Source organism: Erithacus rubecula (genome assembly GCF_903797595.1).
Source record: "Erithacus rubecula genome assembly, chromosome: 2".
Classification (NCBI taxonomy): domain Eukaryota; kingdom Metazoa; phylum Chordata; class Aves; order Passeriformes; family Muscicapidae; genus Erithacus; species Erithacus rubecula.
In genome coordinates this window covers 86,371,402-86,443,490 of record NC_136685.1, presented here as the reverse complement: position 1 = coordinate 86,443,490, position 72,089 = coordinate 86,371,402, and the positions used below count along the sequence as shown (strand labels likewise).

The 72,089-nt window shown below is 38.8% G+C and overlaps 1 protein-coding gene across 2 annotated transcripts; it reads right to left on the bottom strand.

The window, feature by feature from the left end:
* Positions 1-63,057: 63,057 nt before the first annotated feature.
* On the bottom strand, positions 63,058-71,776 carry COX7A2L (cytochrome c oxidase subunit 7A2 like). Of its 2 annotated transcripts, XM_079298594.1 has the most exons (3): positions 71,391-71,776; positions 64,280-64,411; positions 63,058-63,398 (listed from the first exon to the last, which is right to left on the bottom strand). In XM_079298594.1, the coding sequence occupies exons 1-3, from the start codon at positions 71,460-71,462 to the stop codon at positions 63,252-63,254; spliced, it is 351 nt and encodes a 116-aa protein (XP_079154720.1). In that variant the 5' UTR covers positions 71,463-71,776; the 3' UTR covers positions 63,058-63,251. The 2 variants fall into 2 exon arrangements, with proteins under 2 accessions (XP_079154720.1, XP_079154721.1); XM_079298595.1 differs by lacking the exon at positions 64,280-64,411 and having other exon boundaries at positions 71,391-71,761.
* Between the last annotated feature and the right edge of the window lie 313 nt (positions 71,777-72,089).

Genomic DNA, 72,089 nt, shown 5'->3' with positions numbered 1-72,089 from the left:
TGAGATTTAGCATGTCATAGAGGATTTAATTTTAGTGTGACAGTGATTACAAAATTATTCACTGACCATGAAGATAAATTTACAACACCATTGGGTTCCTTATTCAACTAGATCTGCAAAGTGTGTAACAATTAATCATTTTGATTGTACTGACAATGAAGCATGCAGCAATCTTGTGTAATTGCAGCATAAACTTAGATTTGCTCTTGTTCAAATCATAGGCTTTTTTCAGGCCTGATATTACAATCATTTTCTGAGCATGTAAATTTATACCCTGATGGTCCTCCCATTGCTTTATGCAGAATCATTGTATTTCAGCTACAGGGATTGAATCACTTTAGCTTTGTATGACACAAATTCTGTTGAGATTTTAGTTTAAATAATCTGAGGTACACAAAATATTTAGGGACATTTTATTTTAAAATATGCTTTGCTTAACACAACAGAAACAGAATACGATGCTGAGGTCCAGAATGGAGATAATATCTCTTCTAGCTGATCCCTGCTACTGACAGAAATTTTAAATCTGTAAATGGCTGTGAATGTTGCCCAATGTCACCCAGCTATGTTAAGTGTCCTGCTGGCATCCTGAGATGAGCCTTTCCTTTGGGATGTGAGCAGAGGAAATCCTCTGGTCCCCTGAGACCTTTCTGGCAAGCCTCTGTGGGAAGCTGTGGCCATCAGAAAAGTCTGAGATCTTGCAAATTTTGTTGTGCCTATGGCAGGTAAGAGGTGCACAGGAGTCACACATTTGGTTTTACAGTTTTACTGCCACAGAAGGGAACATAGAGAAAATAAAAATAGCTGGGGACTGTAGAACACAATTTTAACAATGGAAGCTTCACATTATTTGAAGGTCAGGTTCCCACTGCTAATAGTAATCATACAGATTCTATACTCTTTCATCTGAACTGAATGGCAACTTACAGTCATAGAACTGTAAAAAAATCCCCCAAAAAACCAACACCACCCGCCCCCCCGCCAAAAAAAAAAAAAAAATCTCCCAGAAAACCTCACAGGAACTCTGGGGGTTTGGCTTTGTGTCTGAATGGTGCTGACAGTTCCAGTTCTGCACTCTGAGCACTTGCGTCAGTTTGCAGTTGACAAGAAAAGGATTGGATTAGAAAGCAGAGAATTAAAATCAAGATGCATTAACAGTTGATTACTTCCACCATGAAAACCAGCTTGACTTTATTCAGTAATGTTTTTTACTTTCTTTTACCATTGCCTTTGCATAATTTTGGATATTGTTACTTCCTAGAAAGTAATTATCCTTCCTACGTATTTTCTTGATTTAATGACTAGATAAAAGTCAAAATTGCTAAGAATAAATTTAGACATCTGACAGAACAAAATGCTCAATATTGGTTTTTTGCAAGAGTTTCTAAAGATTGAAGCCTCCATTTGTAACCAAGTAATCTGCAATTGTTTGACAGGTCTTGTGAAGAGATGCTTGTTTAAGCCACAAACCATAATTTTGAACAGAGTGTAATCATCCCAAAGGCTGCCTTTTCTATTATGCTTTCACAGCTATAGGTGTATACTGCTGTGGAGTATATTGAGAATATTCAAAATAAAATTCTTAATAAAGATCCATGGCATAAAGGGAGCTCCTTTTGCTAGAGGAGCAGGAAGGGTGAGATGATGTGAAGGGCGTGGGCTGGGGGAAACTGTCACTGATGCAGCTCTGCCTCTGTTCTGCCATGTGGCAATTCATAAATTTTAGCTTCAGCTTGGTATAACAAAAAATCATTTTAATGTCTCTAAGTTATGTGCATATTTCCCAGCTTTGCTGTAGTTTTTCTCTAAGACATATACAGAGAAGAATAAATCTTGCCTTCTCAGACTGCTGTAAAATACAAAGTGTTTGCACAATAGGAGATGAACACAGTACCTTACCCATTGGGGTGAGGAAAGTGCATGGACATGGCACCTTGTGACACTGTAAAACATTGAAATCACTCAGTGCTGGTGGGAAAATACATTTTTTAACTATTTCATGTAGTTAATGTAAGGTGTGATGAACACATGTTGTGGAGACCCTCATAAGTGCATGAGTGCATAAACAGCCAGTGACCTCCTGGAAGGGTGCAGGGAGCTGATTTTACGAGTCAGTGTTGCAAAGGATGGGAAAAACTATTCCAGTAGGATGCAGAAGGGCAGCTGGTGGAGAGATAAGGGAAGAGCAAAAAGCCCAGGGAATGGGAGAGTTAGACCATTGTCTTTAATGACAAAAAGCAGCATGGCTTCTGTTGTAGCCTGAGGATGGTGGGGGTTTTGATGACAGCCTGGGATTTCTGTTGCTCCCTCTATTGATTGTGTCTTACATGGGATGGAGGTTTGACTCAAAGACTTTCAGGTAGTTTATAAGAAACCACCTCAAGTAGTTTATAAGAAAAAACATGCCAAAATTTATAAGAACTATTAATAAGAACATCCCCACAGTGCTGCTTAGTCACTCACAATCATTTTAAGAATCTTCTTAAAAATTCTCTAACATAAGCATGCAAGACCTTTAAGTCCTTACTGTGAAATTGGCACTATATACCACAAATAAGTAACATTTCTGGTTTTCTATTAGTTTACTCTCTTTTTTTGAGAAAAACACAAATACAGCAGGTGGAGAACATTGTCTTCGTTATCAGCCTCTCACCTGTTTTCCTCCTCCCTTGAATAAAATTACAAATAGGGGTCACCCACCTAATAAGCTGGGAATGCAGCTGGGAATGAGTTGAGTGCCCTGTGCTTGGAAATGGTGGATTAATGCCTGCTGACCAGACCTTGTGAAAATCAGCCACTGGACATCAGCAAAACGTGAGTAATCCTGTACAGCAACACAGCACCAGCACAAATCCAGGCATCAGCAGGAAGGGGTTCCAAGGGTTGTTCCTGAAAAGTGATTACTCACTGAATGAGGGCTAAAAATAATTTTAATTATTCTCAGAATATGCTTTGCTTCTCTAGAAATGGTCATTTTTGCTTCATCCAAAGCAGGTTGCAAGTACCAAGTCCATAAAAAGTTAAGTGTAGCTGTTCACATTCTATAATGTGCTGTTATAAATAATGCAGCACAGGGTACTGAAACACAAACAGAATTATGAATAATGTTATGGAAATTACAGAGGGAAAGAGTATAAAACTAATTTTTAAAAAACCCCACAACCTGAAATGCTGTGACTTGGGACTTCTAGGCTTTGGTCTGCCAAACTGAAAGAGTTTCTTTGGGGTTTTAAAGCATTTTTTCCATGGGGTTCATGAACTGTTAAGATCTCCTTGCTCTTTCCCTACCCTGTACTCAGTGGGAGTAGATGTTTACTCATTCTGGTTTACTTCCTGGCACTATTGCATTTTTGCATAAATCATTTTACAAAGATGGTGCTGTGGGCTCATTCTGCCTGTGCTAGCACACTGGCATGCTCTGCCTGATCAAAGAATGAGTCTGCCTCACACTGGGGTGAATATATTCTCATCCCTGCTACACCAGGGAAAACAATCTGGTTTAAAAATCCATCTTGAAAGCAGAAGGTGCATACACATTTCTGTATCTGAAAGAAGTTTTAAGAAGTTTGTTGCAAGTGTTGGCAATACTATGACTTTTTCCAGATGTTGCACTCCAATAGAAATATTTCATATCTATCTTGCATCTATGAATTAACTCTCTAAATATATAAATATTAGCTAGTATCCTAAAGCAAACAGAAATAAAACTGAAACAGGTTTTAAAAATCAAAGTACTAAATATTATATTGATAAATTTGGTTTCTGTGAGTTAAAGGTTTTCTGTCTCACAATTAACACAGAGATTAATGATGAAAATTATTTTGAAAAATTTGTTAGGATGGTCTTTCAGCATTCTGTAAAAATACTTTAACCTTGAATTATAGTTGCTCCTTTTGTGCCTGGAGCTATGCTTTCAGTAGCACTCTGCTTTTAACATCTCTGCAATGTCACTGTCCCCTTTTTTGAAAGTTAGAGTTTAAAAATAGAAAAACTCTTAAATATGTCCTGAAGTTATTACTGGGTCACACTTCCTACTGAACACCTGTACTTTATACAGCCATTTAAAGGAGAGTAAGGTGTAGCAGGGAGTAGTCTGGAATTTTACTTCCAAGAACATTATTAATTTCTCCATTGCAGTGTGAAATTGATGGTGGTTTTGGGCATAATTAACAACCAGAGAGGGTTTTCCTTCTAGGCTTGTGTGCTGGGTTCTGCAGAATGTGTTCTGAAGGTTGGCTGTGAAAAGTTTGGGCTCTCGTGTCTCTGTGATGCTGGCTGTGGTAATGTGGGGAGATAATTCAGTTGTATGGATTTCTGAGTTGGGCCTCCACTGAAAGGGACAAAAAAAATATTTAAAATTAGGTTTGAATTAATTTGGAACTTTAAAATAAAAAACTGTTTGGTCATGGCAACTTTTGGACCAGTTCAGATGATAATCAGTAAAAATTTATCCATTCATACCAGTGTTAAACTTGATTTTTTGCTTGAGAGAAACTAATTTTCAAAGAGCTTTTTTGACTATATGGATGTAGCTTCATTAGAAGTAATTAAAGGGTAAACGTGCAGCATTTCAACCATAGCAAGTTCTTATGTCTCTAAATTGAAACAAAAATCAATATTTTAAGAGAAAGTTTTGCTGAAGATGTTAAAAAATTTTGAATTTAAACTTTTGAATATAGTTTTGAATAAAGATATGTAGTCTGTTGCCTACAAATGGTTGATCAGTATTCCATAAGCAATTATTCTTCAGCACTATTTCATTACTATAAATAACTAAAAACTACCTTAGTCATTACATAATAAAGTCAGAAGCTAACCTGTAATAGATACATACATGTTTTGAATAGTTATCTCCTTGGAATAGTTTATAATGGAAATCACCAGGCAACCCAATGATTAATTATCACAATTTCTATATCCTATGATCCTATTTAGAAGAGTTTTCTCAGGATAATTGACATTTGATTGCATGGTACAGTAATTCTCATAGACATCTTGTTATTTTGCATAAAAATGTCTTGTGGGATTTTGGGAATTTGAAGGCAGAGGAATCTGGTACCACAATGCCCTTCCCAGGGCCTGTTCTATAAATCTGAATTTACATTCCCTGAAAGTCTTCTGAATTTTTGCCAGACTTCATTTAGTGTCATGAATGTTGTTGGAGTTTTTTTCAGTCTTGAGAATGATCCTTTCCCTTCTATAATCTTCACTATTTCTTTTATCCAAAGGTAGAAATATTTTACTATTCATGGCAATTTTCTATAACGTACCCCATTTGGGTTTTTTATCTATGTTTTTTATTAGCTATTTAAAACACTGGCTTTGTTCATTAGATCTGCTGAGGGGTAAACTTTTACATTAGTATTTGATGAGATATATGCAATACTAAAATAATTCAAACCACTTTACAACTTTTGTGATCACGTAACAGATGTCAAAGTATCTATCCTCTCATGTTTATTTGATTTCCCAAAATAAATAACTGAGTATTTAAAAAAAAAAAAATTCAGTAGAGGTACTTACTCTGTTTCTGGAATGATTTCTACTGATAATTATTGTCTAGGAAAGTCTTACATGTTGTAAAAATATTCTATTAATGCAGAATTTCTGTGTACTATCCCAGGGATGTTGTCTTCCTTTTAGTGTTCTAAAACTGAACATAAGAACTGCAGTTCTAAGGCTGCTGCTCATTTCTACTGTGTTACTTTGTACTGTGTTTCATGTCAATATTAAATTCACTGTAATAATTTAGTTAATGTCAGTAACTAAAATCTGATCTCTTCCTGATAAAAATTTTTTTCTGTTCACCAGAAGAAGCGTTTGGGTTGTACAAGGGCAAAAGAGAAATCAATGCTTTTTGTATTCTCTAGTCTGTTATTAGGCCAGTAACAACTTGGATACTGCCAAATGTAATGTAGAACAAACAGCCTATGGAACACAAGGATACAGCTGGGTTATCTTACAGGTTGCCCTTCTCTCCAGAAATTACTTTCTTGCAGTCTAATGAAAGTAAATCTTGATGTGATTGTGAAGTGATTCATGAGTTTCAGATACTTCTCCCTCAGCCAGATGACACCAGTAAATGTTAGTCCTTGGGAGGCATGTCCCATCCTCTTGTCACCAGTGTCTGTGGCAGATGTGCTCCCATCCTTCCTGTGAGCATCCCAGGGGAATGCTGAGTGCTTGGATGTGCATACAACATAAGTCTTGTAGTCTCCCACTGAAGCTCCTCTCTGCTTTATAGAGACAAGTACAGCAGTGATAGCAGTAGGGTTGTGAATTATGTGGACTTGTGAAGAGATTTCCTCTGGTCATGTGCTATTTCTGTATTTGAGCTTCCAAGATAAAGATCTGCCATTGATTTGCAGTGTCTTCTGTTGTGAGGAATATTGCTGCTTTTGTGACAGTGTATTCCTACTGCATCACAAACCAGGGTGGCATGTTAGAGAGCTAATCACTGTACAAGTTTTGCTGCTTTGGGCTCTGAGTGTTAAAATCCTATCTAAAAGCTCCTCCAAAAAGGAAACCTAAGTGTCCCAGGTTTTCAACAGCATTTGTGCTCAGTGAAAACCCTCCCCTTCAGATGACTTTGGCACCCTCTAACATGAGCTGCTGAACTCCAGAAATGCCTGAATTCCCTGAGCACATCACTCTGCAAACTCACCTTGCCTGAGGCAGATGCTCCAAGTCAGGCTGAAGTCCCTGTGTCACCTCAGTGGATTCAAACTAGAGATTCCCTTCTTTTCCTTGCTGGTAATGCCCAGTCCTTCATCTGTGCTGTGACTGCTTCTGCCTCTCCTGCTCTGCATGAGTCTGTCTCTCTTTAGGAGCCCCTCTGAGGCAGTCCTGTTAGGAGTTTTTAGAGTTACCTCTGGTCTTTATTTTTCCTTACTATGTGTAAGCAAATCTGAGGCCAAGCTGCAAGCACTGCAGATACCTCATCTGACAGGCATGGGAGATTTGATCATAGTGAGGTAGAGGGTTAAGGCTTTGAGATAGAATTCGAATAAAAATTTTTTATGATTGCAGAAAAAAACCCCACTAACTTCTAGAGGATTTTATGGCCACTATATCTTGACCTCTTTATAGAGACAACAGACTGGAAAAAATACAGGCATACAGCTTTTGATTATTTGCTGGTAAGTAGTAGTAGTAGTGAGATTGCAAACATTTTGAAATACAAAATGGATGAATGCTTAAACAAACAAAAACATGTCCACAAATGCTGTTTTTGTAGTTCAAACCACAGTACAAAGAACCAGTGTGTGTGTAGGGAGGGACTGTTGTTGGTTGGGTTTTTTTGTGGTTTTGTTTTTTATTTTTAATTCTGTCCCATTTGACATCTGGTTTTCACCCTAGGCATTTTTAAACAAGAAATCCTACACTGCACTTGTTATTTAGGTGATTTCCTGCTTCAATTCCTTTTTAAATCTTGGGTAAATATCCTCTGGTCATGATGAACCTGTTTGTAAACTTTTTTTCTGAATTTCAGTTGAATGAAGGACCATTGAGATATCATGTATTAAAAGAAATGTGTATTTGTGTGGTGGGGAGAAAGCACTTTCTGATGAGAGAATTTTCTGAACGCCTCTACGTTCACTGTGTAAAAATTCATTTATCTGCTCTGGTCTTATCTTTTGAATGCCTCTTTTGTGCCTTTACCATTTATTGTTGTATGGTCTTTCTAGAAGGCTTTTGATGGCTCTGTAAAATGCTTTATTATTACCTTTTTTAGCTTTTGTAACTTTGTTCTTTAAACTCTGGCCTGCTTTGTGTTTTTAACCTGCCAGAGCTCATTCTCCTTCATTTTTCTCACTTGAACACAATGTCAGCCTTTTAAAGGTCACTTTCTCCCTTGTGAAAGCTGGTCTAGAGCACATGTAACTGATCAAAGCAATGATGCAGTGAGTTAAAGGTGAGGCCACTGCTGGTCAGTGAAAGCTGCAGTGTTAATGAGATGTCCAGACAGGGGGAAGAGCACAGGGGTGGTCAGTAAAGAAGCTCAGGAGGACTCAGAAAGAAGTTCAAAGCCTCTTTTTTTTTTTTTTTTTTAACCTCTCTGTGGCAGCTCCTGCCTAGAAATGTGAATAAATTGCTGTTGCTTTTTGTTGTCCTGAATGCAGTAGGGAAAGAAATGGCAATTTAAATGAGCAGAATTGTGTCCAAAAGTCTTTTGTTCAGTTTTATCTCCTAATGGACCAGAGACCCTTAAAATTGTACTACCCATTCAGGTCAAAAAAGAAAATATTTAAACTGTTCAGTGACATTAATATCAAGCTTAGAGAGATGCCATGCATTGCAACTGGGGCACAACAGAGTGAAGAAATACAGATTTTGCTATACAATAATCTTGTATCAAGGAGCAAATGTAAATAAAACAGTGTTATGTCATTCTATTACTAATTATGTTAAGACCTGTTATTCAATATGCTGAAAAGCTTTAAAACAGAGCACGCACATTAAAAATTAATACAAAGTTCAGCTGAGACAAATATAGAAAACAATTCTTTTTTTTCCTTTAATTCTAAAATTCTAGCAAGAGACCTTAAAAATTAAGTAGGATTTGTTTCAAGGAACAAAGTTTCTTGGTGAATCTGCATAAAAGAAAACAAACATCTTGATGTGAAATGGCACCTATATCTGCAGCTTTTGCTTGATTTTGATCTCCTTTAGGAACATCTAAAATAACATCTAGATTTTATTTTCAAATATTTTGGAAACCTGGAAATACATACTTGCACATGCTTAGTGCAGATGGGGCATTGCTTCACTCAAAATAACCAAAACAAAGTAATCAGCAATACCACTCATACAAGCAGGGTTTAAGAGCTTGGTCTGCTACAGCCAAGAGTTTCAGCCAATTGTTTCTCTGTGAACACAAACTGGAATGAAAATGTTCTATAACTGTGCTGCATACATACAAGGGTTTTATTTCCCACTTTTAATTCCTCTCCCTATCACAGCTTCAGGCTCACCTGTAAAAGTCACTTCAGTGTATTTTAGGTGTGATGGGATTTATATGGATTTGAAAATCCCCTTACAATAGCAGCTGGGTGATAATTAAGTTATGTGACTTTTTGCCAATTGCCTTTATTACTTGAGAAATAGCACAGACTTTTTTGGGTCACAGCAGAAAGTAGATAAAACTTTGGAATTGCAGCAGTGCAATAAGATGGTGGCTCTACTGTCATATAAAACTCTGTACACTCACATTAATTGTGGTCTTTCCCAACAATGTGAAGCCTTTGCTATTATAGTTCTGCTCCTTATGGCTCCTTGTAGTTTCAAAAGCATAGCAGCCTCTGAGTCCATTGCTTTTAACAAAATCACTATGGATTGGTGGTGAGAGGAACAAAACAATCACAAAGCCCCCCATCAGTCATCAAGGATCTGCAGACACTTATGCCTTCAAGATCTAGGTATAAAGCATCACACTTTAGAGACAATGTTAATATAGGAAGTAATATAAAAGCTGATCTTTAATTGGACACCTCCAGGGACAGCTATGGGAAAATGCCCAACTCACTAAGGGTGAATACAGTTTTGTAAGTTTAGAAAATTAGCATAATTGACAAAAATTCCCAATTAGAAATGCAAGTAATGAAGTAGTTTTCCCCTCTCCCCCCCTTGATTCCACCTCTTCTGGAGCCCTCCTTTCTTGCTGCTGGCTGTACTTTGTTTATGAGAAAGTATCTTGGGAGAGTGGCTCGTCCTGGGTTCCCAGAGGAAGAAGCAAGATAGGATTGGGGCCCTTGGAATGTGTTTTGTCTCTCTGCCTATCAGTACTGAACTTATCTAGGAGCTATGTAACTGTACAATAATAGTCTACAGAGATACAAATATATATGAGGAAAATATAAAAGCAAAAATCAGTTTGGCATCTTTACAATCTGTGATGGGACCTCTGCTCTGCAAATTTCATGATGTATAGCAGTGATGTGATTGATATTGTAGGGAATTAGCACCAAAACATATGGTGTGAGACACTATGGAAAGAGAAAGTGTGGTAGCTGCTTTAAACAAAACCAATCTCCCTCCCTTGCACTCAGACTTCATCCTTTTCCAAGACATATACACATGTAGCTAGGCCTGGACAAGGAGTGCTGACTATTGCATCCTCATCTCTCTTCTTTTGTGACTAGCAGCAATCAACTATATTTTGAATGTTTATGCCCCATAGGTTGATGTCTGGATTTCTTTCAGTTCATTAGTTTGCTTCAGACCTTTTAAGACTTGGGCAAAATCTTTTGTGTTTCCTCATTCTTTTTGCCTTACCTTCATCATCTCTAACCATTAGGCTGCCTTATTATTTGTGTCTGGTCACTCAAATGAAATCACACAGATAGTGCTCTACAACAATTAATGTGTATCACATGTCACACTCACATTTCCACTTGTGCTTTTTCCAGTTGATATTTCTGTTAGGAATTCCCATTGTCCAGCTCCAGACAGTTATTTTTCAGGGAATAGCTAAGCTGGAGAAACATGGCACCCCACCTAAGCCTTTCCAACAAAGGGATGCAGAGGAACTAGGGATTTAAAAACTCCCAAATGATAAAGTCAGATGAAGATTTCTATGCATTGAAGCAGGAATTATCTGTAGTCTACCAGTCTGAAACTGTCCTCAGTTTGGTTTAGCTTCAGCTTTTCTGACAGAAACACTTGCATGTTTCTACCTGCTTTTTTTCTTCTATTTTTATAAAAATTCTGATCAGGGCTAGGATAATTTCCTGACGCAGAAGTTCCACTTCTCCCCCATGACTTCTCTACCTCCTTAGCCACTTGTGAAAAAGCTTTGTTTTCCAGCAATGCTGCTGGTAAATGTACATTCCTTTAAAATTCTGACTTCTGGGTTCGTACCTGTCTTACAAGATTCTGTCTCTCCTGTCTAGACTCTTGTCTCTCCTAACACAATTTGTAAAGTAACACTTTCTAGAAGCACAAGGAAATAGTTTTTTAATACAATTAAATGGCCCTTTAAAGCATATTTTAAACTATATTGAGCCAAAACCTTCACCAGAACTAAACTTCAGAGCTTACTGGCTCCAGCTCAGTTTACTTTTAGTTCACAGCTCTTACAATTTCACTAGCTGTCAGCTTGAAGTCCCAGTTTGAGCTCTATGCTGAGTTTGCTGGCCAAGTTCCCCTAAGGGTGATTGTAAGTGATGGAACAATTAATCAAAAATTTGCAGAGAAACAAAAATAGAGCAATTCAGAACGAAAATGAACATGACTACATGTGTAGTTCCTAGGGAATCCAGAAGAATTCAGATCCTGTAATAAGATATTTAATCATCAAGTGAGGCTTAAATATTTTTAAAAATGAAATATTTTCATCATGCATTCTTCCTTAGCTAAGCAATTCTTATTTTGGGAAAGCAATTGTAAAAGGCTACAGTCAGTTCTATTATACATTCCCAAAGCAGAAAATTAAAACCATAGCTGTTATATAGGGCTATTTCTTCTTGTAGCAAATTAATGAGATTGATTATTTTAAAGGATAAAGAGGAGGCCACCACGTGCATAACCACATGCATGATTTTGACATGTTCTAACAGAAAACAACCATGCAAGTAGCAGCTTGGACCTGAGAATCTAAGCCTGGAACCTTCTGTCTCTAAACCTGAGATATTTTTTAAGCTTTTCTTTTGACCTTTGAAAAGAGAACACACTTGGAACAGAAGGCACCTACTATTTCATTTACTTTATTATACATTGGGCTGATTTAAAAGACTGATTTGCACTTTTATCACTCCTCTTTAAACCTCAAGCACAGTAGACTTCATCCTTAGGTTTCATGCAATTCTTTAATTAATATTTTTCACTCTATTGTCAAACAGTCACAGATGGTATGAAATATCTTGATTAGTGCAATGGTGTTAATGGAATATAGATACAGTTCCTTTTTAGTTCCATAGCTCAGCTGAAGCACTAATATATGTAGATTTACACCATCATAAAATCAGTTTCACCAGAGCTTTTAAAGGTGGAAAGCTTTGCACTGCATTTTTACAGTAGTTCAAGAAAGTTCCTCTTTTCAGTAGCAAAGACACTTCTGCTCTGGTTGTTGGCCTTGTGCAATCATGTTTTTTTCTTGGACAGGTATTTTGGTTGATTTTACCAGAAGAAATGTTTTAGCTCTTGGCTGTCAGATTTAGGCTGCATAAGAGATCTCATAAAAGCCATGTGGGGCCAACACTTTAGGTAAAGTTTCCTAAGCCTTTCCACTTCTAGAATGTCAAAACCTTTGAAAATCACCTATCAAGCCAGCAGAGTCTGCAGGCAGAACTGATGAATTCCGGTATCCAAAAGCTGCTAGTTTATATAATTTTGGGGTTACAAAATTGAATAATTTGACACAAGTTTGTGCAACAACCTAAAGATTAGCCCTTCTCCTGTCCTTATCTATAAATAACCAGAAAATGGTTTTCTATTGACTTTTCTATGCAGCAGAAATCCTGTTAGTCACATGATTCTTTTCCCAAACCCAAATAAAAGCAAGGCAATGAACCCCATTCATTTTACAGCTAGTTCAGCTACCTGAGCCAGCTTAGCAGATAGTTTCAAAAGCCATCCTGGCAGAAAGAAGAGCAGGGATAAGCACTTCAGGATTTAGTATGGGGAGTCAGCTCTTTCACTAGGATGAAAATTATTGTTCTGGGAAGAAGAAAAGCTTTTGAAATGGTGGTTTTCATGCTTCAGTACAGCAGTTCTGTTTCAGTATTGCTCGCTCTTTTGTACATTCTTTCTGTTCAAAAACAAATATCTGTGTGAATTTTCACTGATAAACATTCAGATGATACAACTGTTATGACAACATTCCAGTCAGTTTTTATGGACACCAGCTAGTGAGGGCTTAGGGCTTCAGCTTAAACACAGGCAGAGGTGTGTGATTTTTCATCTGGCAGGATTTCACTTGGTTCCCTTCAGGTCTTTGGCTGAGATGCCTATGAGCAAAGCAGGGGTACCTGTTGTGGCACCTTGTAGGTGAGAGGCAGAGTCAGCTGCAGGTCAGGAAGAACTTTTACACTAAGAGCTAGGAAACAGAGTGCAAACAACTTATCAGTGTCCGCAACTTTTCATTGATGCTCTGGGCAGTAAGAAGGTGAAATTTGTCAAATTACTACAGACTTAACTGTAATGCCTTCAGTCAGAAACTAGCAACTAGGACATTAAATATGTGGTGGAGAGACTCATCAAAAAAGCATTTAAGCCTGCTGTAATCTCAAATAGGGGAGAGAGGTGCTTGTGACCAGGGAGATAGTAGCTCTTCTTGCTTCTATTCTCTGCTATTCCTTCATTCGTGGTTTGTGTCCATTTGGTCCTTGATTGTTTTCCCATGCAAAGCAATAAACAAAATAAGTGGAAAATAAACACTCTCAGATTGGCAACAACATCCTCTGAAACACAGTGATTATGGTGACACAAAACAGCAAGGGCTGTAAAAAATGTGATACAGAACTGTATCTAAATTTTGTTTAATACATTCAAAAGGCCAATACATGCAATGGAGATTATACAACAAGGTAAACCTATACTTTATTTAATTAGAAGAATTGTTGCATCTTAACTCCTTGATTATGGGAGCCTTGTGTTAAATCTGATGCAAAGGATCATCACTTTTCTGATGGAGTTCAGCAAGATTTTCTGCTTCCAAAATTCCCAACGTTCTCAGAAAAAATTGAAATCAGAAGGTCATATTTTTCCCCCAGCTATAGAGAAACATCCAAACTCCTCTTAGTAATTTGCTTTTAAAAACAAGAATTCACATTTCTTTAAAATCTGGGCAGCTAAGATGCTTAGTTTGTCCTTTGTGCTAGCAGACCTCAGACTGAATATTTTTGGCTTATCTCACCAGATGAGAAGCAGTAGTTGGAGAGTGTTCTGACAACTGCTTTTGCTTCCCATTGGCAATCCAGTGGGCTCCAAATGGGGAGGTTGAGCCATGAGCCTTGTGATTGCTATTTCTTTCAGCCTTCTCCTCAGCATGGAATTCTTCAGGGAAACTGCTTGTTAATCATCTTGAGACCTCCCTTTTTTTGCAAGCCAAGAATCCTCTGAGTGGAAACCTGTACCTGGCTATTCACTTCAATGCTGGGGGAGGGAGAATCCATTTGCTCACTGTGTTGTTCTCTATCCTGGACACATCTTCCTCTTGTGATATATTTGCTCTGACAGACGTGACCATGAAAAATCTAATTTGACTAAGCTGACTTCATCCCAGAGTTATCAATCCATAACTAAAGCACTGCCCTTCCAAGGCTCTAATGCTGAACACTTTTATATATTTACCTAGTAATTTTGTCTTCATTAAAGATTTTCCTTCCCTGATCCTTGCTAGATTTTCTGTCTGTAACTGAAAAATCTCTTCTGCTAGCAAAACCACAATCAGTTCACTCCTAGTGGAAATGAATAAGGGATCCAAATATTATATAACAAATATTGATGTTTTAAAAAATACTAGGATAACTCACACTTGCAAAATATTGGTCCAGATAGTCTATAACTCAGTGACTGAATGTTGTGACCTTATCTCACCTGGTGTCTCAGAAGTTCTCCCAAACACCTATCTAATGTTCTCCCATCAAATTACCTTGGCTGCTGCAGAGCAGAGTGGCCTCATTCCCTCAGGATGCTCGTGGAAATACTGACCAGATGAGATCGTGAGCCTTGACTCTGACCTGTTATCATGATTTTGTGTAAAAATGGCTTTTACAATGCTGGATTGTCTTGTTTATTTACTCCTAGTGCAAGTTTGGGGTGTTTTGCTCTGTCCTAGAATGCTGATGCTCAAAGTAAAAGTTGAGACAGCTTAAATGAAGGTGTGAGATTGCAGTGCTGGAGTGCTGTGTTTATACCTTGAGAAAATTACCACGATGCCACATGCATTTGTCAACCTTGAAACACAGCTGTGAGATGGGAACTCTTTCCAGGCTCTGAGAGCCATTTTTTCTCCCCTGTGAAAGAAGTAAAAGCTGTTTTTCTCTAGGTGATTTCTCTACTCTGTACAGAGGGAAGAAATTTCCTTGATTTATTTAAAGGAAATGGTCTGGCATGCCCATGTGGTCAGGTTTCCATCTTACTGAGGAGGTGAATTACCAGTCATCAATCCAGGTGACTGATGGAAAAGAGTTTTCTTATGCTTGCATGAGCCACTCCAGTTCCAAGTCCCAAAGCAGTTTATCTGCCCAGTGTTAGATTTAGAGGCACTACTCCAAGGGTAGGAGGGAGTTGGGTTTCCACAGAGCAGGGTTCTGAACAGTGATGTTGTATTGATGAAAACATCCTCCCTAAAAAAGCCAGTGAAACCACCCAAACCCTTCTGTGTAGAGGAGGAGAGTGACTTATAGCCAATAACTAACAACTGTGATTCCTTTGCTTCTCAATGCTTCCATTATCCAGATTCACTTGCCAAATAACTGATATGAATAATGCTTGGTCTGTAGATTTTTCCAATCATTTCCAGTAATAAAATCACTCAATTTTTAGCTTTTATTAAATACAGAGGTTGCATGGCATTCACATTCTCTCTCCAGTTACACATAACTTTTAGAAACAGGCTGCCATTTCTGAGGTTTCTGATTACAAAACCTATCATGCCCATCTGTTCTGCTTGAAAGAAAATGTGCAACATTTGCTCCCTCTCTAGTTGGTAGTCAGGAACATTCCTAATCTGCCACTACCTTTGTGGGATCTCCAAGGAGGGATCAACATTGCTGAGAAGAGAGCTTAAAACATTCTGAAAGATTTCAAGCACACAGTCATAAGTCAACCTAAAATACCAAATGCACATCAAGCAATTTTGTCTAAAGTGTGTATTTTTAAAAGAAAATGAAGTCAGGTCTGTTTCTACACAGCTGAACTTCTATGTGATAACTTTTTTTCGGTGTACAGTAAACTCTCCAGTCCATGTACATTAGTGATTAAAATATCTACAGTATGATGAAATGTGATCTCATATCCTATTTGAGTGGCCAAGTTAGATTAGAGGCAATTAGGAATAATTTGGCTTCTTCCTAAAATCATAAATGTGCAGATGAAAGCTCTGATTAGAGGACAGGGAGTGTAGCTTTATTTGATTTTTAGCTTTGAATGGCTAATGTGTTCTTACCTTTGAAGATCTGAATTACTGAAATAACAGCAAAGTAATAAAAACATCAAAGTTAAATTGATTTTTAAAGATTAAATGGTTGAATTAAAGTGAAGAGGTATAGATTTTTAAGCAATTGGAAAAAACCTATTGGTGTTTCAAAATATCTGCATATTAAACCTTTTGTAATTATGCTTGGTGGCTTAAAATGACTGAAACAGAAAATTCCTGAAGTTTCAGGTCTTGCTCTTACAACCTGAGAAAGCAAAATACCTCTCTATTCTTAAAAATTCCTTCTATTTCTATGTCCCTGAGATTGTTGTATTTTATCTTGAAAAACACTTTCAGTCTACATTTTTCAGCTCTAGACTTCATGGCTCTAATTTCTCAAGAATTTTTTCATCAAACAAAACAGACATTCCTTTAAGTCACATTTTGAATATGGGTTTATACTCAGGGATAGCCTATTAAAAGAATTTTATCTATTCTTCAAAGGCAAGTTATTCACATGTTCCCAAATAGACAATATTTGTGTATGTATACTTGTATATATGAGACTATGCCTGAGTCCTGCAGCCAGAACACAATGATATCTTGTACATGTAACCAGAGACCAGAAAAAGAATGTGATATTTATAAAAAAGTCTGGCTCTTCACTGTGGAAAAAACCTGTCATGGAAAAAAAAAACCAAAAACAAACAAAACACTTATATAGAATGTCATGGTATCTGAGTTAAATGGCAAATTTCTGACTTTTGAGCAGGTTAGCTGTTTAAGGTGAAAGCATTATTTTGTATGTTTTTTTACAAAAGCAAATTAACTGAAATGGCCCAATCCTTAGGTCTCCAGGCATTCAAATGAACTGCTGGTCTTTCTCCAACTTTGACTTGTGTCTTACCTGTCACCCCTGCTCAAGTGAACTGATGAAGAGATATCTAAAAAAAAAACATCATGAAGATGGTCTGACTTTAAATACTTTTGACATCTAGCAAAAGAATTTGTCTTTTTTAGACAAACTAAGAAGCAAATATTTATTTATGTTTTCAAAAAGAAAAGTTGTTCAGTAGTCCAAGCATTCATTTAACAGGCAGGCCATGGAGAATGTGCCACAATTTCAGAAGGCACCAATTTGATCCATATCTTCCTTTATTATTAAAACAAGGCAGAACGTGGTCAGATTGGTGCCAGGTCTTTTAGGGAGGTTATTAGCTGTGCCCAGAGATCTACCTCAGCCTAAAAAGGTTCAAAACACTTATTAAACTATCTATTTGTGATTTATCATCTTATCTAAGTTAAGAACAGTCTCCATTTATGGTATTAAATTCAGGTCATTGTAAAGGAAAGAATGTAAGGTTAGGACTGAAAGGTAGTACCTAAGCCTGTTATTTTACTTCTTGGTGAATAATAAAATCCAGTGTTGTTAAACATAATTTGTCATGCCACTTCACACACCCCCCCCCCCCCCCTTTAGAAAGCAATCTAGTGTCTGTAACATTTCCTTGTAACTTTGGGGAAAGTCTCATCTGTTGAAAACTCAGAGTATGTGTTCATATGACCTTATCTCAGTTTGGTCAAGTTTTCATGATTATCTAAGCTGGTTCAAACAGTTTCTCACATGGAACCACTAGGTCCATTATGTCAGGATTTGTTTGTTCTGCTTCAGAGTAAAATTTGTGCTGAGTTTCAGACACACGTACCTGGTGGGCTGTGTCCTAGGTGGTTATTGCTTGCTAATGCATTGTACCTCCATCAGAAGTTTCCTGAATTATTGAGCCTTCATTCATAAAATTTTCTGCAATATTATTAGACTGACTGGCCATCTAGGAGCACCAAAACCCTTATTGCTGACTGGTGTGTTGCTTTTCTCAAGTGTAACACATTTATGTTATGGAAAAAAGGAATTTAGGCACATAAAAGATGAGTATAGTAATTAGATGAGAAAACATTTATTTTCTGCCCTAATCTTTCTCAGGATTCAGAGCCCTTCACCTCCTGGGCCAGCAGCATCTGCCCTTGCATTGACTCAAGCTGGTTTAGAAAGGAATAATGTGAAAGAGAACAAAATAAACATTGCATAGGTATGGAGAAAGAGGAGATGGATATGTGTATTTCCAACAGAACAGAAGAGAGGTACCTTTGAGTGGCTTGAGGACATTTTTAGTTGAGGTGTGATTTAATTTGTGCCATGTTACCTGAGTTGTAATGAGTGCTTCCTAAGGGTTAACCACAGGGTCAAAAATCACATAAGAGACTCATACAAGGCTTAGATTAAATTATCCCTGAATTAGATATAAGTGTGCTCAGTTAGTTTTCTCCCCATCCTTTATTTTTTATTTCCAGCTTATCCATTTGATGCCAGAAATGTGTAAGACATAAGTAATTTTTTTTCTTAAAAATGGACTCTGAATGATCTGGTTGTCGAATGTTTGCAGTGCCTTTGAGTAACTCATACAGAAACTAGGGGTTACTTGAGATGCTTGTTGCATGATTTATGTGCAAGAAGAGCCCTAGTGCAAAAATAATGTGAACACTCACACTTTTTTGTCATCTGTTGTCTTCTGGCAGTGCAAGACACACTGTGTGTGTGTATGTACAGCAGATGCATAGCCTCCTCCAATTTTGAACTGTGTGTATGAATTGCAAATATGTCTCCTGAGAATGAGGAAACTTGGAAAGAATGAGGTCATTGTGCATAATAAATCCCCCATATGCTTCTCTTCTTCCCTACAGCCCACAAGAGAAACATTTCAGAAAGGGTTACTTTATAATTTACATTCCTATTGTCAAAACTGGGAAATGAAGCACAGATATACTATGAGGAACAGCTTGTTCTTTTTCAGTGGAAGGAAAAAATTCTGAGATACAACTGGCTGGAAAACAAAGTTGAGGTACATTAAATCAACTATATTTAAAGAGGGTGAGATCAGAGACAAGAACAAAAGAAAACTCACATACAATGTATTTTTTTACTACCATCCATAGCATCTGTGCACTATCACAGATGTTAAATTAGCCACACGAGGGCTCTCCTGTTCTTCACTTGAAGAAATATATTTTTCAGAACTGTGAAAACTGCAGGGAAAAAGACCCAGTTTTATATTCAGTATTGAGCATACTGCCCTGGTCCACAGGGCATACTCCACTTGCAAGTAAATATCATTTAAAGCACAGCGCTAGCACAGTAACTTAACGCTCCACTTCTCCGTACAAAAATGGTCATTGAGACCAAACCAGCTGGTTTTTGGTCAGGCAGGGAGCAGGGAGCAGCCCAGGCTGTGAGGAATCCCTGGTGCAGCAGGGCTGGTGTTGAGCCACGGCAGGCAGTGATTATGGGCAGAGATTTGTCCAGTGGCCCCGCGCCCGCACAGGGATTAGCTGCACGCTGGCATCTGCTGTGCCACAGCCTGGCCAGCCTGTGCTGGGGATCAGCAACAGCCTGTGCTGGCAAGGCTGAGGAAGAGCCCTGCATGTTGGCAGCTCCTCCAGGATTTCTACTAGAGAGAGGCAGAAGGTCCCCCAGGGGGTCCGAGAGCAGCTTGCTGAAGGATCTGATTGCAGTTCTGCAGCTAGGCTTGAAACAGCCTTAGGAAGTGGGTGAGAAATAATAGCCCCGTTTAGGCAGCAGTCTGAGCAGCTGGATTCACAGGGATTAACACACTCGGGTCAGGAGTTGTGATCCAGGCCTTTTGCCTTCTGCCTCCCAGCAGCAGCCTGGTCCTGGCACCACCTGAATCCAGTGAGAGCCTCTCCATTCTATCTGCAGTTCCAGAAATGCTGTAGGCTGTACAAATATCCTCAGTGCCCTCTGTCTGAAGAGCTAGACTATGTAAAGCAAGCAGAGGAGCATCCCTGATTTCCCACAGAGAATTGTAACACCCTGCTTAATGACTGACACTTTGAAACTCAGTTTTGGCCTCTGATAGTCTGCTGCTTCTCCAAAAAGACACAAAAGGGAACATAGGGGATAGCATGTGCCAGATACTTCTCTAACAAGCAGCTTAGAGAATCTTACCTTTGACCTGGAGAGAATTTAGTACACACAAACCAAATAGTGCACTTGACTTTATGGCACCCAAAAGGTTTCAGAACCACTCTGATTAGTTACATAGATATTGATGTTTGGATCCTCACAAAGAGCGGTTGAGCATTTTCTGTTCAACATTTGAGCAGGAGCAGTTGTGGACTACACCTTAATCCTTCATGGTAGCTCAGTGGCTACTAAGAACACTTGTCTGTGTATAGGGGAGACTTGTGTTCCTTTCCATCAGCCTCTTGATTTTCTCTTCCTACAGATATATCCTAATGCAAGGTTCACTTTTGCTCTTAATGATTTTTGTTCTTGACATTTATACTTAAAGCTGTCATCATGTGGGCAAGAACATAAAATTCAGGACTTAAAGATAAGCAAGAAAAAATTTGATTCTGTAGGCAGAGGTTAAAACAGTCCTTTGGGGTTTGGTTTAAATTACCACTTGGCTCTGCTTTGTTAAAAGCTGTAAAAAAAAATGAATTATGGCTCTGCCTCAGCTGAGATTGAACAGCAATGATGATCACTTTTCCCAAAGAGCTTGCTGGAAGTTTTTGATAGGGAAAGGAGTGTTTGGTTGAATATGAAACCTCTGAAGAGGGGCAGTCCTGTTTTCCTCATATTTGCTGTTGGCTAGCTTCACAGTGTTTTCTGCTCAGTGTTTTTTTTTTTGTATCCTTAACTTTTGGAGAATTCCTGTTTCTCTTGTCTTATACAGGAATGCTAGGTGTCCAGCTAGGGATTTAGAGTTCCCTTGAGGTACTACTCAGTACAGCTCAGCTTTGAAGCTTTTAGGTCTTTTAATGGTTCAGGTTATTAGATTATGGGTATAGCTGTTACATATAGCTGTTACAGCAATAGGGTTACCCTATTACCTAGGGGTTTTTTGCATAGGCATTGCATGGTTTCTGGATACTTATCTAAGTCCTGCCTTGTAACTCCCTCTCTTGGTATACTCCTGCTTTCATGTCTTGACTTGCTAACCAGAATTCGAATTATCTTTTATTTTACAAGATTTTCCTTCATGTTACAGTGCACTTCAAAAATTTAATTCCTGGAAGATCAGAATTTATAACATTGTCATTTCTAAATGCCTTTTGCAGAAAAGGAGCTCGTTCATTCTTAAGTGGTTAATGTGTTAAATACAGGCTGCTCCAATAGCTTCCAAATACTGTCAAAGGACTTCCTTCTCCTAATCTTGCCATCAGAAAATGCCTGTAGATACATCCTCTGAACCTTTTCATTCACCCTTCTTTTCAGGTAGCATAATTATCACTTGTCAAAATTTGATTAGTGATCCTCTCCCTTTTCCACATCAGCACTTCAAAGTCCTTGCTTTCTGCAACTTTTCCTTGCATTAGCCAAAGCATTAAACCACTGTTCTTCTCCATATTTTCAGTTTCTGGTTTGCCTTAATGAGACTATTTTATTTATTGTTGCACTAAACATTCAACTCCAATCCTGCACCTTTTCCTAGGCATTCATTTTTTTTTAGCTTGTCTTTCATTATGTTGTATTCCTACCTCCTAGTTGGCCAATTGAGGCTGACCTGCTTTAGCAGTACTATTAGTCTTCCAAGGTAGGCAAAGTGTGACTATAATTGAGGCTGAGAAAAAAAAAGGTAGGGGCAGGAGAGACTAAAAATGCTCTCTTTCTTATTTAAAATGATATATTATGTTTCCGTTGCTACTTTTTCTGTTCTGACTTCATGACATAAGAAATATTATTTGCTCCTAAGTGTTCATCTGGGGTACTTTAATAGTGCTGAATCAAAAAAGCCATTTTCACTGCTGTACTCTTTTCTCTCTATAAACACATTTAGGATTTCTGGCCACAGTCTTCTCTAAAATGACCTGGCTGCAAGTTTTGATGATGTGAGGAGCTTTGTACTTCTGAGTTATGAGGAATGGTTTGGTATAGCATTCTTTCACTGGAGCCTAATTTTGACATTTCAGCTGCTTTTTAGAGTCCTCCAATAAGAGCACCTGAAATCCCTGCTTAATTTAATATAGCCTGCTGCTTATGTTTTTAGTACTGTGGGATGTTCTAGGTGTCTGGATAAACCTGAGGTCCATGGAACTGCAAACCAGTTGGTGCTTGGATCACCTGCTGTTTGTGGTATGCCACACAAGCATTTATTTCCTTCTGCATCAGCTGCTTACGCACAAAACTGCAGGAAAATAAAGTTGAAAAAGAGTTTGGCAAATTTCAGAGTCTGCTGCTCTCCCACAACATTCCTGACTGTCTCATAAAGACTTCCTGTGATGGAGATAATTTCAAAGTCATTTATTCCAGTTCTTTAGTATTCTTAGTATGAAGAAGTCTTTTGAAAGTTCAACTAGCTCTTCATTTACATCAAGTGAATAATTTCTTGTCCTCACTGGTACAACTAAGGACATCAGGCCACTCCATTCCATTTTGAAGAGTATTAGAATGCCTGAAGACTGGAGACTCTGGAAAGACCTCAGTCTTTTCTTTAGAAGAAATGATTCTACTTCTTTCTGAGGTTGTGTTTTCTCATCATCCTTGGGATATTTACCCCTCCCCACACACACACACGCTGCCCTTGACCATAAGGGACATTTCTATTCCTGTAACAGGACACAGTGGTGGGAAGGGTCTCTTGATCACATCTCTAAGGTCAAGATGGACAGTTAAATTTAACCCACATAGGAGTAACAGGAGCATGGTTATAGCTGAACAAGTTGATGTAATAAATACATGCCTGACCATTCCCTCTAAAAAACAATTCATCAGGCAAAAGAGCAACACATCAAAGTCAGCTGATGATCTGCTCTCTGTCAAGGGGAGGCAAACATTGGGATAGGGCTGAAAAAACTACACTTTATTTTTTACATAAATCAGCTTTGCAAAGGGCAGGGAGGAGGAGGATGAATGAGAAGATATTACAGGCCATTCCTTGTGCAGGTCAAGGGGGGAATTTCAGATTCCACAGCAATAGCAGGACAACAACTGCTGCTCTCAGGTTCTTGTTGGGACACTGGTAGCACCGTGTCAGACACTACAGCCTGCACTGGTTCAGTGAAAATGTAGTGTTTCATTTCTCCAAATGTGACATGGAGTTTCAGATTTCCAGCATAAATATTACATGACATACAGAAATTATTTATAACCAGTGTATTTGAATTCAGGACCAGCTGTAAAAATAAATGTCCAATGCTTCAGAGGCAGTTTTACTTGTAGCAAATACAAATTAAATATGCATTTTGCCAGTTTATCACCTCTCAAAAACCATAAGGAAAAACTGATAAATGAAATTATTAAGATCCAAGCATGACATCAGATTGCCTGAGGTCTGATGGCTTGCCACTGTGTATAAGTAACCAAAAGGTTGGGTGCCAAGATAAAGATTCTCACAAGGCCTTCACTTGTAAATAGCAATTTTTCAGTCTTACACTGATATGGGCCTTTGTAAAGATGATACTTTGCATAATTTGGAAGGAAATAATTAACCAGCAAACTTGATCTTATCAAGCTGTTATTTTGACTATACTAGTTCCTTGAAAGAGGGAAGGAATACGCTCAAGCAAAATTGTAAAAATTACATTTGTCTGTCTATTTAAATTCACTTCCATTATGCCAAGGTCAGCAGCTACAATTCCAGACTGGGAACAACTGAGCCATAATGCTGCAGAAACATTTAAATGTCCGAAAATCACCAAGGGCATCGAAATAGACCCTGGGGAAAACTCCCTGCATGAAAAAACATCCTTGCAGACTGTGACAAAGTTGAGTATGTCCATGGGAAGAGCACAGGGAAGAAGGAAAAAATAGGGACTTTAAGGAATTGCTTTGGGCTTTGAGGCTGGGTAGGGCTATGGGAAGAAAAGCATGATGCAGACTGCAGAAATAGTTTTAGATGGTTCCTGGTAAATACTGTATGTATTATATATGTATGTGTTCTGGTCACTGTTGTTCAAATGTAGCTTTATGAGTTTTCTGAGTCTTCAGAGGTAAAGAGTGAGGAAGAAAACTGACACTTTGGGCTCTTGTTTTCACACTACCAAGACATAGTTTTCTCCATATTTTCTTGAAGAGGACATATTACAAGGCATTTTTTAGTTCTATTGGGGTGCAGTTGTTTGCAAAAATTCAAAGTAAAAAATACTGCTGTGAAAGCACTACCCATTATTTAAAGCTGCTAAAGCACTTCTGTCCTGGAGCCATATTCTGAGTTCATTTATCTTTGGGCACAGCACTAACATCTGGTGCCAATCTGAAGGTTTCTGGAGGAAAATGGTATATTTGAAACTACTCTGGAAAAAAAGCACAAATACTCCAAGGGAGGAAAATGATCTCACACTTTGGAGGAGGAGATGGATGCAAAGCTGAATTTCAGGGTAACACTAGTCTTCCCCTTTGAAGTCTTGCATGGCTGAGGATGTGTACAGAGCACAGAGCACTTGGGGTATTCCAAACTGATTTTGTGCAGAGAACACATGCTTCAAAATACTAGTGTGTATATACTGCTCTATGCTGTGTTGTCTTTTATGTAACCATCTCAAATGATGGTTCAGCTTTTATGAAGCAATTGAGAGTCTCTGTGCTGCCACTGATAATATCTCTGGCCCCAGTTTGGAGACATGCTCTCATCATATAAAACCAGAAGCTCAGTGCCCTTCAGGAGAGATGGGACAAATGCAGAGACAGACCAGAGGGGAGAAATAACAACCAGGTTCATGGAAAACACACCTTCTGAAGGGAGGCTGCATACATTTTTAAACTAGACAAAAAGTAAAAGCAATTTAATTGCAAAGGTCTTCTGTAAAGAGAAATAGAGTTGCAGAATAATTCAGGTTAAGAGGGCTCTTGACAAGTTTCTAATCCAACCTCTCCCTCAAAGCAGTGGCAATGAATTCAGATCAAGCTGCTCAGGATTTTGAACAGTCAGATCTTGAAAGCCTTCAAGAAGGGAGAGTCTCACCCAGTCCATAATGATACTCATAGTAAAAATACTGTCCTCCAACTAGAACCTCCCCTGTCCCTGTTTCTTATTAATGTATGACCTTGCCTCTTCCCAAGCACTCAGTAGTAAAAAACCTGCCTCCATCTTCTCTATAAGCTCCCCACAGGTGTTCAAAGGCTGCTGTTAAGTCCTGTTCAAGATTAGTTAGCTATTCTCTCCATCCAAGATACATAAGACGCTAAAAATCCCCAAATAGGTTGGCAGTGGAGGGCTCAGCTTCAGCAGAAGCCCCAGTAATGAGCTCAGAGAAGTTTGAGAGGGGGAATATAGGCACCCTCTTCTGTCACTGAAGGCTGTTAAGAATAAATTAGAAAAATGTGTGGTTGTCCATTCATGGGGTGGGGATACCAGGGGATGTTCAATGAACCCTCAAGGTGCCTTTCAGTCTGTTTTCTGCTGTTTTAATTTTATTCTAGAACAGCATGTGAATACAAGCTCTGGTGCCAACTTAGGGCCACAGAGCTACATGCATCACAAGACTGAGCCATAGGTGCATAATAAATCTCAGCACTTATTAATATTTCAGGAAGTGCTGAATGCCTGAAAAATAAGAGGGAAATGCAATTATAATGGAAATAATGTTGTAGCCTGAATTACTGCAGTGGTAGCAGATGTCCATTCTATATATGTCTAGTCACATGAGATAAAGGGAATATGCTGCCTTTTATTTTTTTAAAGGTCAAGGGACAGGTTTGTCAATAATGGACCTTTAAAAAAATCTGTCTAGCAGTTGACCTTAACTCCTTGTATTTAGTGATTGTTTCTGAATATTATTTGCCTTTATGAATAAGTATCTATGTGGAATAGATTGCTAATGATATTACTGTAAGTATGGTTTTACTGTAGGTATCATAGGTGCAGAAACCAGGATTTAGAAAGGTTATGAAGCATGATGTTATTAGAACAAAAAGAGAAGTCAGATTAGTTTGATATCATGCTGTTCAAAACTATGCAGGAATGGAAAGACTCCCCTGGAAAATAGTGAACCAAATTCTCAGACATCTCCCATTGTCACTTGGGTTTTTCAGATGCAGGCACAAAAGCCCTTGAAGTGCACCAAATTAGTGGTGACTCCTGGAAATTTTACCTTTTGGTCGCTCTGTAGGGGGATGCTTGTCAGAGACAGCTCTGAGCAGTCTAACACATCACCCACCTCACTCTCCACCAGGTAGTCCATGTATATGTCTGAAAGCAGAATGCAGCAAAAAACAAATAATAAAAAAAAAAAAAGCCAGGCATAGCTCTGTGTGTCTTCAGACAGCAGGGACCCCTTTCTGACCTATTCAGTGTGCAACTTTGTTCATGCACTCTATTTTTGAAATCCTTCCTTGTTCTCTTCACATCTTCATTGTAGCCTTACAAAAGAAATGTGTTTCCTTCAACAAGGCTTTGATACCCAGTGAAAGAACACCCACCTATTCTGTGTTCATTTCTGCTCTGCTGCCACAACCTGCTGATTGCAGAGAGAGCGTTTTGCTTCCATTATATTTTAAATAAAATGATAGGCTGTCTACATAGGCAATCCATTAGCCTTACACAGCCTAGTCACTGCTAATTATAGGTTTTAGACTTCAGTAAGCTGGGTCAAAATTCTCCATTTTTCAGTGGAAAGCTATGTCATTTAAATGCTCTCTTCTCTGAACCACTCATTCACAGTTCTGCTGCTCAAAACTCAGCAGCGACTCTTCTGTGGTAAGTGAGCATCTTCTTTTTCAGTTTGTGCTCAGAACAGAACCTGAAGCAAAAACCTGATGAAGCAGAGTTCACTCTGCAGACGAGTGATTTGTTTCACAGTATGTTGGTGTGAAGTGGAAAACACCTTGTAAAGTTGAAGCTCTTAATGTTATCTAAGAGATGGAGCTGTGAAGGAGAAAGTGAGGTGGCGGAGTCAGTTTAGAAATAATGTTTATTTCAGTGTTTGAGGGTTTTTCCAGAGCAAAGCTTGAGTTTGGGAACATAGCCAGCAAGGGATGTTTATTGCAAGTGTAAGCTTTTCAAATGGAAATGGAAATTTTATGTAAAACTGTTTAGTCAACTGTCACTTTGTGTTAAGCTTTAAAAAAACCAAAACCACAAGCAGAACGTGTTGCTTTCTAAAAACCATTTCTACCATGTATTTCAAGGAATGCATCTGTAAAAACCTTGGTTTTGGCTGCAGGTTTATCTTTTTGTGGGTGTGTTGTGGATGTACCAGCCAGGACCCCGTTATTCCCGATCCCCCCAAGAGCCAGAGCACCCAGCCCCTGGCAGCCCTTCCTCCAGAACATCTCTGCAGGGTGCCTGTGTTTGGAGAAGGAGGTGTCCCCTGGGCTGGCTGTGCTTCAGCAGGACAAGGACAGTCTTGAAGCCTTGATTAGTGTTGTTATTTTTTACTGATGTAGCATTATCCTAAACCACAAATGATCCAAGATAACAGAATTTGTCTTTCCTGGCAATATACTGAAGTGTTTTAACTGATAGGAGAAAATAATAGGAAGATTTGCTAAAGAGAATAAAGGATTCAAATGAAATCCAGAGAATTTTGGTGGGCTGATTCTGTGTGAAACTGACTGCAGAACTCTGGCAGACAAGAACAAAAGCCACTGTCGTGGCATCTTGTCCCCTGTTTCTGGTCTGGTTTGGTTGGGTTTTTTCCCCTTTTATAATAGAACAGTAATTTTATGATAAAATGAAAAGAGGTTCCCTCAGGAGGCATTTAAATGACAATGTTAAGGAATTTGGATCAGATATCTGCAATATTGGCTAAACACAGGCAGTAAATTTGCATCAATGTTACACTTGACTTCCCACTAAATTTCTCTTAGACTATTATTTGTTCACAAAAGTTCAAAATAGTGATAGAAAAGAGTTACAGTCAAGTAGGAGCTCAAACCTCATTCAATTTCAGTAGAATACTGGTCAAGGGCTTAATATTGGAAATCTTATAAGCTGCTAAGTTAGTTGGAGAATTTTAGTGATCAGTCTGAAGACTTTGCAGTACTGTTTCACGAATGCCTTTCTAAAATATTCTAAAGATTATAGAGTCTCTATTAGAGCTGAGTAAGGAAAGAAAAAAATCAGAATGTAAAGTGGTCATACTGTATCTGTATAAAACCTTGTCCTTTCATGCATAAATTTCTAAATTTTGTGGGAAATAAACCACTCAGGTTCTAGCAGACTGAGTGTCTAGCATGCTCTCTTCTTATGAAACAACTGATAAGTTTAAATGTTTCAGTAGAGCTGCATCTCTACCTTAATCAGTGTTTATTTGATGGTGTCATATAAATAGCAGAAGATTGAAAAGATGATTTACATATGTCACTGAAGACATAAACAGAACATTATCAGGTGACTTCTCTTTATAACTCAGTTTTAGAGTGACAACTATTTGAAAGTAATTCAATGCTTTTATTTCATTAAAGGCTAATGGTGTTTCTGCTTTATGAGAGCTGAATACCACACAGATCTTGCTAGAAATACAATTTTTCATTTTCTTTAGTTGTTCTTCTGCAGTAATTTCCTGTGAAACTATTAAGTCATAGGATAGTTTTATTGAACAGAAGTCTGCATTAAAGCAAGCCTAACACAATTCAATTGAAAAGGTTATTTAGTACCTAACAGGTCAATATCTTCACTAAAAGTAGACTTTCGATTTTACATTAAATTATTACTATTAAAGTTCAAAAGAAGGGTTGTCTCACAATTTAGAAACACAGAACACTGTTTTCCTTGATTCCTACGGTCACTCCTCAAATCCTAATTACGGAGGTACTTCCCCCTAGTGGACAAGAATATATTTCTATTGCAGTGCTTTTCAGACCCATTCCAAATTTGATCAGAATTTAGGGAAAAGCATGGTTTTAAGAAGGCAGGGAGCAGGAGCTGAGCAGTCCCTTCTGACAGGGGAGAGCAGGATGAGGAGGGGGATTTCTGAGATTTCAGGGCTGGTGCCACTGGGCACAGCACATGGACAGTGAGAGCAGGCAATCACTGCCTGCCTGCAATTGCCACAGGGATAATCAGGACAAAAAACCAGAGCTGCCAGAGGAGCTCAGTAGGCTCTCCTGATGCCATAGCACAGTAAGTAGGTTGCAATAAATTAGTAAATTAGTGAGGATGAGTTAAAATAAACAGATGCAGTAATCAGCTCTGTGTTTGCCCTTACCTGTCAGGGAAAAATCCTGGAGTCACTGTGATCTTGGTGTTAGGCCTCCAGAAATATTATCAGTGGCAGAAAAGTCAAACTAAATGTTTGCAGCAATTAAAATAATGAAATTAAAAAGAGATACTGCGCACATGTATGCAACACTTATGAGATTATAGGAGGATGGTTTGGATCAAACCCTCTACTGACAGATAGGAGCAGCCTTACATTCTAGGAGAGGAGAGGAGTTTCTAAGTTTCTACAGTCCCTCAGTCTTAAAAGCTGTAGAAGTATAGAACAGCTTCCACACAAGAAGAGACTAAATCAGAGAGTCAAAAGCAGAAATAGAAGTACAAGAGGACACTCCAGCCTGAAAAAGAGGCAACTAGAATGATGTATGTAAGTTATCATTAATATAATATCATTAAAGCTAGACAGAAGGTGAACAGGGGTTATTATTCCCATTTTTCATATCAGAATGAGTAAGAAATGTTCTAATACCCTATTATCACAAAAGGCTGAAAGTGTAAATAGTCTCCAAAGAGAACAACAGTCTCTTTGAAACCTCCTCTCAGAAAGACCCTGAGCTTCTGACTCTCAGATTGGGCTTGCCATGGGCAAAACCACTGTGTGCCTGGTTTTGGTTCCATATACTCTTTTGTCTGGGGTGGGAGATGGGCTGGCAGTTTTGAATCTGTGGATGGAACATGGTCAGCTTTAGTCATCCTTACTGCACCACGTATATCCATGGGGACTTCTTTAAAATCTTATTCAAGCATTTATTTATCACTTGTATTTTGAATGGATACATTATTGACATATCAATGTAACCAGTGCTTGAGATTTTTTTTTATCATAAGTCTTTCTTGAATTACTTGATTCATTTATTTTTCTGACAGCTCTAATTACAGGTGAACTTGCAATTGAAAGCATCTTTTAAAAAAAAAAAAACAGATATTTTTAAATTATCTAACTGCAGTTTCTGTAGAAAAGCTTCATGATATGTATCTGAATCTTTGAAAAAGAAGTAGTAAACATTAAGGAAAAAGCAATATCTGGTGATTATATATTTTTTAAAATCTATTTTATAAGCCTTTCCTACTAATGCATACACTTACTAGCTTACCATTTTTATAAAAGAAGTGGTAGTGAAATGTTTTAACCATGTGCTATGTAAGTCACATTAAAATCTCAAGCCCTTGTGTATCTTGCAGGAATATGGCCTAAATTTGGGCTATAAAGATAATGTAATTTGTTTGTGGACAGTTTCTCTTAAATATAATGTGCATGTGTAAAACTCTGTGGAGTAATATAGTTCTTCACATTCCATGAGAATTTATAATAGTGGCAATAAATTAAACAGCGGTGTTTACCTTTTTCCCTTGCTGGCTTAATCACCAAAACCCAAGAGCTACTTAATGGCCTTTTGATGAATTTTTAGAAGAAATGAGGAGTCTGGAACCATAAGAGCAGTGAACATACACACACATTGCTTAGATACCTCATACACAAGAAAATGCAGCAATTCATTAGAGGGAAAAAGGAAGCATGGCTGGAGAACAAGGGTGTTTGTGACTGCCAAAGCATGTCAGTGAAAGAACTGGGGGCAGCTGGATACAAGAACAGGCCCATGCAAAATTAAAACTGGAAGTTAAAAAAGAAACAAACTAGAGAAGCTTCCACAGCTCATTTATTTCTAATATGATGAGAGTTGTAATAAATTTTGTTTGAACACTTTAGATTAAATTTTTTGTGTTTCACTGTAAACAATAATGATTAGTCAAACACGTTATTTTCCAATATTTTCTCTGCTAAAATTGCCAAGTAGAACATTTAACTAACAAGTTCATTCAAGGTTCAACCAGTACTTTTAAAACTATTATTTGTTAGCTAACTGTTCCATGTGGTGATGCAGAAGGAAACTAAATTTTAAATCTTTTTTTTCTCTTGTCCATCATTTGCTCTGCCTCTCCCTTTCCATCCTGGAGAAAAAAGTGGAGGACATATCTATGCTAGTCAATCTGCAGATACAATGGTAATTTAAAAATGGTTAAACTTCCATGCGTAGAGAGAGAATACCCCTATGTTACTCAGATTAGGACTGGGTTTTGATTCATGTGGCTTGGCTGCTCCCAAGAGTTTATTTAGCAATAAAAGTCCCTTTACACTTGTTGGCAGAAGGCAGCTAAGAACACTGACCATCACACAACCATGGTGTAGATGCTCTTGAAGTCTTCCAAAACTCAGAACAAGTTCCATGAGATTTTCTAGCATGTTTTTACAACTTACCATGTCAGCAAACAGATCCCTTATTTTCAGAAGTGGGAAAATGTGGGGAAACATATGAAGTATCTGAAAATTTAAATTATCCCCTAACATGAACTTTCCACTGTGTCACAGCTTATTTCTTATGGCTGGTTTGTATTTCCAAATGAGGATGTGAAAATATATTATTTTCCTGTGGAAAAAGTCTAAAACACATAATAATATTTTGTTAAACTAATCCTCTGCTGTCATCAGGGGATGGCACATAGAAGTCAGCCCACCAACAAAAATACTGTTGCAGGACACTTAGGAATTTTACATATTCCCCAGTTCTTTACTGCATTCCAGAGGGCTTTCCTGCTTAATGGTGTTCACTGGGAGACAGTTTGCTGCTTAGAATTGGTTCTCACATCAGCTGCAAGTCTTGTAATTCATGATTAACTATATGGGATGGCCTAGAGCTCTGAATACAGCTCTTTGTGCCCAGACATATTGAAAGCCACAGCCAGCTGGAACACTCCTCATTCAAGCCAAGTTAAGATATAAGTAAAGAAAAATATTGTTTCTAAAACAGTCAATGTAGATACAGAAGCTTTTTGAGACACAAGTGGCAGAAATTAAAGATCTATGTTACCACACTGTCCTATTGCCACTCTGCCTCTAATCCAGGTTGTTGGGGGCTCAGCTCTCTTGCACATTTGCACTCAGTAAATGTGCTGTCAAAACAGTCTTTTGTATTGAACCCTTTACTTGGAATTTCATTCAGCTTCAGTTCTTCTTTTTCTTTGTGATTATTGATCTTCAAGATTGAGACATTTCTCTGGAAGCAATTTTGTCCCTCTGCCTTCCATCTTCTGGAAGTGCTCATATGCCTTTGGCAGAACAATCTTGGTCTGTTGTGTTTGAATTATTGACTACTTGACTGAATAATTAACTGAATTAGGAAATTGCTAATTTATGAATGAGAAAATGGGAAAATATCATTGAGAAATTTTTTCCACATGAAGCTTATGTTTTGTATTTTTATGTAAGCCACCAACTGCTCTGAAAGAAAAATGTAAATACAGTTGATGCATGTGGCTCATTACCAGCTCTGGCTCTCATTCAAAGCAGAAACCTTTGTGACTTAGTGTTAGGAGGTGAGAATGATCTTGGGGCAAAAGAATGGGAACAATGCCTTATTTGCTTTATTCTTTAACTAAAATTGTTACTTCTGTGTCTGATGGTAAAGCCCACACCATCTTGAAGCCCTCAAACATACTAGAAATTAGGGTGTTGCATAACATACCATTAGCCCAAGGAACAGTATGTTTGTCAGATGTAAAAATAACAAATAAAAAGACTTCAAGAAATAATCCAATTATCCTTTGGAAATGCCAGCAGAACCTTTAGAGCTAGGAATAAAATAGAATAAAATAAAAGCATGGCAGGATGATTTCTGCTCTGTCTAGTTAACTAATGATAGACTAATTAAGGCTTTTGCTCTTTAACATCAGTAAAGGGGAGAAGTTATTCAATATGTCAGCCCAATAGCCTTCAAAAGGAAGACATGTCATGGTGTTTTTCCATTGTTGTACTAAAGTTGAAGTGATGAAATCTGAAAGCACAAAATGTCCTTTGCTTGGAACATCATCATGTTCTATGACAAGTCTGAGACAGGTTGGAAGAGAGAAGTCGAACATGAGGTGTCAGAAAGTTACTAATGCTCTTCAAATCTATGAATCATTAGCAACAGATGTAGAGTAAATGAAAAGTTGTCTGTGAATTGCATGAGTAAAATTGGACAGCCACTGTAGTGGTTTTGCATTGGATTTCTGTCCGTGTAGCTCATGAAGAAGTCTAATGCAAAGATATTAAGCTCCTTAAGAAGCCATACTTCCAATGAAAAATTAATAAATGATTGAAAATCAATAGTGAAGTAAATGTAACTAAAGCTAGCTCAGGCAGGGAAAATATGGGTATAGCTGATGTCTGTGAGAGGCTACCTGGAACAGAAGCTAGACTGTTAAAGGAATAAAGTAGGTATTTAAAAGGTTTCAAAGGATACACCTTGGGCAGTACAAGAGCCTGGCCAAGGCTACACCCAAGATGGACAATGGGTCACGAGTTCTCACACTTTCACAAGTTTTGGTCCATTTACATGTTTGGGTTAATTGTGCAATTACAGCTTCAGGTTATGAAGTCCCATTCTCCCAGATTGCTCTCCTCAATTCACTGTTGTTTACAGTTTTTGGGCCTGAAGCTGCAAGGGTGCCCCTGGTTCTCAGGGTGGAAAAGGATTGTTTTGCTTAACTGAACTGTGAAGACAATTTGCTAACACTTTTTATAAAGTTCAGAGTCATCTATTAAGGCAGTACAGAATCTGAAAAATATAAAAGCTAAAACTTAAGGCATCATAGCTTTGACAGGATTTACAGGTTGATCTTGATCCAGACACTTGTAGGGCTTGAAACATTACTAGTGACCTAAACCAAAGCAATGAAAATCAGTACCATTGTGCCAAATGGAATTTGCCTTGACAGAAGCAAAGGAAACTTTGTTTTGAGTATGACACAAAGGGAAAGCATGAGGATTGCCTGTTTATCTTAGTCCATCCCATGCGAAAAATGCTTCAAATGCATTTAAAACAAGAAATCAAAGTGCACAGTTTTCTGGAACATTGTAGTTTTCCTCCACATAATTATTATGCATCTATTACTCTTTTGCTACCAGATAATGGTGTCTGCTTCCCAGAGCATATCCAAAAAGATGCTGCAGTAGAGGCTGGAGCAAACCTCTCCTGAGGAACTGAATTGAGCATGACTGGGGCCATTGTTGCATGGCTTGCACAAAACATGCCTTCCACCTTCTCAGACAAACACACAGCAGTGTCCTTTTAGGAACATATTGAAAACAAGCTATTTAAAGAAGTCTGTTTAGAAAAAAAGGAATGGAAAATAAAAGAATAAAAGCATACCTTTTAGAGACTCTGCACTGCATTTCATTTGTTTAACATGAAGACAAGTATAGAAGAGGTCATTTCCCCATGGGTGTTGGAACTGATTCTTTTATTAAATTTTTGTCTGCCTCTTATTTCTGGATCATCTGAACTTTCTAGTTTCTGTGAAGCTACAGGGCAAACTTCCCCCTCTGACAGTAAATGAAACGTTTCATAATTCAATCCTTAACCATTTTGAGTGCTCTATTCTCCCTCCAAGTTCTGCTGTGTAATACCACCTTTGCCATAAAGCCTTTCCCATTGAAATTTCTAGTTGAGATGAAGGAAAAAAGAAGGTCAAGTAAGAGCAGAAAGAAAGTTCCCAGACCAGTCCTCTCATGTGACCTGGCAGAGGAAGTGAAAAATGACATTATGAAAACCCAGATGTGCAAAGTATAACACACATGGGTATCTGAGCTGGATGGAGACTTCCCAGCTGGGTGCAGGTGGCACCCTCATTCCAGCAGCTCAGCCACATCTCTTGACATCACTTCAGGCAGCTTCAGAGTTCCTTAGGCTACATCCTGAGCTTTCTAAAGTAATACATTCTTCATATGTGAGCTTACATGTGTGTCTTTTCTGCAATTGCTGTATTTCTAGATACAAAGGAGTAGCCAAATTCAGCAAACTGAAAAAAAAACCCAAAAAAAAGCAAAACAAAACATAAAAAAAGGTAGGTCTAGATTGTGTATAATGAAAAAATTCTGAAGGCAGTGAAACAGCTTGTCCAGAGAAGTGGTGAAAGCTCCCATCCCTGGAAATGTTCCAGGCAGGTTGGATGGGGCATTGAGAAGCCTGGTCTGGTGGAAGGTGTCCTTGCCCATGGTAGGGAGTTGTAATGATCTTTGAGGTCCCTTCCACCTCAAACCATTCTACAAAAGGAACAAATTCTGGCTGGCCACTAAAGCCATCAGCATTCCCCGCCCTGGGGCTGGCAGGTAGAATTGTTGTTACCAAGCCTAACCTGTCTTGCATCTGGCACTGTGTGTAACAGTGGGCAAGGTGTCAGCAAAGCACTCTCACTGCTCCCAGACCTCAGCTGAACAAAGATTCTGAGTTCTCCCTTTCTGTGGATTTTTAGTAGAGTTTGCAATGCTGCTGCACTTCCAAGCCCAAAAGAATTATTTCCTTTCTCTTCTAGAAATGTCATCTGCTTATTTTGAATTCTTAGTAATTTTTTAGATTTTCTTAGAAGATAATGTTTAATCTAGATGCTGTGCTCATTTTTGAATTTGTGTGTCTTTGGAGATTTGGTTTTCTTTCCTTGAATTTTTAAAATTTGACTTTTTTTTTGTAGCTGCTTCTTAAACGTTGATAAAAAGGTGCTAACCTATATCATCATATTTGAAAATGGCAATTCTACTCCCCATCTTTTTCATTGTTAGTTTGGATAAAATTTGGAAGAGAGGGGGAAATTCCTTTGTGCACTTCTTAAAAAATATCCAAAATAGCAAAGGAATTTATAAGTGTTTTGTCTTTAAGTAAGTTTTCTGCAGTTTTCTGCCTCTGATGTGTGACTTGATGGTTGGGTTTATTGCTTAGGGTTTTTAAATCTTTTTCTATATGTTGCTTTCATACATTAACCACCTTAATGAGGATTTGAATGCTTTAGATATCTGTGATGTCAAAAAGATAAAATAGTAGATACCTATCTGGATACATTTTCTAATTCATTATGTGTCAAAATGCCAAAATTATTTTGAGCCTTGGCTGTTTGGAAGCTCTTTTCATTTAAAAGTTGTATTCATTTCGAGTTTTAATAGGTTTTCTGATTTCAACTGAAAAAGAACAAAGCCAAGGACTAGAAACAGTGTTCTGGATGGAATTTCTTAAGCCCTTAACCATCTGTCTATGTGCAGTCACTCAAAAAACTACAGTATGATGCAGGTTTCTTGGCTACCTATATAATCATTGATGCCCAAGGCTGCTTTGGCCATCCATAAATAAATAATAATAAATAAATAAAAAAGGGAAAGCACTTAGAGTGGATAGGGACCCATTCCACATGTGACAGAATGCCTTAAAACTTGTCCTAGTTTGTCCTGGCCTGATAGTGCTTTAAGAATCAATTTGTCCTAGCTGTCAAATGCTTTAATTCCATAAAACAGGAGGTTGCACAAGACCAAATCTAGCCAAAAGTTAATATTTCTGGACAAATAGTACTGATTTCCTCTGGCTTTGAATTAGATTCGTATTATAATTATTTCCTCAGGAAGGAAGGAAGGCATTAAGATTAAATGTTGATGCTTGGAGTAAAACATCAGCTCTGCTGTGGTTTTACCCCTAATATGCAGGATTCATAATTCCTTTGAACATACACAGATGCATTTCTTACAGACTTCACAGATTCCATAAGTATCAGAACCACTTCCAGCCCCAAAAATGTCCTATTATTTACAGAAAGTTCCTAAATAGCATGGTGATAGCCACAGAATTAGAAACTTCATAGTTCCCACATACTTTCCTCAAACTATTAGACTACTGTTTTGCACAAAAATAATTATTCATTGTTGTGCAAATGTTTCATCATTCATCTGACAGCAAAGTCTGTCCTACATATTGCCTTTATACAGTTGAATATTCTGCAGTTCCCTTGTGCTTTTATGAATCAAACATAAAGACCTAGTTCATAAGAAAGAAATGTGCACAAGGTCAGAGGAATGAGTTTTGTGATATATTGCCCTGAGCTCAATTTACAAGTAGCAGTTGCTACCAATGTATACTGCATGCAGAAAGCTGAATTAATTTCTCTCTGCATTTTACATTCTGCTTGAGTCCCCCCTACCTTCTCCGCTGGAAAATTCTACCTTTCCCTTTGAATGCTACATTCTCCAGCATTCTTTTTAGCTGGAATAGACCCCTGTGATGACTGTTATTTTGTTAACTTCAGAAGGCACCAAAACCAAAAGGAATTGTTTCTCTGGCTACCTCAGAGCTGGGTCCTGGGGGGTTACTGTGCCCTCCACCATCCACAGAAGTAAGGGCAGTGCAGGACAGAGAGGAGCACCAGCATGCAGAACTGCCCTCTGAGCCTCAGCCATATCTTGGGGGCATCTCATGGCATGGGGCAGCAGCAGGCTCTGAAACTGGGCTCATGCTGAAAGCAGCAAGGCTGGATAATGGGGCTATATCTCCTGGAGCAGAAACCTTTGGACACATTGCTCCCAGTTGTGTTTCTGCCCCATTCCTCCATCTGCACAGTGGCCATGCAGCTAAAATGGTTCCCAAGAATACAGAGGCAGTTTTTCTAAGGGTGTCTATGTATTAGCAGGAAGGGCAGAGCAATAGGAGCAGATCTGCAGGACAAAGTAGTTGGTGCTGAGGGTGCAACATCCACCCTGCATGTATTCATGGAGATGGAAGAGATGACTCAGACCAGCCCCTGATCCCATCTTTCAGCTCATCATGGATCTGGAAAGAGCCAGGTTTGCACACTCCAAGACAGCTTCACTAGGTGAGACACAGCATAAGAAATGGGCATGGATTGGAGATTTACTGCAAAAGCTGTCCTGGAAGGATCCAAATATTGATATATGCACACCTGCCATCAGCTCCCACTCCAGCACCAATACAGAAGGTACATTTTCAAAAAAACACACCACATGGAATGCTAAAATCATTTGAAGGTATACTCAGTTAGTATCAGCAGATGAGTGCAGTTAGAAAACATGGTCTCACCTAGATAGTCTTAGATAGTCAGGAAAACTTAAATCCTAATTGCAGCACTGGCCAACTGAATACACAGCACTGAAATCTTGAGGGTCTAGGCTGTAGAAATTCTGGTTCAGCTGGTTTTGGTGTGGGGTGATGTTATTTACTGTTGCCAGCTCTCAGCCTTTTATTGCAAGTCTTGTGGTTTCATCAACATCTGTAATTCCAGATCCAAATGTCACAAGACAAGCAGAATTTCTCCTTCCTCATTATGAGGAAGCATTACAGAGCATACATTCTTAAGGATGGTTTTAAGTGAATCCTATTAATTGAAAGGTAATAATTGCAATTCTGAATATTTTATCAATGAGTATTGAATATTCTTTTACCTAGCATTTGTCCTTCTTTTTGCTCTTTGGTGCAATGACTGACTGTCTATCTGATAAAGTGCCTCCTAAAGTGGGCTAAAATAGGAATACAGTTAGTAAAGACTCGAATAATGTTGCGCTTGTCATCATTAACCAGAAAGAATCAAGAAAACATTCCTTTTGTTCTTTCTGGGAAGCAAAGCAGAGGCTTCTTAGATAAAAGCATATTTCTTTGAAAAGCAACTCCAAGGTTTCATTTCACTGTATGCAGTCAAATAAGCCAGCAGCAGATTTGTTTCTTTGACCACAATTTGTAGCCTCTGTGATTGTGCACTTGGCCCACAAGCCTTGCACCTTTCAGAGTGATCCTCTGGTTTGCATCTTGTTTGTCTGGTTGTCTGACTTCAATCAGAAACTTGAAAAACTGAGTAGGGAATGCCAGCATCTACCCACACATTTCCATCCCTACACAAGCAGCACACACCACTGTGAGACATCCTGAGGGGCCTGGCACATGCCTTTGGATCTGTTACACACGACTGAATTTTGATGTAAAAGGTTGAGCTGTCTCATAACAGGAAGACATAAGGTCCTTTCTTTTAAATACACCCCCCAAAACAAGTGCTCACTTGTTTGGATATGTTTTTTTCCCAGCACACTGTAAGCAAAGTGAAACTCAGAATGTGAAGGTGTCTCTTCAGGTACCTGACAGGTAACCACCTCGTTCTGAAGGAGGTTCAGAACAAGCAACAAATTGAAACAACAAGTACCACGGCTGTGAAAATATCAGAATGAAGTTGTTTTGGCAGAAAGAGGAAGTTGAACAGCTTTCATATAGCACAAGCAGTCCCTAAGCAATACTTTGAAATGGTTTGCTAGATGGCACGTCTGCCTCATTCAGCAGGAAGACAGATTTTTCCTGATTAATGCAAACCCTTGAATCTGTTTTTTGCTTTTACATTCTCAAGGTCTCTCCATACTGTGTTTCAAAAAAAAAAAAATATCTGTGTCCAAGGGCTTTTATCTTTTTCTATCTGTAACTTTGAAAAATGACATAGCAGCTCAGACTACTAAGTAAATATTAGATGTTGCTTGAACTCTGAAAACTTCCTCCAATCAAAACCCCAGACTGTTATACTGTCATATACACACTTTGCAGGGGGACATCTATTTCTCTGTGCTATAAAAAAAAATTAATTATTCCATTTACTAAAATGCTTACCTTGCCAGCAAATTAGCATTCTAACTCTAGGCTTGACCTACAGAATGATTAACCTTTCTACATACATGTTAATATCCTTCATAATGTGTCAGTTCAACTGTCCTCACTGCAAAGCCACCTTCCACCTCATCAAGTTTGTGCCATAATTTTAAAAATAAAACCTTTCATTTAAAAAGGGTGTGTTAGAAATCTGCTGACAATTATGTGGCAGAGAAGTAGAGAATTTAAAACAAGGAGTTAAAGTGTGTCAGAATGAGGATGTGTCCTTTAACATGTTTACAATTTTTATTTAAAATGGTTTGATATAAATCAAACAGCTTTTTTTCTGTGGCACAGATTGCACAGTAGTAAGGACTGTCCTTTTTAAGTCAAGAGTTGATTTCTGAACAGGATGTTGGGGCAGAGAGAAATGAGGAGTGTAGAGGACAATGTCCTTCTTAGAGTGAGATATGGTAAACTTATATTTCTCAAAGCTTTCTGAGGTTTATCTGAAATAAAGGTTAAATCAAATCTATGTTGTATAGCAAGTAACACAGAATAGAAGAGTCAGACTCTGTAGCTGGTTTGAGATAAATCCAAATGGAGAGATGAGTAGATGAGTTCCTCTGCTCCTGTTGAAACCTGCCAGTCACAAGCATCAATTTGTAACATATCTGTGCTGTTTTCAGACTGAAAATACCAAAGGAAATTATGCCAGCTCAAATCAAGATCTCTGGTGTTTGACAACTTTCATCCATGAAGACACACACTTTTGGCAGAAATCAGTAACAAGCATGGTAGCAGCTCTCAGGAAAATTATATCCTCTTTAAAAATTCTGTCCTCTGCATTATTTATTGCTAAGAGAGCTAATGATCTTCCAGCTTCTAGAAGTTTGTAGCTGCTTAGATGGGGGAAAGGGTGCAATTAATTTCTCCCCTGATTTCATGGCTGTTGTTTCAAGGTTTGCCAGTATTACAGGTAATGCTGAATCTTGCCATCCCCGGGAGGAGATGGCTGTGAGTAGGTCAGGGACAGCTGAATCCTGGAAAGCCATTCATGCTTGTCCCATGTGCTCAGGTGATAGTCACCACCTCCCATTACCAGCCCTCTCTTTGCACAGCAGCTGCCAGACTGGCTGTCCAGGTGGCAAAGGCACCTCCCTACCACATGCTATGGCATTGTTTTCTGGATGGCAGCAAAAGCAGCACAAATTCTGGTTTTATACATCATATTTCCCTTTCAGGAGAACAAAATTACTCCTTTTGAGAATCCATAATAGTAAGCTGGGACCCTAAGACCAAAAGTCTTGTTATCTACTGGTAAATAAGTACAAGTGGCATTCATTCAGTAGCTGGATGCTCCCTGCTGTCACTGGCATGACTGTGGATGAAAAGTGACTTTTGTCTTTTAACCTAAGAGTTTTATGTGTACCACTGACAGCACTGCATGTATGGTTAAACTTTCTCTATTATTCTTCAGTCCTCTTCTTAGGGTGTGACCTGAAATATTTTTAATGTGACAGGGGGAAAATAATCTATTTGGTACTTGAATTAAGTGATAATAATCCATATAAATCTTGAAAGATAAATGATTTATATAGTAGTTGTCATTAAGGTACAAAGACAAGGTAAAGCTAGTTCTAACTGCTCCTAGTTCACACATGTCACTCTGGCCCTGGTCTTTCTCAGCTGAGATGTTCTGACCCATGTTCAAATGCACATAATATCTGTGTCTTCTGCAAAATACAGAAAGAAGAGGGAGAATTGCATGTTTCTCTGGTTTTCTTCTGATTTGATTCAGTTCAGCATAGCCTCTTTTCCTCAAATTATGCCAAACAATGTCTTAGTCCTGTCAGAAGCTGTGCCATTTCCTGTGGAGATATGAAAACAATGATTGAAAACATTGAAAACAATGTCCTTGTTGCTATAGATCATGCAGCAGTATTGACTCTGACCCATTCCAGCAACATCCTATGCTGCTCCTGATAATTCTTGTCTGCATCAGTACTCTGTAGGGCTCTGCATGTTGTATATGGTGTGGCATAGGCTTCCTGCATAAATGATGTTCATTAAAATGAGGGATATGTACCTGTTCTATGGCTTTTGGCACATATGGAATCATTAAGATTGGAGAAGACCTCTAAGATTATCCAGCCATCAGCCTAGCACCACAACTGAGTTCACCACCAAACCATGTCTTCAAGTGCCATCTCCACATGTTTTTTGAACTCTTCCAGGTATATTTACTTGTGTGTACAAACAATGTCACTGTCACCTGCTTGAAATCATCTGAATGTATAGGCTGTGTATATTGCTAACATGGGTCTAAAAATATTATGTAAACACGGTTAAGCATGTCAATGTTTTCACCTTGAAAGGAATTGTCCTTTTCTTTCCAAAGCTTCAGAGACAGGTCCTATCCATTTACTGAGACAAACACACAGCATACATTTAGGCTTTGACAGAACCTTTGCTCAAAAGGTGGGGAAACAAAAAGCAACAGATCAAAGCAACACAACAAATCTTATAAGTTTTAATTAAGCATCAGCAGCTGCATCCTGTCTTCTCAGAAAAAGTCCCATTATTTGTGCTATGTAACATTAATGCTCACTGAATTGTAAAGCTCAAGGGAACTCAAGGCACAATTTGGAAGAGACAAACATTTGTTTTTCAGAAACAGATTCATTATCTTTTGAAGTAGTGGTATAATCTAACCAGATATCTTCTGGGAATATCTTTGAAGAGTTCTGTCTCTGCAAATAAATTTAATTTATAAGAAAAGGAAATAAAATTATTAAAAAGGACCATATAAGTGCTGCAAAGAGAACATTGATGGTATTTCTTCTAGGGTATGTTTTACCCTTCAAAAAAACTATCAGGAAAAAAAAACAACCAAACAAACCTTATTTTTAAAAGAATTTTAAATAATGGATTAAATTCTAACTCATGGAGTGCTGAAAAACATAAAAATGGAGATGGCTTTGGCCACAGTCTCCCAAAGGGAGATTTGAACTTTTGTCTTTTTAACAAAGCACTCTCAAAGTGGTTTAGAACAATACCAGCCACAGCAAGATATTTCTCTAGAGATTCTGGCAAGAGAAGCAGCACAAATTCAGTGTAGTTCTGGTAATTCAAGTATGGCTTTGGAGAATGGGCTCACATCTAGGCTGTATTTGCACTTGCAGGAGTTTTTGGACTGCAAAGGCATTTTCCTTATGCAAAAGAAATCATATAGGACTAAATGAGCCAGATTCCTTCATCAGAACTTCTGATTAGAAGACAGACTTCTTGGGTCTGATAGATTTCTGAACTGTATTTGATGCCAGAATTACAACTGATTGAGAAGATGCCTTAATATAATTAGCTTGTACCATTGAGAAGCCTAACCAGGACAGAAATTTTCTAGAAACAGAAAGTAGAGACAGCTCACTGTCTTCAGCCAGTGAGCTCTAGCAAATAACAGGTAATCAAGGGTAGATTTATTGCCAAATATAGCTGTTCCAGTAACACTCACATTTCTCATTCTTATTGTATTCATTTAATCATTTTCAGTTTACTCAAAGGAAATTGCCATGGATTCCTGTTTGTTAGCACCTGCCTACACAGCATCAACACTTGAGGAGAGCAATGTGGCCAGGCAGCTGCACAGGATAACAAAGACAAACAGTTCCTGCTGGCTGAGTCAATCAGCCATTGCTTGAATGAGCTCTGTGATGTTATTAGTCATTGTTAATTTTTGTGAATATTCTTGGCTGAGGAAAGGAAGGTGTAGAGTGTAGCACCTCAACCAGGACACAGCCTGAGCTATCTGGAGCTGTTGAGTGTGTTACTCACAGCTTCATATTAAAAACATACTGACTGGTTAGCACTGGCAAGTCCCTGTTGGACTGCTCAGCTGAAAGTGGCTACTGGAGAGTACTAAACCAGCAATTAAACCATCTATACTATTCTCCAAAGTTGGCAACATTGGAAAATCTCACACCTAAAACTGAACTGCAAAGTCTAATTTTCACAGCTCGATTACTACGGGAAGAAAGGTTTTGAAATATCACAAACTTTAAAACAAATGTGGTTTTTTTTGTTGTTGTTGTTTGCCTCCTGATAGTCTTCTCTCTAGTAGTTTTTGAGATTTTTTTGTATTATTTCTGAATGGCCAACGTTTATTATTATAATGATGGAATCAAAGACCAAACAGGAAAAAAGCCCATGTACACCAAAAACTTTGCAAATACACAGTAACTACAAATTCTTATCCTTCCAAAGAATGAACACTTGGAGTTGGAAGGATAGAAAATCATGCATAGCATGTAAATAAAGGAATCAGTGTGACTGCAGGTATGGTAAGCTTGGTCTTATGATAATGACATACTTCTTCATTTTACAAGGAGGATTTCACTGGGCTTTCAGAGGGAATATTTTTTCCCATTGTTAGGGTAAGACTTTAAGGATTTTCTCCCAGAGAAAAAGAGGAATGGAAGGATAGGCAGAGTAGTGTTAGGCTGAGAAAATTACATGAGCCTGAGTAAGAGAACAAGGCAATAAATGCCCAACCAGGAGGTGGTGAGAATATCAGCTGGGTGTTGTCCTCATTAGCTGCTTGGGACCTGGCTCTGCTGGTGCTGCTCTTCCCTTGCTCCTGCAGGAAATATCTCCTGCTTTGGTTCCCTCCCGAAAGTCCTTCCTCACTCCAGGAATGGCAGTGCTGGAGGAACTTGTATATTTTTAGAGGTATAAGACCTGTGTTGGGTTTGGTAGTTTCCATGTGCTGATGGTGATGACCAGCTCCACCTCAGATCCTGAAAGCACAAGAGAACCCCATCATGGGAATATGACTGGGATCCCAGGACCTGGGCCTGCCAGTGCTTACCCAGGAGGGAGAGTTTAAAACTGGAGAGTTTAAAACTAAAGGGTTTTAAAGTATCCTGCCAAGGTAGGGCATGACTCCCATGTGGGATCAGATCCAAGCAATTCTAAAGGTATCACAGTGAAATATGTTCTGTTTGTTAGTCACCTGCACTAGATTTGAAGAACTGAAAAGATTAATTTTGTCTGCAGACTGAGCATAGGGAAGAATTTTTGGATGACTCAATGCAAATTTTCTATCCCTACAAGTAAAGGTATTAAAACTGCATTGCCTTTAAGATATTCATGCTGTGTGATATAGTATAGCTGAGAAGCTAAATTGACAGAAAATTGGGGTGCTGTTTGAATTTATTATTTATTTTCATTAGGAACAAAAGTCTGTTGAATTATTCTTAAAGAAATTGTCGTGGCCTAGTTTGATATTGCTTGTGTAAGACTGAAAATCTTGTGGAAATGACATGCTTAATTTTGAGTACAGGGGTGTGATAATCTTCTGCTCTTGAAGTGTATGGTATTTTCTTTGATAAAATGCTTGGTGACAGAGGGCTTCTCTGACTGCAGTTGTCAGTCAGTGCAATTGAGATTAGTGTAATTTTCTCCAAAATGTCTTTATACCTCCAGAGAGAGAGATTGCTATGAACAACAGACTTCCCCTAAGAGAAAAAAATTCTCTTTTTTTAGCATCATCTTATAACTTATGGAAAGGAGACGATGGAGGGAGTGAGGAATAAAAATACTTTTCTCCTAAAATTTCAAGGGAATTGTATTCTTCATGGTTTTTTATAACACACAAGGTTCTTCCATTCACAGTTTCTGTATTTAAGCTTTTTGTAACAGACCCTGCATAGTTATTTATATATTTTGTTACACTAATTTATTGGCAATAATAATACTCTATATTCTACTAAAAGTACTCTGAGGTACCTCAAAATTACCCTAAAATATATGACCTGGATGTTCTGGCTTAGAGCAGACAGACAGATACTGATAAACATTTTTCTTCATGAGGTAATGCTTCCTGTCACGTGAGGTTTGGGGGTAGTTTGCTTGCATTATTGTTTTGGTTTTTTTACTGTGGTGAGTTTTCTTATTTATATTTCTTTTATTATTATTCTGTTGGTTACTAGGACATGAAGGCTTTCCTTCAGTGTTTCTACTTTAAACATCAAGATTTCTCTTCCCAAGCTGTAATTAATCTGGTCCGGGTGCCTCATTGAATAATTACTCATCTCTTCTGGCATTTCATGAAGCTATTTAATATCTTATTTCTTCAAACAGCAAATGTTCCATAGCTGACAGGTATCATTTTTAACTTCTTTCATAGTGCAGAGATAACACTCACTTTGGGGCATGGTAATACCACCCTGCTCACTCATTTGCTTCCCACTTATGTTCTCACACATTCCTTCAAATTCTTCATCTAGTTGGTTGTACTGAAGAAATTAATTAACCAAAAAAATGTATTTAATACTTATTTCAGATACTTCTATGAAGCTTTCAGGCCACAGCTGTGTTTCTCACCATGACCTCAGTTGTCAGCTTTGGCAGTATTGTCCAAAGGCTGTGAAGGAGAGTAGTTATGTCACCCAGTGTGCAGAACAGCCCTTCTTCTGAAGGATGTGGAGTAAGTGTTGGGTGGGATCTGCAGAGGTGGAGAGGTGTCACTCTTGCCTTCTCACAAACCCCTCTTGAGCTGCTGAAAGCTGTGAATCTCATGATGCAGCAGAAGCCACAAGCTTGCAGAATCTCCTCCGTTCCCTGTGAGTACCAGTGTTTGTACTTGACCCAGTAAGCAGGACAGAAGCACACAACGCTTCTGTCTCTCCACAGAAGTGACCTGGAGGAAGCATCTAGGTAGAAGAAATTGCTATTCCTATGTGGCATGTTCTGATAGATGGGAAAATGCCTCTTTGCATTAGTGGCAACTTTTCCTGTTTGCATGCAGAGGTTATTCTTTATAGTTAATGTTTACGTGACAAATAATCCATGTGTTATTCATGCATTAATGAGGTTTAAAACCAGTTATCAGCATTAGATAACAGCTTAGAACCAGTGATGCAAGAGAAATTATCAGCCTGTAGTCTGCTGGGGCTGTGAAAGCAAGTTTTTGGTGTCCTCTATAAATCTAGAGTGAAGGCATGGGAGGGAGGATTTTTTAGTTCTTGACTTATTTCTTCCCTTTAAACAGAGACCACAGTGTGTGTGCATGCACCATTTAAGTGAAATAGTTAAGGTAACTCATTAAAAACAAAGAAAGGAAAGAAAGGATAACAGCACTATCTCTTCCCCTGCAATCTATTGTCTGTTACATTGAAGCAGTTGAGTATTGCCCTGGAAGGGATAAAGAGCAAAGCAGATGGTGAGGACATGATGCACAATGTGGCAGGGAGGGCACTCACCTGGGAGAAGGTAGAGCTCTGTCTCAGCTCCTGATGATGCTCTGTGCAAAGTGAAAGTGCATCAAGAACACGAATTGCTGGGTTGTGAATGTAGTTCAACAATATGTGGGCACATACTCCTATTAAGACTTCATGTAAATACCAAAGAAAGGCTCAGCATTAAGGCATGAGAATGAGCTAAAAAAGGAGTAGGTTTGGAATGAGAGTCACAGAAAACTGTACATTGGAAGGGACCCCTGGATCTCACATAGTGTATCTTCACTCTCTGAACAGGGCTTACTTCAATGTTAGATAAGGTTGGTCTGTGTAAGTGTCCCATCTGGTATAATGAGACTTCCTCTAAACTACTCTCATTTCCAAAAGCAAAAAAGGAATCCTAGGAAGTGCTAGAAAATGAATCATTTCCATTTGCATTGCATTGGTCTGGTTCAATAAAACATCATATGCCAGTCAAAAATGGGGCACTGAGGTAAGGTGTTGCAAGCTATGTCAAGGAGCAATAAAGAACCATGGATCTAATCTAGGAAGTGAAGAAGCTTGTGATGCATAATAAAGCAAGAGAGGAAGATTAACAGAGGGAGCACAATTAAGAGAAAAGTTCAGATAAAACAGAAAAGCTTGCCTGCTTATTAATTTTGCCAAGAGATTTAGCAACAGCTAACACGAAACAGGAAGCACAGAACAGCTTTGCAAGTCTTTCTCTCTTTTGATTAATGATCAGGAGATTATGGTGTTAGAAAGGGAAAGATTAGGATATCCACAGATTGCTCCTGACATGGTTAGTATCAAGATAAAGGCCATATAACAGATTACACAGTTCAGAGTACATGAATTGGAAATTTCAGTATGACAACCAGAACTATTTTAATACAGATTAAATAACAGTATTTCACTGAAAGTGTAAACAAGTGTTCAGTTTGAAGTTCATGAAGATTGAAGGAAACAGTATTTAGAACTGTCAGCCAGAGGAAACCTTGGAGCGTTACAGTGTCTGTTCTCAGTGTTAATTAGCTTTCAGAAAGAAGAATTTTATTTTATAAAGGGTTTTTGATGCCTTTGGGAATGGTACACAGACAAAGAGTGCTTTCCTGCTTGGATCCTAAACAGAGTGTGAGAGAGAGAAAAATGCTTGGCAAGGCAAGGTGAAGCTTTGAGTGTGTGTTAGCTGGTGTAAGAGTGGTGTTAACTGGGAGAATCACTGGGGCAGCTGTGCAGCTCATGCTGCCTTTCATCACTGTGTTTGGATATTTTTGCACCCTCACTGTTTACATGGGAGGGTAATATGGAGATGCCACGAGGGAAAGATGTGTCCAAAGCCAATGGAGTTTCTATATCCAGGAGCCTCTGCTCACCCAGGGCTCTGGTGCAGAAACATGAAAAGTGAGGGGAGTCACAAACTGTTCACAAAGGGGGTGTGTGAATTGTCTTAGAACAAAAACAAACAAAAAACAACAATCAAAAAAAGTGGTCTAGGAAAGAGGAAATCAGGTTGGCTGTAGATCTAGATTCTGTGAATTGTGGATATGAATGTTTCTTGAGTTCTGGGGGAGAGTTTCTTTAAATTTCAGAAATTATATATTTTCATCATGTAGTCAAGAGTGCCACTGGGTGCCTGTCTCTTTTCATATTTCAAAACATATTTTATGCTGGAATGTTTTTGGACTTTGTAGGGGTTTTGTAATTTTAATATTCTCCTGTGAGATGTGTTTTCTTCTTTTGTCTTTAGTTCTTGTCTTAGATATCTGGTGTTCCTGTTTCTTAAACATAGCCTCAGATACAAATTTGTCATGTTCCAGCTAGAAAAATACAAAAGAAAAGGTTATTAAGATCTGGAATTCAGCTGTAAATGTTTGTACAATCCTCTCTGCAGATGTTCTTACATAGTGGTGCATAATACTTTTGTGAACATGATTATGCATTAGAAATAAATGTGAATATAAATGTGCCTATTTTACTGATACTGTAGACTAGGCATACAGGGTTGAGTTGTACAGCTGAAGTTGTTTGTGTCAACAGTCAACATCAATCCAGTTCTGTGAAGCTAGAATAATAACAACAATAAATAAGAAAATTAATGAGCGGTAATGTAATCAGATGAGGGAGGGTTTAGAACATGTTGGTACCTGGCCTGATTACAGATGGAAAGAGGGATGTTCAATTTGTAGGTAAATTTAGAATAATGACTCTTAGGGTATAGACTACGGTGGAAGAATAGCTGCTAATTGGAAAGTTGCTGCTGCATGCTGAACAGGAGGTTGACTGGCGAGCTAATTTAGAAACATTCCCAGAAGATTTCTGCTGAAGGCTCAATGACAGAGGGCAAGGGACACGAGGATGAGACTGGTATTGAGAGTGAACCAAAACTTTCTTTTTCAGATGATTTGAAAACACAGGACTAGTCTGAATTGCACTGAGACCAGATTGTTAATCGGGCTCTAGGAACTCCCTTGGTCCCAGGGGACAACATTCTCTATTTGCAGGAAAATTTATAACCCTGTAGTTTGTGCTAAGAGATTGACAATGGACCACATACTGTGGGCTCTGAATTCAAGCCTTGAAAGAAAAACTGCAAAACCAAGGAAATTTCACTACCTCAAGAAGACAAAATGAAAATGTTTAACATCAGGAGTGGAGAGGAAGACTTGGTAGAGAGAAATACTGTGGTTTGGGCTGATAAGATTCAGAATGTCTCTAAATGCAAACAAATACCATCCATACTGCTTGAGAGATTGTATTGGCTGAGATCTTGCAAAACTGTGATGAATCACAGCAATTTGGTCTGTGCCAAATGTGTGAAAGTCTGAGTCTGGACATAATTCAGTCTGACAGACACTGCTTGTCACTGGAGCAGGACCATGCACAGGTGGGATGGATGGCTGAGACTCATCAGTGCACTCACTGATCTCTCAAAGCAAAAAGTTCTGAGATGGTTGAGTCAAGGTTACCTCCTCTGCCTGCCTGACCTGAGACTTGAGGCACTCTTATTTGCCTCATGGTACTGTTCAGTTTTGGAGGAAGCTGTGGTGCTTCCTTTTGAAGGCTGTTGGGTCCAGTATGGATTCTCAGTCCATCCACCTTGCATCTGATGCAGCAAAAGATAGAGCACAAGGTGTGCCCTCGCTCCCTGGGTTTGTGAAGCAGATGGCTGCAGTTCCCAATTGCTTTTCCAGCAACTGGAAGATTTTATTCTACAGCAATGCTCTTCCTTTTTTAGAAATTATAATTAATGAACTTTTAAAACCTTCCCAGTGGGCGTGTGGGTCCAACATAGCAAAGACCAGCCAAGCACGAAGCATGTCTGAGAATAAGGCTGAGACACTGCTGTGCTGGGGAAAATGGGGCAAAAATGCTTCAGTGAGCTGGAGCTCAGAGCCTGGTGGCTAATGCTGAAACTTTGTCTGCCTTCCATCTGCAACTGTACAAAGCCAGTTTCAGCACACAACCCACTTTAATAGCTTAGACCTTTGTTTTCTCAAGTTTTGTTTCTATCTTAAGGGGAAACCCTCATATGAACCATTATTCCTTTTGACCCTTTCCTTAAAAAAGGTTTTAACATAAACCGAAAAGCACTCTGAGACTACAGGAAGCTGACCTTTTTTTATTTTAAAGGCAGTATGCAACAGGCTTTGTGGATTCTAATCATACACAGAATTAATGTAATGATTTTTAATGAGACAATATATTGTGATTAAAACACCAGCTGGTGAATGAGAGCAATAAAAGTATTAGAGGTTTTTATCTGCTGAGTATTGTGAGTTCACAGCTCACTAATAACCTTGGGTCTCAGGATGCTAATAATAACACTTGATGTTGCTAGGGAATGGTGCTGCCTGACACATGGTGAATTCTGTGTGGTAGGATATGCCTAAGGCATGTTGGCAACTTGCTAATCTTTTTATTATTTTATTGATCACAAAAACTCTTTGATGGCCCACAAATTTGGATGTAGTTTGCAGTGTTTATTCACATCACTTGTCCTGATTAAGTGGCTTGTTAAACAGTATTTTACTTCAGCATCACTATTTTCAATATTGGTTGCTGATGACAGTGCTCCAGGTGTAGTAGCATGTAGTGAGTAGGGTTTTCCAATGTTCTGGCAGTGATGTGCAACTAAATTTTTACACATCTTAATGAATTGTGTACATTTTGATACCTTTGCTTACAAAGATGGGACTTACCAAAAAGGAATTTATGGGAAAGTTTATTTCTTCTTCCCTTTTTTATACTACTTGCTACTCAGGATTTCCTGATATTTACCTGGGGCAAATAGTAATTTCAAGTTTGTAGGTTTTCTTCTTTTCAGACTTGATTGACATTGTTATCAGAAATGCACATTTTCAGTGCAATATAGAATTTCAGACTGAACATGACACCTCATTTTAAAAAAAGAATACAGACCTTGCAGCACTGCTGTGCCTGTTGGCAGATACAGCTGAATCACAGTGCTCTAACAGATGAGGGCAATCAGAGCACCTCAAAGAGGACAGTAATGATCTCCAACCCACCTGGCCATGGTCTTTGGGTCCTATGGGCCATCTCAAGTTGTCCTTTCACTCCTGCAGGGCATTAGTGTCTGGATGCACTAAAACTGCTCCCTTTTGCTTTGGCCAAAGGACTCATCTTCAGCTCTGTTTTACTTATTAAGGGATAAGGTTTACTGAAACATAGAGGTTAGGCAGCATGTGATTTAATCTACTCTCTCTATATAGATCCCTCTCTGATAAGGATTTAAATTTGTTTGTTAATCTCCTTCACAATATAGAAAACTACATTTCTGGAAACATCTTCCAAGTGATGCTTTGGCAGAGTAGGAAGCTGAGAGATTTGTGCTCTCAGTGCCAGAAAAAGCTGCAGAATGCACCTGCTGTTTGTGATTTGTTGGGGCTAAATTGCCACCTGTAATCCTGTCAAACTGTCGGTAGCTCCAGATTATTTCTATGCTATTACCTGATTAAAATATTAAAGAGGATCCAGGACAAGTGTCACCATGAAAGGAAGAGAAACCTTGAGGTTGACAGATCAAGTGTGACTACCACAAGATAGCAGGTGTGAACTGTTCTGCACACATAAGTTTGTCTTTACTCTTACCTGCATCCTTTCATACTTCCCATGAATGAGGAGTGTTCTCTCAGTCTTAGCTGGAAACATCCACTCCTAAGAGTCTACTTTATAGAGATTTATTCAAATATATAACATGGATTTGATTTTGACAAAATTAACCCTGGGAAAACTTGCCACTGTGCACACTGAGATCTTAAGACAGGGAATCAACATCCATACAACTGTGTTGAAACAAATTCTTACAGTTTGAAGATCAAAACGTTGTTTAAAGCTCTGTCTTCCACAGATGGTCCCTAACTTTTGCACTCTGCCTGTTCAGACACTGAGCTTATTTCCTATCCTCCCTCCATGTTTCACTAACAAGAAACGTTCCTGAGGTCAGTCTTGGGTAATGTAATTGTGGTGGTCACCCTGCTGCAACTCTGGCAAGTGCTGAATGTTCACTGTCCCCTTTGCAATGCTGAACTGCAACTGTTCAGATTCTAATAGGAGCCACAGTCCTTCATGGGGACAAAAACTAAGAGTTGGTTAGGGATGCTAGGACTCTGTCCTGGTTTTCCAATAATTTAATTTTAGTTAAGGTGAAAAACGTCAGCTCATAGCGAAATAAAATATTGCAGATTCTCAGCAAAGCTCCTATTACAGAAATAAAAATGTTTGCATTTGCAGAAAGCCAAGGAGAACATCTCACCAACCATTCTTGTTTCCCTTCCATACAACAGATTTTGATTTCTGCTCATTCTTAAAGCCTCAGGTCACCTCTGGGTGCTCAGAATTGTGTCCATGTGTTCCTTTCAAAGTGGGGGGCCAGTTTCAGCATAATCTTATGTTGCAGCAATATTGAGCATTTATCAAATTCAAATTAAGATATTTTGAATACATGATTATCTTGAGTTTTCCATATTTTTGAAAAGGAGAAGGACAGGTCATCATCAAGGAAAGGAGAAGTATATTTACATGAAATATTGCACCATCCAAATTCAAAGTTTGGGGTTAAACACAAAGGTCAGTGAATCAGAAATCGTTTTCAAATCATTCCAGCTGGAAGAAGCAGTATAATCACTTTAATTAATAATTGACTTTTAAGCACCAGACAGAAAACACTGCTTTATGCTGTGTTATTAAACTCTGGAGTGTTCCGCATAAAAGTTCCACTAAATGGTAGAAATTAAATCATTTTCAAGTGTTCACCCCAGACCTCTTCATCTCAATGCCTATGTTCTTAGCATATGCTTGTCTGAGAAAGACTTGTAAACAACTCTTTACTGAGACATCTGACTGCCTTCCTTGCCTTCTGAGAGGAATAAGCTTTGCTCAGGCAGAACTCTTAATGGTCTGCAATGGAAGGTCTGCATTCTGCTACAGCAGAAGTATCTCCTTGGTAAATGTAACTAGCCCTCATACAATGGTAAGAATTAAAACTATTTGGATATTGACTTTGCAGTGTAGTTTGGACATTCTAGGGAAACACTTCAGGGAAATTCAGTGTCATAATTTATATAATTCCTGTTCTTTGCATGCCATTTCCAGTTTTGCTTTTATGAAACAGACTCAAGGTTTCATGTCATGTGTACCACCCTAAATTTATTAAAATCTGTAATAGCTCACTGTAAAACCTCCCTCAAATTTTTTCCTCTGCGCTTTTTTTCAGTCTTCATTATGCTTAATTAGCCCTAAAATTAGTCTCTATCCTCATTTCCCTTTATTTTTTTTTGTATTGTACATTCTATTCTAGGGTGTTTACTCTAGAATAGTTCACTCACTCATCTCTATGAAAATGTGCTTGTTAGAACACCATCAATTCATTTACACTAAGAGCCAGACAAATTTAGTTTTGTTTTCTTAAAAACCTTCTGTCAAGGCAGTCAGTTCCCATGGAACACAAATGATACAAGCTTGGCTTAAATTCAGTGAATAGTTTAATCTGCACAAGGACCAAGTGACCTATAAGAAATTGTGCAGGTTACAATGATTTTAGCCTAGAAATTGTAGAGTGGGTTTGGGTTTCCTCCTGTGTTTTGGGGAGGGGTGGGGGGTTTTTGTTGTTGTTTTATTGTTGGTTGATTTTTGAGGGGAGGCGGGGGAAATGGGATGTCATTTAAATGTTGGGAAACATCATGTAATTTATTTTGTTCTAAAGTTGACAACATCTCAAAGTTAGATTACCTGAGATTAGTACATTTTATTTCAAAGCAAATAGACTCCTTTAAGGTCAACTTGAAAGAGAAATGCCCCAGAATTTCTCTTGCCCCTTGAGGGCCACTGAATTAAAATGCCATTATCCTAAATTTACTTTGAGCAGGTAAAATGAGAACCACACCTTTTTTCTTCCCCCACTTCTTCTTGTGCAGTCTTGAAATAGATTTCACACCTTTTATTACAGTATTGAAATGAAAATCCTGTGGTTAATTTCCAAGAAAATGTTATTAAGGATTAATAGAGTAAATCACATTTGATTTGTAACAAAAATGATACACATAACTACAAATAAAGGAACACTTTGCTATTCTAAGAATGGAGCTGCTGCAAGTAATAATTGAGCTTGTTCTATATTCTACAAAAATAAAATTTATAATGATAAGATGATGTTCCATGGCCATTCAAGCTTCCAGATCCAGCAGACTCTTCTGGCTCACAGACCCCAGTTGCTCTCCACAAACACAGCTCTGAAGTTGCTCATAGTTGTTAGTGCCATCACTACTAAAATATGCTGCTTTATATTATAACTGATAACTGACCTAGTATGAGATAAAGATGATGGTTCCAGAGTGAATCTCAGAAATGTGTTAGATGTACACAAGATTTATTCCAGTGTGTCTGGCCATAAATTATTCTTTGTTGTGAAAAAATTATAGCAAATACATCATTATTTCTACATTGGTTTCTGCACTCCTTTCATGTATCACTTAGGTGAAACTGCAGCCAAGATTGACATGGACTGTAGTATTTGGCCTCAGTCACAGAGTTGGGCATGCTATAATTAGTGCTGTGAGCAAATCAAAAGGACTTAGATCAAAATCAGAAATTGTAAATGGTATTATATACAGAATACACCATTAAATCTCCAGGGATTTTGTATCTATAAAAACAGATACGTAAAATGACTATGAGGAACTTTCAATGTTAATTATACAAGACTAGCTCTTGCTCACTCTGCATTCTTAAGCAAAAGTAAATTTTTCATACCACTCTTGTACTCTTTATTTAAAGTCTGAAAAACAAAACAGATTAGGACAAAGTGGTAGAACTAGATCCAGGCAAAGCATATTTGTCCTTGTAGGGAAAGTCAAATCAGCATCTTCAGTCTATAAAGTATGTGGTACCCAGTGTAAAATTTGTAACTCATTTTAAATTATAAAAACCAAATCTTCTGGTCATTGTAACAATGTTCAGTAGGTAGTAGATTGTGAGTCTACTATATGTGAACAGTGCTTTTACTAAATGCTCTGGTCTCATCATAGGAAACAAGGGGGAGAGCTAACTCCAGCCCTGTCACCCATCTTGCAGCCTCTAGGTTATATAATCTCTGCAGATTATCTCACCAGGCTGGCGTGACAGCACAGATTTGTGTGGATATCTCCAATGGTAAAAGGACAATTTTATTATAATTACTCTATAGTTTGGTCTGTACTCTGCGTGCCATCAACTTTACTGCCCTACAAGACAGTCAAAATTGGTCAGATGTACAGGCACAAATTCACAGTTAGCACTTGCATTGGCACCTTGCACGAGTTCTGTGTCTGGAGCTGCAGATGTGACCTATTACAAAGAGTTCATGGGAAAGAAATTGCTCTCTGCTACTTGATTTTTTTCTGACAGGTAGAGATGAAATATGGAAGGAATCTTGAGAGGGAAAAAATCTGTAGGTATTTCCTGTCAAAATCTGTTAAAATGGATGCCAAGTGTCTTGGTTTTATGGTTTGGTGTTTCTTTTTTGCCCTGCCGCTCTTCACCCTAATTTGGAATGTTTGTGTAACAGATCCCTGTAATCCAAAGAGCTCTGTCCTTTGACTGGTACCACTTCCACTTTGGTCTGGATTTTGCCAGTAAGAATTAAACTTGGGCAGGTTGCTATGCAACCTACAGGTTGTGCTGATAAAATGTTGAAGAGTGTGGAAAGACAATCTGAAAATGAGTTTATACCTTGCTGGAACCAAGACTTGTTCTGATTCAGCCCCAGGAGACAGGATAAGTCCAATTTATGGAAACTTGGAAGGGCTCTTCTAGAGCTGGCCTGACACTGTGTGTACTAGCAAAGCTGACTGAAATTGATAGCATATAGGATCTTTGCAGTTTTGCCACCAAAAAAATGCATGAATACAAAACCACTTGTTTGATACCAAGCTCATTTGGAGATGGCTGTATCTCCAGCATTTGCAGCTCCAGGAGAGTCATGCACCTCCTCACAGTGTAGAACTGAAACAATTATTTAATGAGAAAAGGAGTAGCAAGGCATTTTTAGTGCATTTTTGCCTAATGAATGTTAAAATATGAAGTTTGAGAGTGCAGTAATAATTAAACTCCAGATTGTTTAGAGTGGATTTCAACATGCTGGAGGAAAACATGGTTTTTAAACTTTTCCTTTGTCTTATGAAGACAGATTTTGTTTCACATAACTTTAATTTCTTCAAGCCAGTGATGCAAACCTGTCTGTTAAAGGCAAAATGTTAAAGTTACTAGATTCCATTTACTTATTTATTGCTCTTCCTGGAAATATATTTTTCCTGAAGTACACTGAAAACTGGGATTCTCTTTGCAGGCACTGTGTATGCATATCTGTGTGTTAGTTTTGAGAAACAAAGCACATAACTCCTCATTCATGCACCGAATTCAGCAACTTTAAAGCTCAGTTGTCAGGATCAGAAGTGCCAATACAAGATAAGATACAATAGCAATATTTAGCAGAAATGATTATAAAAGCAAGGGATGTTGAGAGTAGTTTGGGCTTGATTGAGCATTTGAAGACTTATGCAGCCAGTTAAAATGTTAAAATATGAAAAGATAAATATAGATCAGTGATCCTGATAAAATGTATCAAGTGGTCATTTGAGTTTACAGTATGCAAAAACCAGGGAGAGGGATGATTATAGTTAATACTGTGACTGACAGATTCATTCTGGTTTCCCTTAGTTTGGTTTACCCAAGTAATTAATACAATTTAAATTAAGAAGATGGGATTTGAGTCCAGGAAATCCACATCACAATTTTTTATTCCAAGCTGCTTGTCAGTGAAAGTAAAGATATGCACACAGTTGATAAATTTCATGAAAGGCACGTGTATTTCAGAATTATTCTAGTATTTTAATACTGTCACATTTGGATATTGTATTATGTTTACATTTTATACATGTTGCAGTACAGAGATAAATATACAGAGATAAATCCTCTGCAGGCAAACTACACAGGCATTATTGGTGAGGTTTTGCATAGCTGGGAATGTGTCTGAGCAAAACTCACCCCTTTATCTAGTGACCCATTCTTCCGTGGCCATTGAAAGCTGCTACAGAGCTTCAGGAAAGGCTCCAGCTGAAACATGTAGATCTCTGAGACTGCCAGAAATTGCTCTTTTGGTGTGTCTTGAAAACATGCATCTCTGAAAAGACAGTGTAAGGATACAGGGCTACAAGCTTCTTGCTGTCTCCACCTTATCAACCTTATGTGGACTCCAACCTGTTTGACTGCAGAATAGGGTTTTCCTGTAGCTGCTGTTGTTTTGTAAGAGCCTAAAGTCTTGCCTCCTGTTAATTCTCCAGGGTTATGCTACTGACAATGAGTGTGATGAAGTGTGGGTTTTGTTTTGCATATGAGCAGAATTTCTTAATCAGTTCCAATTAGAAGACTAATAAATTTTCCTTAAGCTTATGCAAGAACAAGCTTTAATATGTAGCACTTGTTCTTTATGCCAGAAAAGCTGCATGTCATTAGTCTTGCTCTCTTTGCTGCAAGTCAAGATCAAGTTGGTGGAACTGACATTTACAAGCTCTCCACTCCACCAAACATGCTCCCCTTGTTTCCTTGCAGAGTGCTGTTCTGCTTTTAGTTTAAGGGAAGACACAATTTTCATTTATGCAGCATTGTGGATTAGACAATGTACAGCTTTCTCTTGTGAGTAGGTAAGCAACTAAAGATGACACAGATGATCTTCCTCACATATAAGAACCTTTGAAAAGGGTAAGAATGGCTTCCTGTGGTTGGAAGAACACCTGGCTAACCCGGGCAGGGTGTAATGAGCTCTGCCATGGATGCTGTCAGCTGCCTCAATGCCTCAAGTGAAAGCTTTGTAATAGACACACTCTATCATTGATGCCTAAATTTTCAGTTTTGGGTGTGCAAAATTAGGGCTCAGTGGTGAAAGGTATCCAAGATATTTGAGGTAGCACCATACCATAAATAAAGCACTTACAGTAAAATGAATGTGAGTGTCTGAATTGTAAGGAGGATATGAAAAAGGGTACAAAAATGCATTCGAGGTAGCAGGGCTTGAAGTGTAAGAATGTTGCAGGCAAGAAGTATCTCCTCTTTATTTAAAATACAGTCTGGCATTTGTAAGCAGCAAGTCATTTGATGCTCCTATGCTTGCACACCTGTGGAATAGCTTCTTCAAATACTTCTCACTACAGTAAGACTTTCAGTGGGTTAGCAGGATTGTGTACTTGACAAAGGAGACTTCCAGGGCTTGTTCCAGCTTGCAGAGAAAAAACACATGTGACAGATTATATGAATATGATATGAATATTTCTGAAGTTTTTTTGAAGTCCTTAGAAACAATTTCATTTGTTTTGTGGGACAGAATATTTAAGAAATTATGCAAAAAACAAAAATTTTCATGGTCTTCAGAATAAAAAATGTGGGAGGAAGGGGGAAAAGTGAGAGTGCTATGCAGCTGATGTGAATAAGGAAAAATACTTCCCCCTCTCTCCCACCTCCCAGTTTTGCAGCACTGGATCCACCAGGCAAAATCATTCAGAAAAAAAACATTTTATCAGGGAGTATTATGTCTCTTTGGAGCCAGAGGATGATAACTACCTTCTTGTTGCTACTGGGCTTGTAGATCTGGGCTGCCTGCAATATACTGGGTGGTATGTGAGAAAACAGACCCTTAAATGCAACTTTCTTGTATTTTGAGATAATTAATGTACAAACTAGTGGTTTCTTCTGTCTAGTGACATATCAAAAAGTAATCTGGGATCACGTGGGAAGCATCAGAAGATAAGATCTGGTGTTAGTGAGATAGCACACTGATGCTTGACAAGCATATATCCTATTCCTGATCCACAGAAATGCTGCACTCCCTCTCACAGCAAATATGCTTCTAGCTCTTAGCAATCTGTGCATCACTTCCACTGCAGATCACTGGAATTGTTTCAAATTAATGATCTTTTATAAATGAAGATGCAGTTAGTACTGAAAATGCAAAATGCTTAAAAGGTTGTTTATTGTGCCTACTGCTTAACTGTAATGCTTAGAATACAGGCAAATTCTTCTCATTGTCCATTTTAGAACAGAGATCAAGCTTCAGCTTTCTTGTGAAACTCTTCACTGAGGTGATGGGCAGGAAAGGGGAAAAATTTAATGTCATAAAATGCAGGTATTTTGCACTTTTTTCAGAACAGTTTAGCATGATTTTATACATAGCTTAGCCAATACATGCCCATTTTTCTCTTTGTAGAAAAGCATCTGAATTTTTCAAAGTTTAAGATGTGCAGGGGTATGGTTTGTGAGAGGAGTCACCAAAAAACCCCCCCCAATCAATCTGTGATTCTTAAAGCCTCTTAGAAGGCAGAAAGGAGGATAAAGACAGAATAATTACCATGTACATGTATGCAAATAAACTATTCTTAACTGTTTTTAGGTCTGTAAGATTAGATTCCAAATTCTCTAGTTTTTCATGCTTTTATTCCTTACAATGCCTTTTAATTTGAAAGTTTTGCTTTAAGGCAAGATCAAACAGATAATGTCTCAGTTTGGAAATAATCAGTCTGTTGACAATTTAAAATGTTAAGGCAAAAGCCTGTTGAGACTGTATGGTCACACTACAGTACTGTACACACAGTACTCAACACACTTTAATTTTTAAAGCAGCTGTCAGATGTATGTGCATGCTATCAACATCTTCTCATATGCATTTATTCTACTACTCCCACACAAAAGGTAGGGGAGGAGATCTTATTTAAAAACCATTACAATGATACAACTATTGAATCCAGGTTGCCACAGAAATTATTTAAGAAGGAAAACCACTGTCTCTCAACAATAAGATAATGCCATGGGGGATAGATGATTACCCACAAGATAATTTTGTTCCAGTGTATTATAAATCTCAGCTGCTTTCCCTTCCAAACTTGGCACCTTGGGGTATGAAAGCTTATTATAATTTATTCTCTAATATACATTCAAACCAAAACACTAGGGTATAAGCTATAATTTTAAAAAGGCTTCCCCCACCTTTTTTTTTTTTTTTTTTCAGTGTTGGTAGGTTGCATATTTTCTAAGACAAAACTGAGAGTTTATAAAACAAGAACACTATAATGAAGTTGTAGGTCCCATCATATTCTTGCTTCTGGGGATGACAACTCACAGTACTGAAGTAAGCCTTGATGCTGCAAGTCACCCCTGGTTCTCCTTACTTAAGACTTTAACAATCAGGCCAGGGTCAGACTACTCCTTTTAAAGGTAAGGGTGTTCTTGAAGGCTTAAGATGATGATTAGGTCTCTGTATCACAAATAATTCAAAACACTTGAATCTTCACAGAAGTTTGGCATCAGTATTTTAAAACAGATATTAGTTTGCTCTAGGGAGAAACAGGATTTACCACGTTGCGATTTCATGATGATTGGCAAAACTAATTGAGGAAAGGGGCAAGAGTTTGCTGCCACAGACTAAAGTGGTTACAGCTTGGAAACTTTCCTGTTTTTCAGAGTACTTTGCTGAGGGAACATAGAAATGCAGTCTGCCCTTTCTCTCAGACCTGGAGCTGTACTCCAGGCTGCAGACAAGCCTCTTTGTTCTTTAACCCCCAACTGAATCATGGGTGTCAATCTCAGAAGCTCAAGCAGAAGTCTCACCCTGCTTCAACTGGGTCAGCTTTTGCAAGGAGGGAAAAGCGAATTTAGTTTTTCCAAATCCAGACATTTGGGGTGGAGAGGTGGAGGGAAAGGTGTGCAATGGATTGTGTAGTCTGTTTATTTGCAAAATCTTATGGGTGGTTTTTGTCCCTTTGGCACATGTTCTTAGCTGCTGACACAGAGCTGGGAAAAGGGAGGCCCAGGGCAATTCTGCTATCCTTGGATTCAGCCATGACCTCTAACTGCAAGACATGAACCCAATGTCCTAGCTGAGTTACTTTAAGCAAGCTGGGTCTGAGTGCTAAGCTTGTCATTCCTTCCACGACAGTATTCCCACTGGCTGTGGGTAACAGCTTGGTCATTTTATCCACATCTGCTTTAGCAACAAGCAGAAAGGTGTTACCCTCTACATGAGCCCTAAAAATAGTTGATTTAAAACAAAAAAAAACCCAGTACTATCACAAAAACAAGCAAAAAAATATAAAATCTCTAACCCACCCTTCCAACAAAACCAAAACCAAATCAGAAGACTAAGAGCATGGGAATACTCTGAACAAAGTTCAGCTTCATGAAAATCTACCTGTCAAGTCTATTTACTACTACAAAATTCTTACAGGCAGTGCTTGATAGATGGTATGTAGGAAAGACAGACAACAACCTACTGTGCTGTTTTCTCTTTCTTGTTTTTTTTGTAGTATTTAACAGGCTACAACACAAGATTTAGTGCCAGGGAAGCATGGGTTACTGAGAAGAAAATATTTTATCAGTAGAAGCAACACAACTATCAGTTACTGCAGAATTTATTCTCTGCTATTCATTGACTCTTGCCATCCTTATAAAACTATTTTTCATTGACTTAAATCTCTTGCATCCTGAAACACCAACGTTGACTGAAACCTGAGATCAGAGTACAAGCAGCTATTTTCTTTGCTAAGAAGCAGTAGTAAGGCTCTGATGTAACCTAAGTGGAAAAAATCAGAATGTTTTTAGTAAAATATTGAAAAAAGGAAGTTTTGGTTTCCTTTATCAACTCTTTTTCTTATTTACTTTGAAGGTTGTTTCTGCACAGTTGTGTGATGGATCTTTACAGAGGCTAGCAAATCAAAGTTCAGGGGCAGAGGAGGAAATAATTAGAGAACGTATTTTGTGAAGACTTGTATGAAGCTTGCAGTTCAAGGCTATGCTATTACAAGGGCTGTATATGGGTTGTATTGGCTTATCTCTCTTCCATCCACAGAAATGTGTGTATATAAATAGCTATCTGCAGGCACCTGGAAATAGTAAGCAGCTAAGTTATGACAGTGACCTGTTTCACCAAAAATTATTGTTAAATACATAGTGCACTTTGGGAGAGGCTTTTAAGAGATTTAACATCTCAAAAAGATGACAGCAAGGTAGCTGAATTAATTTTATGATTTGGAATGCACAAATTGAACTTAAAAGTGTACCAATATGTTTATTTCACTACCAGGCATGCTGAAATGCTCTGAAACTTTCAAGACTTGCCTCTTGGAGTATTCATGTCTTTATTGCATGATAACACAGTTTGCAAAGGGAAGTCCAAAAACTGGTGGAACTGATGCTACAATAACGGTGCACTCTGCTGCATACAGTGATGCTACAGTTCTGGAATAAATCCACTTTAAATGCTCCAGGGAGACAAGCCCTTTGTCCTACTACCAGAGGTGGTATATTATTTGCTAATATACCAGCATTTAGAAAAGTTTCATTGCCAGCTGCTTATGTAAAATGATCTGTATAGGACAGAAGCAGGTTCCAAGTATGCTATAATTAAATTATTTGCTTTCAGTGTTTTGGAAACTAGCAGCATCCTTCCACTAAGGAATGTGGTGCATAGCTCACAAATTATTTGTCCTGTCCTCTCTCTAACATTGTTTAAGTTGGGGGAGAGATGGAAGGAAAAGCTTAAATTTATCCAGCTGTTTATAAACTCCTGCAAGACAAAAAAGCTACAACCATATGTTAAAATAATGTATTTCTCTGTTTATATTGGTGTTTTAGAATACATAAGGCAACCGATTTAAAAACATTTTCTCCAAGAAATCCGATCTGAATAATGAACCCTATGTGACCACAGGGAACAGATTCAAGTGCAAAGTGGTACATGCAGGATATCCTTCAGAGGAGAGCTGAGAGTCCCATGAGGTGTGGTTCATTTATTTTGGTTTTTTGGCTGTGAGGCAATGTACAGTGCTATCAGACAGTAGATAGTCCCTCCTATTGTCAGTGCCATTGTGGTCCGATAGAGCATCCTATCTGGATATCCTCGCTTCAGGTGTACTGGCAGCCCATCTGATCTCTGTGGGAAGAGTTCAAGGAAAAAACAAGCAAAAAAGAAATTAACACCCATGCTGAGGTCATTAAGCAATAAGCTACCTTGGGTAAATTAAGAGAATTCTGAGAGGGAAACCTTGTGACAAATAGGTTCACTCTACACCCAAGTGTATTTTGTCTAGCAAGACAAATGCAAAGGCAAGTTAATTTTGTTAGCCAGAGCTGTTAAGTGCAAGCAGAAAGATGTATCCTGAAATATTTTTCAGGAGGACCTGGATGGGAAAAGTGTCACTAACAACGGAATGTGAAAAGATATGCATAAAAATTATTCACCAAGTCAGACTGACACATTCCAAATGGAAGTGGCATGTAAGAGTGAAAAGGGAACATTATAAAGTATATTCTTGATGCTTAAAAAAAAGCTTAACTAATTTGTTTTAAGTTAAGTCGTGTATTTAAAAATTCCATAGCTAACAAACTGGCTTTGAAAACTTTACTGTGCTGCTCTAATACTGCAGTATAAACAGCTTCAGCAACATTCAAATCATTATGCACAAAACAGGAACGATTTGCTTTGCTCTTTCACATCTGCTTTAAGGCATACTCAGATTCCCGAAGAGAAAGTGCTTTCAAAAGTCAAAGAATACAACCACCACTTTCTGAAGTCAGCAAAAAGACAGTGTGACTGCATTTATCTACTTTCTGTATTTATCTCCTATACAAGGCATATATATACTTTGTAATATAGTACAAGTACACAGATTATACTGTACGTGACAGTTTCTTGACTAAACTTTACAGAATTCAGGCATTGTAGAATGGCAAAAGTAGTTAGCTATGTTAAAATAAGGACAGATATGTCCCATTCTCCAGTTTTCTTCAAACTACTCTCAAAGTTGTCATTACCTGAAAAATTTTCTGTAGGTCTGGCACCTTGTTTGGATTCAACAAAGGATCAGTTGCTGGTAAACCTGGAGCAGGTTTACTTGTCCCAAAAATCGGATCTGGGGATGCAGTGGGAGCTAATGGTTTGAGACCCTGCATAAATAAAGATTAAAATATCAAGGTACTTGCAAATGTACAAATTGTCACGCTAGGCAGGCACACTGCCAGTCATTGCAAGGATACATTAAAAAGAGTATTTATCTGGTATGAAGATTTGTGACAAACACATTGTTAAGTCACCAATATCGCAGTGACAACTTGGGGTCAGAGCTTAGCAAGGAAAGCCTCCTTTCCAGTTCGAAATTCATCCATGGCATGAATTTATAGCTGTTATTTCTCTGTGCTAGTACTTGCTCCAAATTACTGCTTCTGTTACGTACACAGACTATCTAGGACTCTCTGAGCAGTAGGATTAGGAACAAGGGTCAGAGTGAGGAATGAGCTTTACCTCCTGCAAGCAGTAGCCAAAAATAAATAGGCCTTAAATAATTTGGATGTACAATTTGGGGATTAAAAAAAAAAAAAAAAAAAAAAAAAAGGATCATTTGGATCATACAGAAGTTGTAAGGGTGCTCAAGGCTCTCCAGAGTCCCTGATATAGTGGATATTTTGTGCAGGTGTAACATACCATAGCCATACCTAGAAACTACGTAATCCAGTTCTGTTATTAAGGACACAAAGTCACAGCCAATATGAGGTGGCCTCCTTGTCTTTATTACTGTAATTAGATTAAACAGTTATGTCTGGACACGTGGCAGTGATGTTTTACATGATGGCTCTCAAAACAGCTGCAATTTTTTTTTCCTAACTTGCCACAGATATTAAAAGCATTGTACAGTTAGTTTAATGCAACAGGTTTTTATTAGAAACAGAAGCAACCATGGGTCAAGTTAAGACTGCACAGAAATTCTGGTTTCTGTTCAAAGGACTAGTTGATGCATTTTGTATTGAAGAGAACTGTCTGACAGTATTTGGAGCTGAAAGCAGACTGGTATTCTTTCTTTTGTGCCAGCCATAGACCAGACGTGTTTTCCTTATGCAAATTATCTGCTACAAAAGGCATCTTCAGCAGAAAAAACAGATTTCTCAGCCTCCCAAAATATCCTATGGAATGGCCATCAGTGCTGTACCCTGAGGATCTGGGTTCAGCTTCCCATTCCCAGTCAGTGCCTGACTGAATATTAGAATCCACTTGCGATCTTTCTGATTATGTTTTGAAAGGCAGCAGCAAAACTGAATTTCTTGGTATATTCAGTAACTCATGCCTTCCTACTGAGCAGGCTTGCACAGAAAGTAAGTGCTGCTGAATTATTCAGGACCAGTGACCAGTTCTGGCCACAGTGCTATGAAGGAAGCATCTAGGGAACTATTATTAGGCAGGGGAAGTTACTAACTATTTATTCAAGGCTAAGTACCAGCTACATCCAAGGCCCTGAAGAAAGCAATTTTGGAGGAGTATCTTTGTCTATAGGAACTTTAAGTACTTTATTAGATTTGTCTTAAAGAAGTTGGTGATTTGGCAGAAATAACTACAGAAGAGATGTTTATACTAATGTGCAGGTGACTTCTCCAAAACTTTTCTTGCCTTCTTGATTTTTAGTATCTCAGGTGTCTTAAAAGTCTCCAGTTCTTTTTTTCTTTTGCCTTCCTGAAAAAGCAGTTTTTTCAGGAGCAGTGCCATCTAAAAAGTTCAGTACTTACTAAATCAACAACTGTAGGTTATTGCATACTTTTTCAACCTTCAGAAGTATATTCCTGTTCAGATGGAGAATGTAAGATTCCTTTCTGCAGGAGGCACAGCAGTCAGACCAGACTCAAGTGACAAACTTCATTGTGAAATGAAATGGAATCAGTTCAGCAAACTCACATAATCATCAATGTAAAGGCGCAAATTACTTCCCAAGCAGCAGGATGCCACTTAAGAATACCACATAGCCATTTAAATAAAAAACATTGATGTGGTTCATTGGCTTCAGGAACGAGTACCACAAAACACATGCTGCAGAAGGGAGACAGTTCAGTCTGCTTAATGCAGACAACTGCACTAATTAGGGTTCCTCACCAATGTAAAATTTCACTTGAATTTCATCCATGAATTATGAGTCTTGGCCAACTCTGACCAAGCTCAGTTAAATTAGTGCAAATGTGTGGCTGTTCCAATTTGTACTTGCCTGTGGTTATTGAGAGAAAGTGGCAAGTACTTTCTCTCACACCCAGTTTACTAAGCTTAACATGACTGATGAGAAATCCATAGTGTAATGTAAAGGTGAATTTCACCGCTGAAAACTGTAAAGTAAGAACCTTAAATGACCCTTGGTCACTGTATTTAACATCACTAAAACCACAGGTTTATTTAATGACATCAGTGTCTCACAATACTCAGGATAATACTGAGAAATTAATGTGTCTACACATTTGACCTAAGCTTCATTTAAAAAAAAAGTTAATCATTGATAATTGCTCTTCTGCTATTAAGGTATTAATGTTTCATTTTTAATCACTATAACAGGATTTTTTTTTTCTCAAATCTTGGACAAAGTACAGCAGCTGTAGTTATGCAGAAGAGTCAACATCAGCTGATTTCATCAGCATGCTACAGCAATGACTTTTTCAAATGCTGAAGTCCTCAATGAAAGGTTAAGACATGTAGCTAATCCAAAAGAGTAAACAGAATTTTCTGTCTACCCTTCTATAAGGTGTGTTTGTTCTCCTGTCAGAGGTCTGAAGATCTTGGGACCCAATGTATCTCTTGGTTGGCCATCAGACTCTAAGTTAAAAAAAAATACATCTGGCTCATATGAATTTGCAAGTTAGGTTTACATTTTCCTGACAGCAAAAACAGTTAAGGATTTGGAGCATAATTTAATGGAGATAGTAGAACTTAAGTTTTTTAATGTAAGGGGAGTTGCCCAAACAGATCTGAGAATGAGAAAGAAAACTGAAGTAAAGGCCAAAAAGAAATGGGGAAGTTTCTTTGGGAATCAGTATTTCAGAACATGCATTGAATATAAACCTACTGAACCTAGACACTTCTAAACTAAGTAGCAGGTCCTTCACAGTAGAATACACCTCACTGCCTAAAGTTATATTTTCTATGACACACAAGGCTCTTAGGTAAAACCAACTGAGTCTTTCTTTGTACAGGGATGATGATCCAATGACAGTGATTTTGTGTACATATTAAGTACTATCTAAGGCACAAAAGGTTACATATTACAGATTCTCAACTAACTCTAAACAATCCATACTGGCTAAAATCAAAATATCTGTGGCTCATGGGGGCTTTAAATAGCTACAAGCAAAAGAAGTTGTAACAAGTGAAGATACTGTAGTACACCTAAATTTCTGCTAGGATCATGTTCAGTAGAAGAACTAGGGGAAAGTTCATGTACTTGTCCTCATCTGACACTATCTGAAACTGGTCCCAGCATTTGTACTTTAAACATAAGCTAACTCTTTGAATTACTATTTTTATTGATTTTTTAGTGGTTATGGCAGCCATTATCCTCCTACATAGAAGTAGTTTTGAAAATATTTCACTCCTCAGCTAGCTAAGGAAGTTCCCAATTATTCAAACAAGATAAATGGTTCAGACTATACAACCTTTTTAAATGTAAAATTAAGTCTTCTAAGCATGTTAAGTCTGAGATGGAAAGAATACGGATTTCAAACTCAAGAGGTTTTGTTTTGTTTTTTTTTTTTGTTAGTATAAGCTGTTAGTTATGTTACTGTAAGCAAAATAATTTCTCAAATCCTTTTAGACTGATGTTTTGCAAGCCCACAGTAAGCTTAAATCTGTTGCAATACAGTAATGTCTTGGAAAGCACCAGAATGTAATAGCACAGAACAAAAACAATTTTTATACTGCATATTTTACCAAGGAGAATTTGAATGGCAGGATTTCTTCACTTTTCCAGAAACATCAAAATAAACAGAAGCATAAAAAGAAAACCACTTGACATGCTCAGCTATAGTTTTAATAAATGGAGCAATTAAATCAATAGGAAAAAAAATTACTTTGTTTTGGACTTAAGGTGTTAACACTCATGGGATTACCTTTATATTTCAATTGCTGTTTATTGAAAGCACTTTAGCAGACTGATGCATCTAGATGTGTGAACTGGGAATTCAGTCAAGCTTAGAGAAAAAAAAAGTAAATTCTACAAAAAATGCTGGCATAATAACATTGTAAAAAGGGATTGAAAATAACTTTTAAGATTGTAACTTCTAGAAAGGAGGTTTGTTACTGTTTAGACTTGAAGCCCTTTCCCATTCCTCTCCCAAGCCTCAGCTCTTCACTATATAAATGAAGTATCAATGTTTATTCTCCAAACATAACTTTGTCAGGAGAGGTAAGAAATGCCCCAATCACTGCAACAGTGCTAGATAAATATATTGGTACTGTATAAGTGCTATACATACTAGAATATTATTTATTCTGCTGTCCTCTGTTTCTTGCACCTCTGACCCCTGATAACTATCCCTGAAGCCTTCTAAAGTTGAAGTGCTTCCAAAGTGATGGGGAAAGATGAGGACAAAAAGCCTTCTTGGGACAGAAACTGCCTATCAGAAGCTCTCTGTTACCCCAATGTTTATTTAAGATCCTAGGGTAATTCAGGATGGAAGGGCCCTCTAGTGCTCTTTAGTCCAGAGCAAGGTGCCACCAGATTGCTGTGGGTTTTGTGTGTCCTGGCCTGGAAAACCTCTGAGTGCACAACCTCCTTCTCCAGGCAGCTGCTCCAGTGCTTGACTCTTCCCACCACGAACACATCTTTCCTCCTGTCCAGCCTGAACCTCTCCTCTTGCAGTTTATGCCTGGTGTCTTTTGCCTTCCCAGCATAGAGCACTGTGCAAAGCCTGGCTCCATCTTGCAAACCTCAGCTGGCTGCTGAACTTGCTCCAGCTGCCATTCCCACAGCTGGCCACAGTTGGATCACCTCCAAGTGATCCAGAAGTGCTGAGCAGGGGAGAGCCTTGCTTTCCTCAACCAACAGCTCACAGGGTGATAGAGCCAGGAGGCTGCTGTTTTCCTGCCTGGCACTACCTCTGGAGCTCCACCACAAAGCTGATACCACCAGCCCCTCAGTCACCACCCCAAAACCCTGCAGGGGCTCTTCCTTCCTGCACAAGCAATTGTGCCTTTTTTCCATCATGGAACTTCACAGTGTTCCTGTCAGATCATTCCCATGCTCTTGGTAGGTCCCTCTGAATGGCAACTCTGCTTATAATTGTTTTGAGGCCACTCCCTTGCTGCTTTCTGTAAACTTTACAAGAGTACACTCTATTGCCTGCTCTGGGATAAAGTCCTGCAGTAATCTGCAGCATTCCACTTGTAAGGAGTGGTAGAGTTATGAACCATTAAGCACTGTATTCAGTCTGATCATCAAGTTCTCTTAAAAAAAAACTTTAGAAAAAATAGTTGTGTAGTTTTCCTGGGATCCTTGAAATAATCTGAGGTTTTACAGCTGCTTCACACTATATTCTTGTTTGTGAAGATGATTGGATTTTCCAAGTAAAACTCTCACAGTCAAGGATTCCCAGGAAAACAGAACTGTAAAGTAGATGCTAACATAATTAACAGGCTAAGAATGAAGTAGAGTTGTGTATCACAATTAGTCTACAAGAATGTAGTGACTTTAACTAATTTCAGTCACTTTTTAAAATTAATTTATTGGGAAGAAGACCAACCATAACTTTGATTTCATATATGTGTATGCATCTGTATCTATTTTTTTTCATTAAGACTTTTGTTGTTTAATCATATGTTTGTTCTTTGGAAGCAGTTTTTTGAAAGGTTGGCTTTTTAAAAATCATTCTTATAACTCTTAACCTCCAGTTCTAGGGTTTTTTTTAAGCTGTAAGAATTTAGTTTTTTCAAACTTTACTCAGAAAATGGAACATGGTGTAACAACCATACTGCATTTGTCCCATGATAAAATCACATTACAGATCCTCTTAATATTATTTGGGAATTTATACTGATGTACAGAAAAGCAATTCCTGTGATTCCAATATGCAACTCTCATGCCTTGAAATGACTGATGTACTCGGGTTCATTCTGCCCTCACTCAGATTTGCTTTGCTCCTGAAGATTTAACCATGTCCTTTCACTATGCAGTGTGACAAGTATAAGCTTGCTGAATTCCATCTTTATGTCTATAGATTTATTTACTAAGTTGGCATCATACAGAGGAGAGGTAAGTTTTCAGTTTACAGTAAACAAACTTTCCTGGATTTTTATCCTCCTGGGGAAGGTTTTAGTGCTTTCAGTAATTGGGGATTTTTGTTGCATGCATGGACCAGAGACCAGGGCTGTTTCCATTTGCCAGCTGCAAGTTACAGTACCATGTTCTGGGACCCTCATTTCAGGAAGCACACTGAGGTGCTGGAGTGTGTCCAGAGGAGGGCAATGGAGCTGGGGCACAAGTCTTATAGGATGGGGGTGTTCAGCCTGGAAAAAGGAGGCTCAGGGGTCACCTTGTCACTCTCAACTCGCTGAAAGGAGTGTGTAGCCAGGAAGAGGTCATTGTCTTCTCCCAAGCAACTAAAGACAGCATGAGAGGAAATGAACTCAAGCTGTGCCAGGGGAGATTTGGTTGGACATCAGGAGGAACTGCTTCACAGAAAGAGAAATCAAACATTGGGATGGGCTGCCGGGAGAGGTGGTGGATTCGCTGTCCCCACAGGCGTTTAAGGAAAGGCTGGACGTGTCACTCGGTGCCCTGGTCCAGCTGACACAGGGGTGTTCGGTGACATGCTGGACTCGATCATCTCGGAGGTTCTTTTCAACCTAACTGATTCTGTGATTCGGTGATTTTAAAACCCCGCCAAGCACCGCTCAACTCTGGACCAGCCCTCTGTGCTGAAAGCCCGTTACTTCCTTGCCATAACCCGCAGTTCATCCCAAAGCTGCCCCACGGGCCGCAGGGCACAGCGTCCCGTCTCGCCAAGGTCATGCGCGGGGCCGGATCCGTTCGGCGCCCGTGGGGGCGGCCGATCCCTGCCCGGCCCAACGCGCGCCCGCGGTGCCGCACCCCCGGCCGGCTGCGGGGTGTCACCTGTGCGGTGTTACCTGTGGAGTGTAGGCGGCGGCCGCCGTGGCCCCGACGAGGCGCTGCGTGAAGCTGCTGAACTTGTAGTACATGGTGTGGGCCGGGCGGGCACCGGCTGCGACGGCTCGGCCGAAAGGACCCGTCCCGCCCGCCGCCGGCGTTTTGGCGACGCCGCACCGTTCAAGGGCCCCACCGGCTCAGGGACGCCTGCGCGGGGAGGCGCAGAAAGAGTGAAATTTAAAAAAAAAAAAAAAAGTCCGAAAAATTACAGCAGCCTGCTCCAAATCAGCGCGAGCGCGCCTCTCCCAAGCACGCCCGCCACGGGCGGAAAAACGAGGTCGGCGGCAATTTCCAGTCAGGCAGAAAAGGTGAGCGCCCCAACCGGCGGGATGGACGGTGGGGGCGGGATGCGACTCGCGGCGGGCGGGGCGGAGGGGCGTGGTCATAGCAACCAATCGGCGCGGGCGGGAGGCGAGGCTCCGCCCACCGAGGGCGGGGCGGGGGCGCGCGGGGCAGGGGCTGCCTCACGGCGCCGCGCGGGGTGAGGGCTGCGCTGGAGCGGCGCTCTGCTGGGCCGGGCTCCGCGGGGACGAGCTGTGCAGCAAGCCAGTACTCACAGAGTCACACAGGCTGGGAAACACCTCCCAGAGCATCGCGCCCCATGAGCCATCACCGCCGTGTAAATAGACAGGGCACTGGGTGCCACGTCCGGGCTTTGC

Coding starts and splice junctions, on each gene's coding strand:
- COX7A2L (XM_079298594.1), bottom strand. CDS start 71,462: ATGTACTACAAGTTCAGCAGCTTCACGCAGCGCCTCGTCGGGGCCACG. Junction 64,412..71,390: donor CCGCCGCCTACACTCCACAG/GTAACACCGCAC, acceptor TTATTTATGCAG/GGTCTCAAACCATTAGCTCC. Junction 63,399..64,279: donor ACCTACAGAAAATTTTTCAG/GTAATGACAACT, acceptor CTCTTCCCACAG/AGATCAGATGGGCTGCCAGT.